General features: G+C 43.4%; 7 protein-coding genes across 7 annotated transcripts in view; 4 read left to right on the forward strand and 3 right to left on the reverse strand.

Moving 5' to 3' along the window:
• The first annotated feature begins 2,859 nt into the window (after positions 1-2,859).
• On the forward strand, positions 2,860-13,932 carry LOC131886804 (peptidyl-prolyl cis-trans isomerase 1-like). The gene is made up of 2 exons (XM_059235208.1): positions 2,860-4,945; positions 11,063-13,932. Exons 1-2 carry the CDS (start codon positions 3,076-3,078, stop codon positions 13,753-13,755), a joined length of 4,563 nt encoding a protein of 1,520 aa, XP_059091191.1. The 5' UTR covers positions 2,860-3,075; the 3' UTR covers positions 13,756-13,932.
• A 3,379-nt stretch (positions 13,933-17,311) lies between these two features.
• On the forward strand, positions 17,312-19,811 carry LOC131886103 (glucose dehydrogenase [FAD, quinone]-like). The gene has a single exon (XM_059234343.1). The coding sequence runs from the start codon at positions 17,750-17,752 to the stop codon at positions 19,574-19,576; it is 1,827 nt and encodes a 608-aa protein (XP_059090326.1). The 5' UTR covers positions 17,312-17,749; the 3' UTR covers positions 19,577-19,811.
• On the reverse strand, positions 19,636-36,003 carry LOC131886805 (uncharacterized). The gene is made up of 8 exons (XM_059235210.1): positions 32,535-36,003; positions 32,198-32,409; positions 31,052-31,934; positions 29,649-30,376; positions 28,545-28,624; positions 25,674-26,327; positions 20,961-21,195; positions 19,636-20,823 (listed from the first exon to the last, which is right to left on the reverse strand). Exons 1-8 carry the CDS (start codon positions 35,710-35,712, stop codon positions 19,738-19,740), a joined length of 7,056 nt encoding a protein of 2,351 aa, XP_059091193.1. The 5' UTR covers positions 35,713-36,003; the 3' UTR covers positions 19,636-19,737.
• LOC131886102 (uncharacterized) lies at positions 28,116-30,994 on the forward strand. Its single transcript, XM_059234342.1, has one exon. It carries the CDS (start codon positions 28,299-28,301, stop codon positions 30,840-30,842), a length of 2,544 nt encoding a protein of 847 aa, XP_059090325.1. The 5' UTR covers positions 28,116-28,298; the 3' UTR covers positions 30,843-30,994.
• An 8,725-nt stretch (positions 36,004-44,728) lies between the features above and the next one.
• On the reverse strand, positions 44,729-51,929 carry LOC131887174 (uncharacterized). Its single transcript, XM_059235705.1, has 7 exons — positions 51,512-51,929; positions 51,334-51,448; positions 51,125-51,252; positions 46,940-47,198; positions 46,650-46,842; positions 46,399-46,518; positions 44,729-45,093 (listed from the first exon to the last, which is right to left on the reverse strand). Exons 1-7 carry the CDS (start codon positions 51,563-51,565, stop codon positions 44,898-44,900), a joined length of 1,065 nt encoding a protein of 354 aa, XP_059091688.1. The 5' UTR covers positions 51,566-51,929; the 3' UTR covers positions 44,729-44,897.
• Positions 51,930-55,485: 3,556 nt separating this feature from the next.
• On the forward strand, positions 55,486-61,979 carry LOC131886845 (leucine-rich repeat neuronal protein 2-like). The gene is made up of 2 exons (XM_059235266.1): positions 55,486-57,657; positions 59,414-61,979. Exons 1-2 carry the CDS (start codon positions 55,963-55,965, stop codon positions 60,335-60,337), a joined length of 2,619 nt encoding a protein of 872 aa, XP_059091249.1. The 5' UTR covers positions 55,486-55,962; the 3' UTR covers positions 60,338-61,979.
• Positions 61,958-70,652, reverse strand: part of LOC131886846 (probable imidazolonepropionase) — a 17,374-nt gene continuing 8,679 nt past the window's right edge. The window contains exons 4-8 of the mRNA XM_059235267.1: positions 68,419-68,560; positions 67,288-67,516; positions 63,054-63,272; positions 62,640-62,800; positions 61,958-62,165 (exon numbers count right to left, since the gene is read on the reverse strand). Of these exons, the coding sequence (XP_059091250.1) occupies positions 62,075-62,165; positions 62,640-62,800; positions 63,054-63,272; positions 67,288-67,516; positions 68,419-68,560 (842 nt within the window). The 3' untranslated portion in view covers positions 61,958-62,074. The remainder of the gene's footprint in view (positions 62,166-62,639; positions 62,801-63,053; positions 63,273-67,287; positions 67,517-68,418; positions 68,561-70,652) is intronic.

Genomic DNA, 70,652 nt, shown 5'->3' on the forward strand with positions numbered 1-70,652 from the left:
AATGGTGGTCATATCTGATTGCATAAAAACGAGTGCCTTGTCAGCAAATTTTTCAATTCTGTAGTAAAATCAGTTTGGCCAACGATCATATGTCACTAGACAGAGTTGTTGGAACTTTAAGCAACATTCAAAACTTATTGGTGGCCGCATTGTGTTAGAACGAAATTTCGGATTATAAATTACAGCATTAATTTCTCAACAATTTGTTCCTCAACTAACTTGCTAGAATATTGTCCATAATGGAGCCAAAACTAATGCCTGGCAAACATCAAAATGAGTGATTGAGAAAAATCTGGCGACACTGTGGTTCATAAAATCCTGATGTCAACAAAAAGCGTTACGAACTTTTGATATGATCCCGAATGCTTTCCTCGTGTCCTGGGTCGTGTTCATTACTCTTTGGTAGTTAGAGCTATTGCAACTAATAGGCCCAATCTTTTGTTGATCTGACTTACCTTTAAAGTTAAATTCTGGAACAACCATTTTAACTTGTTCGTAAGAATGAAAACAAGAGTGGTCACATTGAATACCTTGTTCGAAGGTCCATATCAGCAAAAGTGCATGGATTCTGATTCCATTCGATGGAGTACAAGATTGAAATGAGCTTTTGCTTCAATTGCTAAAAGATCGAATAAACAGGCTCTCACCCAAAAAATATGCCAACTAATTAATCCAGGTTCAGTCTGATATCAAATTGGTAACCAGATCCTACGGTCATCCGGGGCAAAGGACACTTGGGGCCTTAGGAATTCATTCGCCAATTGTTTTATAGTCCTTAATGGTAACTGAATAAGAGTACACAGAGATTCTGCGTCAGTTGACATCAAGAGATGATGTCAGTGGTGCCATTTTGGTTATTTATTTACGTCTTGCTTGAGGGATAACTAGACTTTTTTTCTTTTTTGCGGACTTTCTTACCGCTACCGGGATTGGAATCCCAGCAGTTCAAGACGAGACGATTATTCATTTTACTTGACTTTTATTTACATATATTATTTGAATGGATTATAATTAGCTGATCTGGCTAATTCTTGAATATAAGTAAGGTTGATCGGGAATTTTAGTCAAAAACTTGTCCAAGTCTGACTTAAATCCTGCTACTGGATCAACGCCTACACATATTTGAAGGGAGAAAATTAAACAATAAAAGAGCCCGAGAAAGAAGAGAGGCAGACTTCATTGTTCTTACTAGTCTGGATTCTTGAGGGCTTGAAGGTGCTCTCAAAACGCACATTAAGCCCCTATGGTCACTACAATTGACTCTAAATCCTGGGTTGGGACAAAGCTCATGAATGCTTTTGAAAATGTACAATATCAGATATCTTTTGTACTTTCTCTGGATACTGTACAATCCCAACCTTTCTAACCTCTCCTAGTACGAGAGCTCTCTCATATCCCATATGTGAGGATCAGGTGAGAATATCCCTAAATTGGGACACCAATGAATCAGATGGCAAGCCAAGCAAAAGAGCTGCCCTCTAACTTGGTATCATAAATAAACAAGCAATACAGATTTTAAGTTTTGTATGTAATAAGAATATAACATTAGGCTATTTCGAATTAAAAACACTTTTTGTCAATCATAAGATGGTAGAGACATTAGTACTGGCTTGCTGTCTGAAGTGAGATAATGAAGTTAAGAAATGTACCCTTTAAAACATTGTTACTTTGTGTATGTTCAATGGGCTTGGTTTGTAGATAAAAAAAGGCGGTTTAGAGGACATTTACCTAAAGTTGGAGTTTTAAAGTTTTTTTAAATTTTGGTCATTCTTGGATACTTTTTTCCACTTTTTGAGACCCTTATTTTTTATTCTTTGGACACTTTAGGATGGAGTTTTTCGTAATCAATGGCTACAAAAATGATGCTTCTGAGGTGTTTTGTGGTATCTTTTTGCTATCTGGTAATACACAAAATTATTAGCACCAACAGTCTTTGCTTAAGTTGGCAAGAATGTTTTAATGACCTCAAAGACCAAGACCTGCCTCTTAACATTTATGCAAAACTGTAACACCCATGAAAATATATGTAGCAGTCAAATTTACTCAGTTTATTGTTTCAAATAGCAAATTTCAATGTGCAATCTCCCTTATGCTAATGCTTAAATTCCTGCAGTTCATCCACTTGTGTTGGTGACTCCTTTACTTATTCATTGCACAATACTAAACTTTGCCGTCCAAATTTCTTTAGCCTGACAAGTCTTTAAAAAATGACCATTTCATATGAATGTAAAAATTAAAATTACAAGTTTTTTTTGACATGACACATATTTTGTTAGAATTCATGATCAATTGTGATTGACTTTTCTTCTAAATGACCATTGAAAAGTAGCCCCTTGGAAACCAAGTTGAGGATAAGCAGAATTCTTTCTTACAACATCTACATAAGGATCAGGGTCAGTTTTAATTTTCTTTCTGATGTTTTCTCTGTCAAATGGAGTTTGTAACACAAAATTGTAACTACTTTCTTGGGTATGGCTTTCAGCTTTATTCGTTCACGCATCATTTCAGGCTTGAATAGTCCAGGTTTCAGGTCAGATTGATATTCAAACGTCATTTGAGACAAAGACTTTTTTTTCTTATTTTTTTGAAGATAGATTCATGCCATATATTGCAAAATAAAGTGCTTCAATATCACATAAAAGTATTCACTCTGACCTAACATAACATGCATCCTAAATAAAAAATAGCATTTCCTGATTGATATTCACTCCAGGCCCATTTGGAATTGACGACAAGGCTGATTAAAGAGGTTCAGAATTGAACTTATGGAAGACCACCTTTTTCTCGTGGCCATTGAGTTTCAGATACTGACGTAGGTTTCCTAGCCACGCTGGTCTAGTGTACTCAAGCAAGCTTTTCAAACTTATCGAGCTTCTCAAGTGAAGCAAGCCAGTCCCAATCTCTGGAGGTTGAGGGTTCCCAACGTGCTATCTATCGTTGGTGGGGAAATAACTAGTCCATAGATCATCATAGACTGCACACATACTAGTACTATCAATCATCCACAAGAGGAGCGAGAAGCGTGATTTTTCAGCCATCCATCCAGGGAGTTGATCGAGCGGGCCATCAATCCTCATGTCGCCCCAAACGGAGGAGCCCACCCCTAAAGTCCCCACGGATCAGGTGTCCGGCCCGGACCAGGCTCAAGTGACAACGGCCGCCCCGCCCCCCCACCCCGACCCGGGCCGGGACGAGCCCGCCGCTTCCAGCCCGACTGAGCCTGACCCCGATGCGACCCGATGCTTCTTGGATATCACGATCGGGCCGGTTAGAACGGGTCGGATCGTGTGCCAATTATTCCACGACATCGTGCCGCAGACGACTCGCAATTTCCAGAGTCTGTGTTCCGGCGAGGCGGGCTTGTCCGGCAAATCCGGTCGCCCGCTCCATTATCGCGGTTCCATCTTTCACCGCGTCATCAAAGGCTTCATGTTGCAGGGCGGGGATTTCGTGAGTCACAATGGCTCGGGGGGTGAATCCATCTATGGGAAGCCGTTTCCCGATGAGAATCTGGACATCAAGCATGATCGTCCGTTTCTGTTGTCCATGGCCAATCGCGGGCCCAACACCAATGGATCACAATTCTTCATTACCACGGAGCCGGCGCCGCATTTGGACGGGCTCCACGTGGTCTTTGGTCACGTGGTGTCGGGCCAGGAGGTCGTGCGAGAGATCGAGGATCTGCAGACCGACAAGCTGGACCGACCGCTCCAAGACGTCAAGATCGCCAATTGTGGGATCTTGGTGCTCAAGAACCAGAAGAGGAGAAAGAAGAGTCAATCCCGGCCTCCGAGCCATAAAGCCGAGCGGAAGAAGAACAAGAAGAAGAACAAGAAGATGAGATCCGCGTCCACTGGCTCGTCGTCCTCGTCGTCGTCCTCCTCCCCCTCCTCTCCATCATCCAGTTCCTCCTCCGAAGACTCGACGGTCCATGAAAAACGCCAGAAAAGGAAGAAGAAATCAAAAAAGAAGAAAAAGAAGCGTACCAAAGGGCAAGAGGAAGAAGGTGAAGAAGTATCCTCGGAAAATGAGGCCACGGGTGAAGCTCATCCTTTGGCTCAGATTACAGATATCGATCCGGATGAGATTCCCGTAGTGCCGGAGAACCGATTTCTTTTCCGGGGCGAAAAGAAACGAGACGAGTTAGCCGAATCCAGCGACAAACCCCGCCAGAGAAGAACGGACAAGCGGGATCGACGCTCCCGATCCAGATCAAATTCTCGAGATCGTTCCCGCGGTCGATTTCGACCCACCCGACCCCAGTCCAATTCCGCCAAGAAAATTAAAGGCCGGGGGCGAATGCATTTCAGACCCCGAGATTGGTCTCGATCCCGGAGCCGTACGCCGCCGCATTGGCGGAACGAGACCCAAAAGACCATCAGCTTGGCAGAATTCGAGAAGAAGAAACGGGAGGAAAAAAAGCGCAAAGAAGAAATGGATCGAAGGGCGGAGGAGCGGCAAAAGCGGCATGAAGAACGCGAAAAAGCCATCCAAAAACGCATTTTAGAAAGAGAGCTGACCCGACGCAAAGAGTCCGAGAAAATGAAGCGCAACACATCGGCCGAGAGCTCGAGCTCACCGAAAGAAGCGGTCAAGTCGACGGATGTGAAGGTCAATGCGAGTTTAGTGGACGTACGAGATTTTGACAAACTTGACTACGAGGCCAACGAGAGTGATCCAGAAGAAAAACGACGCCGCCCCCGCGAGACCACCATCACAAAGCAGGTTCGTCCTGAGGAAGTTCCGGCTGCTCTCCGGGCTGAAAAAGCCTCTCCCGCTTCCACCTCTTCACCGTCGCCCCCTCGAAAATCCAAGGGCAGCCGCAGCCGCAGTCGAAGTCGTAGTCGAAGCCGCGGTCAGAGCCGAAGCCGTAACCGTAACCACAGTCGAAGTCGAAGTCGCAGCCGCGGTCGGAGCCGAAGCCGTAGCCGTAGACGGAGAACAAGCCAGTAGTATGAAAAGGGAGAATTGTGGGGCATTTCCAAGTGGAAGAAGTCGTCTCTCGTTGGACGAGACTACAAACTTCGAGACTCACAGTCTATGGTCAATGAGACTCTTCACTTGTAACGCATACTTGATTAAGACTACATTATTTGAAAATCATATAGTGTAGGAGCACCTCAACTTTTTTAATGAATGAGGGCTTGTGTTAAAGTAAAATACTCGCTTCGCTCGCGAAGATTCTTATCGATTTATTTTTTCCTTATAAAAGTTGCGAGAGTGCCGATACGGCTCATTTTCAAAAAGTATTAGAATACTTATAAAGTTGGTGAAGAATTGTAAAGCTAACAGGCTTGAATATCTGTTGAAACTTTAGATGTGAACATGATCATTACACCTTGATGATAGAGCGTAGTTGAGTTATGTCTTTTCACACCAACAGTTACTTGGTCTACTCCTGATCAATGTCTTAATGATATATTAACCCTGAAACATGGGTGGGGATCAAGCTCATGCATGCTTTGAAAGCGTACAATAATGGGATACAGTTCGTACCTTCTTTACACAGTGGATCACTTCTAGCGACCGCACAGGCATAACGTGCGTTTTGAGCGAACTTTCAAGCCCTCGTGAATTCAGACTAGTTACAACAATGAAGTCCACCTCTCTCTCTACTTTCTCGGGATATAACATTGTTCAATTGGCAATTATTCCACTAATAAACAGCAATCAGAAACCCCTAAGGGACGTATGGCAGTAGCTTTTCAAAGTTTGCCTTTTTGCGCCTGTCTTTCTTGCCTCTGCTCGACTAAAATCCATCTTCTAAAAGTGCATGAATTCCATAAAATGACAACCTTACATATCACTTCGATTGTCAATTTCGCCAAGACGGAGGCCTCTGAAGACATTCAAGACAGACAGTACACACACACTGGCGAAAAGAACACCTTAAAAGCCCAATAAAATGGATGAAGAATGAAAGGCATAATCTGATGACATTTATTAAACAAAGTTTGGCCTTCTGAGTAAGGCACTAACGATTTATTGACCTTCTGCGTTTCATAGATGCACTCATTTTCAATTAAAAAACAGCTGCGAGATTAGAGCCGTTGCTGTGTTCATAGAATGCCGAATATCTAAAATCTTTGCTTAATCGACAACTTCAGAAATCATACGTACATACACTATGCATATGGAAAGTGAACTCTGCTATCTTTACGATAGCTTGATACATTTGCCAGCAGAAATTAAAATTCGAATACAAACGCTGATTCTGGTTCTATGATGTTTGACTGTGTGCAAGCCTACGTAGGAGTGGCAAATACCTGCACACTTTTTACGCCTCGTTCACCTACCAAGTTAACCCTTTGTATGAGATAACCCTGTTTCTTGATATTTTCTACAAATATTTTCTTTTTAAGCCAATCAGACCAAAGAGCAGAAACAAAATATGCATCTTTTCAATTAACAATAAGATATAGTATGTTTGAGACTTGATATTGCTTATTGCACTCGAAAGAGTTCTCAATCGTTACGATGATATCATAATCCGCCAGAAAAGTAGAGTTCTGTTTTGCAAACAATTTGGATGTAAGAACCTTTTTTCGGGATATTTTGACACGCGTCTGGATCCGGATTGAACTGAGCAGGCTATTTGAGCCACTTGTGTGTATTTTCATATTTCTCCTAAAAACTTGAAGAATAAAAAAAATACATCAGTTGCGTCTTTTGATTATGGCACAAAATGCAGCGTAGTAACTCATTTGCCAATAAATTTCAGACACAAATCTTTCAGAATTGCAAGGTTTTGCAAAAAGCACATTTTTGTGTATGAATTCTCCGTTTGTTTGTCCGCAACAAGGGGAGAGAGAGAAGGCTGAAAAGGACTATCACTGCCAGTCTCTCTTCTTATGCTGACGATACAAAGCTAGTTTCTGGTAGAAATGGCCAAAAAAAGTTTCCACTAGCCTTGCAAAGGACCTAGATAGAATCTGCTCTTGGGTTACTAAGAGTAATATGGCCCTGAATGGAATGAAATTCCGCTCAATGACCTCTGGGTCGACATCATTAGACACTCCACTATTAGATGATGAAGGCAACGGTATTCAGGAAGTCTCATTCATGAAGGATTGAGGTGTAGTCCTCCAAGATAATGGAAAGTTTGATGAACATATCCAGTTGACAGTTGGTAAAGCTTTTCAAATGTGTGTTTGGATATATCGCACGTTTGTTGCTCAACCACATCTTGAATATGCTTCACCCATTTAGGCTCCAATGAGTTCAGCAGGTTTGCAAAAGGTCGAACAAGTCCAAAGATGTTTCACTAGGAACATCACGGGAATGAGAAAGGTCTCGTATTGGGAGAGACTAAAAAGTTGGGACTGTACAGTGTTCAGAGAAGGTACGAAAGGTATCTGATACTGTACGTCTTCAAAAGCATCCATGAGCTTTGTACCAACCCAGGATTTAGGGTCAATTCTTGTGACCGCAGAGGCTTAAGGTGAGTATTGAGAGCACCTTCAAGTCCTCGAGAATCCAGGCTAGTTCAAACAATGAAGTCCACTTCTCTTCTTTCTCGGGCTCTTTTATTGTTTAATTTGCTTCCCTCTAATATTCTTAGGGAATACGTAGGCCTTGTTGATCCGGTTGTAGCTTTCAAGCTCGGTCTGCCAACTCAAATTCGTTAGTAGACCAAATATCATATAAAGATTGAAAGGTAGTAAAAAGACGAATTATAACCTTTCATTTTAATAGTACTGGGGATTACATTCCCTGTAGCGGTTAGAAAAGCCCGTGAAAAACCAAACCAAAAAAAAAAAGTGAACTGGAGTCCATCCAAGCAAATAACTACTGATTTCAAACTCCTGCAAAAAAAACATTCGAGTCACAATTGTGAAAAAAGGCTCATTATGAAGCATGCCTCGCCCAAAATGCAAAATCTAACGAGGAAAAGTTTTACCAATACATTAGCTCAAAAACTATGTAAACATCGGTTGGTCTATTGCTCAAAGGGGAGGGGGGGAAGACTACATCAAAGAAAACAAAAATGTGGCGGGAGCTCTCAATTGTTATTTCTCCTCAATGTTTGTGGTGAAAGAGACAACCCCCCTCCCTCAACGCAACCGTGGTTAGTTGAAGACAGGCCTCTGAGTGAAGTAGCAATTGCATCCCAAGAAATCTTTAACACAATACAAAATTTAGATTGGGAGTCGGCTCCGGGACCTGACGAGATTACCTCGAACTTTTTAAAAAATACGGTCTCAGCTCTCGGCGAACCTTTGGAATACCTATTCCGGAAGAGCTTGGAATCGGGAGAATTTTCCCCTAGAGTGGAAGATGACAAATGTGACGCCAGTGCAGTGACCAAAAACTTATGCAAAGAATCACAGGCCAATTTCTTTAATAGCTACCGTGTGCAAAGTACTAGAGGCAGTTGTCAAACGTCATCTCTGTGATTACCTGCATGTTGCAAACAGCATCCCTTGCTCCCAACATGGTCTCTTCCCCAACAGAAGTTGCACGACGAATCTGGTTCAATTCCTTGACGAAGTCCCCAAATATGTGGACCAAGGATCAGCGGTCGATGTTATTTATTTTGATCTGGCAAAGGCGTTTGACGTGGTGCCACATGAAATGTTAATTTCCAAACTTTATAAGGCGGGTATCCAAGGCAAGCTCCTGGTATGGATTTCAGATTGGCTTTCACAACGAAGTCAACGCGTAGTCATTGGCGGGGAATCGTCGTATTGGGCTACAGTGGAAAGTGGTGTCGTGCAAGGGAGTGTATTGGGCCCTATTCTATTTCTGATCTACATCTCAGACATGCCCTCCGTCATCAGTCAATCCTCGTTCCTTGGAACCTATGCAGATGACACAAAGTTAGGACGAGTCATCCGTTCCCGTGAAAGAATCATTGGCAATCACAAGAGGACATTCTTTCAATGACCAAGTGTGCGAAAAGGAATGGGATGAGCCTCAATATATCAAAATGCAAAGTTGTACACTTTGGTCAGAAAAACGAGAGATACGGGTATGAGGTCGATGGAGTCCCCGTTGAGGCTGTCAAGAGCCATAGAGATTTTGGTATTACGATTCAGGCCAACCTGAAGCCTTCACTCCATGTGACATCCGTAGCCAAAAAAGTCAACGCAATACTGAGTCAGGTGAGAAGGACATTTCGTTGCAAACAAGGCGAACGTTGCTCGATGTTTACAAAACTTTTGTGCGACCTCACCTTGAAGGCTCACGACCGGTATGGAAGACTTGACTTGCAAAGGATGTGAAGCTCCTAGAAGGAGTGCAAAAACGTATGGTTCAAATGATCCACGGGCGTGAAGGCTCATATGATTGTCACGGATTTTTCAAGCCCCTCAAACATGACCTCAAAACTCGAGCGCTGGCTGCAGGAAATCTTGTCTCTCCGGAGGCAAAACTCGATATCAGGAAAGTATCATTTGTTCCAAGGGCTTTAAGAATTTGGAACAAGATGCTTCAGGAAGGACGTAACTGCTCTACGGTAAACCAATTCAAAAGTTGGTTCGACACCTCCTCAAGTGATATATAATTACTATGAAATCACTCATTGGAATGCCCTACTTATTCCCTATGATTTGAATTTTATATCTCTCTTATTGCCTTCATGGTTCCTGGAGATTATACTTACATTACACATTACACATATATCTGTGCATAATACTTGAACTTCCAACGAATCAGAGTTTGCAGATCTGGTTTGCCCTTGAATATAGGGTTGCAATGAAATCTTGTTCAGAAAATTGTTCAAACCTGATTACCTCGCACCATTCGACCCTCGCAACCCAAACCAAAAATATGAAAGAGAAGTAAATTGAAAAACGAAGGAACCCAAAAATGAAGAGAGGAATCCATTGTTCTAATTGACTTAGATTCTAGAGAGCTATGATATACATTGACACCTAATTTTTGCAGTCAACGGCACACAAAACATGGGATGTTGGAAGGTCGAAGAAAATAACGGAATGGGAAAGAATGACAAATGCTCCATAAAACCAACACTTTACAATATGTCTGTCAAAGTAATTTCGAGGGCTGCACGAGATGGTTGGGCTAGAAAAGTATAAGTATCCCAAATTGTTCGCACCTACTTTACATGTTCAATACAAGCACGTATCTCTAGTTGTGTGCAGGAGACAAGGTTTATCGATGGATGAATCAAGATAAAAGGGATCAATTGGATAATATTTGTCTAGTTTCCACGGACTAATTGCACCAAGAGTTATGCCACATTATTTGATCTCGCAATTTCGAGACAAACACAAGGCCTCGCTCGAATAGGTTAACCTTGCCGCAAAACCTAGTGATAGATCGAGCTACATAAAGATGGTTCTAAAAAGCAAACGGAGAAAGTTGAGGGGCTAAGACATTTGTGATGACATCAGTGTGGGTGATTCAAGGAACAAAGAGAGTAACGAGTCTAAGAGCAAATGAGCAAACGTGCATTATGACAGGAGAGTTTTGAGCTCAAAGGCATTTCCTGAAATTTTACCGTTCAAGAAACAAAAGTCTAGCATGTCTAAATTAAGGTGATCAGATGATCAAAGATCTCGAAAAGGGTGTCAGAAATCTTATTGAGCTGAATAAAGGCCAAAATGGTTATGAAATGAAGTATATTGATTACATGAATTTAGAATGCGAGTGTCATTTCCATGAGCACAAATCCTCCTTTCACACTGCAACCCTAAAGGTCATCTAAAATTCCTCATTTTGAAATAGGGTACACAAATAGTTTCAAGCATTAGATGTTCATTTGGCAATCTTTGGAAATAAATCATAGTGCAAACTAGCTAGCTATTTTATGAAGCCTGTGATAACTGATAAGATTTTCACCATAGTCCTTGTTATGCGTGAGTGCCCAACACGTGTGTGTGTGTGTGTGTGACTGTGTATGCTTAGATTCTACAAAAGGCTGACATCTTGGCCAGAATGCTCCTTGAACTGTGAGACCTTGTACATTCTTCAAGCACGATACGGACGTAAGGCTCGCTTAGTGGGGGGCCCAGACGGCTTGATCATCATCCAATAATTAGAGATTACCGCATTTATCGCTCCTACCCAAATGTAGTCTCTTTCAGAAGGCTTTGAGGGTTTCGTGCTTTCACTGGGATCTTACGTCTACATATAGAGCTTCCTCTGGTGAAAACACAAAACATGGCGACAGAAAAAGAGTCTGGGGTGCCAGAAATCTTGGTAACAGAAGACCAAACTGCAGACAAAGAGCCCGTGGGTAGGCCCATCGTTATCTACGATGAGCCAGAGGACTCCAAATCCGAAGCAACCAATGTCGAGGAGAGCTCTGCAAAATCCACGGAACATTCCGAGTCCTCAGAAGCTGGACCAAAGGTCACAAACTTGGAAGAAAAAATGGATCAAAAACATGTTGACGAAAATGATTACCACGACGCAACGGTCACAGTGGAGAAGGATGAGCACCAAGCCGTTCTTTGTGAGGAGAAAGAGAAAGGACACCCGGCCGAGGGGAAGGATAACGACGAAAACAAGGACACAACTAGCGTTCACAGTGGTCCAAGAGAATCGGATGAGGATTCCAATGAGGAGGGGAAAGAAAGAAAGAGCTCTAAAACCGACATCTCTGATGTGAACGATACGAAAAGCACCGAGGAGACAAAGTCCAAAGAAGAACGCGACGCCGATGTTGAGCACGCTGAACGGAAAGAATCCGAGGCAAGGGTATCACAAAAAGGAGATGATTCGGATAAAGAAGACCATACACAAGATGACAAACTCAAGGTCATGGAAAGAAGTGAGGCAGATGCCAAACAAGAGGCCGTGGAGTTACCTCAACCCAAGGATCAGGATAATGAGGCGCGCTCTGTTCAACATGAGCGACATGATGTAATTCCTGCAAGAGATAACGAAAAGGAGGATCAGAGACAGAGTGACTCATCGTCCGAGGAGGAGGAGGAGGAGGAGAAAGAGTCAAAAGATAAACCGGAAAGCACTAGCCTCGTGTCAGAGAAAACGGAACCCCAAGACCTACAACAGGAGCCAGCCATGACCATCGGAAAGATAGTAGAGGAAATTCGCGTTCCAGCCAGTGCTCGTCAACCTGAGATGGCCACCTCTTCTATAAGCAAACTTCAAAAGATTGTCACCAATGGAATCACGATCACCCATCAATCATTTAACAACGAGGACGTTCCCCTATCTCAGAATGGGGAGGATGTGGATGAGGCTTCCAAGTCTGTCCGGGAATCAATCTCCTTGTGGCGAGAGCGCGAAAAATCCAAATCCAATGAGGAAGTTTTGCGGGACTTTTCCCAATTGGGAGATGCGGAAGAGCAGGCCCAAGCCGCCGCCTTGATGGCTTGGACGAAGAGTGGCAAGGCCAAGAAAAAGAAAGCCCCAACCAACACCATGATTGTCCGAGTCAAGAACAAGATGCGACAAACCGTGGATTTTGGGGACCGAAACATTGTGATTGAAGAGAAGAAGGCCAGCCGCTTTGATGTATCGTCTCCACCCGCACAACCGGCATTCCAAGTTCGAAAGACAAGTGTTATTCAGCCCGAGTCCGAGACCAACGTGACTTCCTCTTGGATTGAGAATGCCATTAAGCAGTACGAGCACGAAAATGAGATCGAATTGGTCGAGATGAAATTCGAGTCGTCGCCCAAAAGCCAAAAAGGAGTCTATGAAGCCTTTGTTAAGGCGCGCATTGGAGCTCAGGGAGAATCCAAGGATTACCATTGGATCATCAAGAGGGCTCCCAACACAACGAGCCTACCTAATAGCTATGACAAAGACACCTACATGGTAACGAAGCTTGGCTGTCGCATGTCGGACTTCGTCAAGGCCAAGAAGCTGAAGAGGTCGTTGAGCATCCCCTTTCGGCCAGTGATTATGGCTGACTCCCAATACGCCATATTGGACAACCTCACAGACTATCGCAAATTTGAGGATAAAACCGGATTAGATTTGGAGCACGTCAAGTGTGCCCTCAGAGGTCTGGCCAAGTTCCACGCCTTGAGCTACGTCTACTTCAATCAGGGAAATGAAGACGTCCACCAATTTTCCGAGGATTTGAAGATGATGATTGACCGCTTTTACCAAAAGTCCGCCAATGCCACGGACAAGCAGATCAAGCGCGACCAACTCGACATGGACTTTCGACGCGTTCTATCGCTCTTGCGCACTGTCGACGAAGAAGGCGAGGCAGTGGCCAAGGAAGCCGAACAACGGTTCGGAGATGACCTCTACAGCATCTTTCAACGAGCTCATCTCTCGAGCAATCAGTTTTCGGTGCTTTGCCATGGTAACCCGGTGGCAAGCAACATGTATTTCCGATACAGCGAGCAACACAATCCAGTGGATGTCAAATTCGTTGGCTTCGAACACGCCGTCTACGGCCAAGTGGGCCTGGATCTTCAGCTCTTCTTGAACACTGCCTTGGGTCCCAAGATTGACGATCAAGCTGAATTTCTTTTGCGCTTTATTTATTATGAGAATTTGGCGGGAACTTTGAAACTGTTAGGGGCCGATCCCAACGTGCTTAGCTTTGATGACCTGTTCAAGGAGTTCAAGAAGCTCCATACCTATGGCTGCTTGGCGGGGTCCATGGATTTGGCCCGGCAATCCCCTTCGTCGGGCTCATCGTTTGCCTCTAGCGGTAGAAATCCAGAGACCAATAGGGATGGTCATCGCGGATTCGAGAGCAAGATTTTAGGGTGGATGGGTTCGGTTCCTCAGGTCGTTTACAAGGCCTCAGAACCGGCTTTGAGACTCAAAGAGTTGATGATTAAGGCTCTCCATAAGTAAATTACTGTAAATCCACATTGTTTCGAGATACCTTGATGGGTTCGTGGTAGCCTGGCCAATCAAGCTTGGTAGGCGCCACATATCTGTCTCCATGGTTACTTTATTACACTTGCCTTGGCGTTTCTGATTTTCTTTCTTTGCATCCAATCAAAAAAAATAAATTAATGCAAAGTTCGATAGGATTCTAATCAGGAATGGCGGCGGTTTATTGAAATTTTGACCTTTTGTGTTTTATCAGCAAGGTTTCAAGGCGTTTAAATTGCCTTATTAAGTTGTGACGGAAATACCTAAACATATGCTGGCATTTTTCTAACCTATTAAGTCATAAATAATGACTTCGAGTTTATTGCTTCATGTAATTTTAACCTAGATTAGACGCTTTTATGCTCAAGCATATTAAAAATAACATTTTTAAAGCCTATTTGGTGGATTTAAGGTGCACACTTGGTTAGAAACGAATGCAAATTAGAATATGGTCTGTTTTATAACTATTGAGGTTTTTAGGATTTAATGGTCCTGTTTTCATTCCCTTCAGAAGGAAAATGTCCACACTTTCTCTAAACTCAAACGCCAGACAAATAATACCTTTTTCAATATTTCAACAGTAAAACATTCTTTTTTGCATGACGTTAGAGTTCTTCGCTCAAAATGTTGCAAAAACAGCAATATAACTACTCTAAAAGTGTACATTTGTTAAAACATGGTTTGCAAATATCAAATGCACACTTGACTCTTATTGAATTCTGAAGAAATACATACAATAACTAATCTTATATGTTTGGGGCTTTTCCTGTGGGTTGTTGAATGTGAATAAAAACTGCGGTTCAGACATCACTCATTTCCTCAAATCTTCATTGATTGCCCAACTATGTGCACTTTTGTCAGTTCCAAAACAAATTTTCAAAACCTTCATAACTGGAAGGTTTAAAGTGGACGGTACACTTCATTTTGAGTTATTTTGAGGTTATAATACATCAAAGGGAGGAATGATTTATTGCGTTTGCGATTTTGAAAAATCGCTACTAATTGTTTGAGCATTTGAGTTCAGATATCACGAGGGTATTTTGACGATCGCCAATCAATAATGTTTTTAATTTCCATTGAACAGGATAACGACAATCATAGATTTAAATATGATGAGGCTTAACAGTTTCAATTTGAACTGCAATTACCATAATCGACAAATCGAAGCTGTTCCTTATCATTGTCGAAGCCAGAAAATGCAAACATGTGTTTGGGTATTTGTTCTCTCGAAATTTGATAAGGCTTTTTTTAAACACCGTGGTTGCTGATTTTTCTGCATCAAGGATATCTCCACCAATTCTTTAGAGGATGGAAAGCATGTCCCGTTATAAGTCGTGAATTTTAACTTCTCATCTAGGTTCACATTGAGCCGCTTTTCAGGGATTTCTCTAATGTTATCAGAGCATCAATCTGTAATAAGAAAGAACAAGCGCAGAGAAAAGGCTGAAGAGAGAACATTTCATTTTTGTGCTAAATTTAGATTTCGGATAGTCATCGTAAGTGATGGGAAACCACCATGCAAGCGGCCTCACCTCGAAGGCTCATTCCCACTATGAACCATTGGCTCAGTAAGGCTATGAAGCGCCTAGACGGTGTGCAAAAACGTATGGCAGGGACAAATCACGGACTTGAAGGCTCGTACGAGGATAAACACAAGCGTGGGGACGCAATACAAATGTTCAAACTGATGAAAGGATTTGACGCCTTCGATTGTCCGGGGACGTTTCAAGCCCCTCCAACCTAACCTCAACGCTCGATCATTGGCCGCATGCAGGAGAACTACTATCTTCGGAGGCAAAGTTTGATGCTGTACGGTAAAACAATTCCAGTCTTGGTACCACGCCTCCTCAAGTGCTAATGAATTGGAATGAAAATACTCATTCGAATGCTTGCCTATTCCCTATGATTTGCATTTTGTATCTTTTTTACAACTTTCATCGTTCCTGGAGATTATTCTTACATTACATCATAACACGAATAACAGCCTCGCATTGTTTTGAGCAGAATGAAAAGGGGTCGATGCTCAGCATAAATTGATTCAGAAAGTATGCAAAAGATGAATATGGATCAACAGCTTAGCCTGCATTTATACAGTGATCGCACCGGACAAAATTAGCATGACATGTCAAATTTTAGAAACCAAAACTCTCTGCTTCTCTCTGCATCGCGTTGAAAATTATAAATCGCTTGGCCCTAAAAAGAAGAGGTTTCATTCAGTCTGGGTTTCTTTTTTCCTTGTGTCCTGGATCAAACAAAAAAAAGCAATCTCTTGAAAAGATCGTTGCTCAATAATCAATGCCAATCCTATGCTTGTTTAAAAACCGCATGCAGAAGATTTGGAAATGAATGACTTTCAAGGGCCCTCTTCCTTTGATTGGACAATATCTTTGCTTTGATCTCTCTTGACTTTGAGACTGCGGTCAATGACTAAGAATCTCTTTTAATCGGCTATCCACGTACTTACGACGATAGAAGCTATTGTGGATTAGCGACCTATTCGGTGATGAGAAACTTCTAAAACTTTGTCTCGAACGTGATCATTTGTGCATGTGTCATTTTCGCATTACGACATGTTTCTCAGGATTTCATGGAAGGAACGAAAAATGGCTGATACCGTTTCACTTATGCCGTCAGATGATGATGATGACGATTTTAATGATGATTTAGGCGATGATGCAGCCCTTCAATCTGCTCAATTGAACACTTTGACTTTTGTCTAGCAGTAGTAGTTTGATAGTACTCGTAGGTGAACAAAATTCACCCCTACCCATCATGGTTTTCTGTCCCAAAGCTGTTTTGAAGCAAGGACTGACCAGATTGTGGAAGGGGGGAGGGGACTAAATGAAAGTTTTCACTGTACTTCAGTTCTCGTCAGCACCCGAGTGTCTGCACTATAGGGGATGATAGTACAACCAGTACTACTACTTCAACAACCACGTGCGTCGAGCGTCTGTCCGTATGTTGGTACGTTCTTGGGTCGGGAGGACAAGAGAAACATGACCTTGGAGAAGGAAATGTTAGGAACTCTTGGAGGGCAGAGAAATTTTCTGATCTCCTTCGTCCACACAAAAATGAAGAAAGGAGCCAATCATGGGCCACTTTCAACAATAATTTGGTTGCCAAAACTTGATTGGCCTTGAGCCCTGGTAGTTCAGGGAGATTTGCATACAGAAAATAGATACATAAGAACGAAAATCATCTTCCATTCTAGACATATTCAACGGTTTCAGTTGTCATTTATTGGCGACGTGACTAGCAGACTTTGTCCAAGTTCAAGCATACCCTGTTCGTACGCATGAAAGTAGTGCAGACAGAGAACATTGCCTCATTGGCTTGGATTATTAAACCGAGGCAATTTGAAGGTAATTCAAGTGCGCCCTGCCTATCTGGGAATATTTTGTTCATTTGCCTGTTCGAGTGCTAGAGAATATTTTGATTGCAAACTACTTTTCCATTGAACCGCGATGGGCTCTGAATAAAGCACCCTTTAAACTGGAGTACGCCAACGCAAACGATCAGCCATCCCAGAAATCCTGGTGGCATGCATAGTGGCATGCATAGTACATCCTAGTAGAGTACAAGGGAGACAGGATATAACGCTTCGGCTCGTCATGGCCACTTTTCGACATACCACCACTGGGAAGGCAGCTTGAGAGAGTGAAGCCTCGTTCCAAGCGGCCAACAGGGATTGTCCGCGCGAGATACCGCTTGAGGATCAATGTGGTCAATCACCGAGAGCAGGTTTACGCAAGGAATCACGATTATCAGACGAAGACAGTTCAACGTTCAGAGCAAACTTGAGTTCAAACTCACTTGAACAATCGGACAAAGAGCGTCATGAAGTGGAGCCTCAGCCAACCTGACCAACGGGTTCATTTCTACTTGAAGAACAAATTCCGACTGTTTTGACAACTCCATCGACTTGAGCCTCAGCCGATCAGCCGATTAGCCGAGGCATAATCAAAATAACATGTCAACCACCTTGCCGGGGCCCCTGGGCTTCTTGTTGGGTCCGGTGGGCGTGTTTGGCTACCTAGCAGTGTTTCTGTGGCCTTTCCTCAAGGTTGAACTGGATGACCCGGTGGGTCTTCCTCAGTTTGACATTCTCACGCCTCTAGACAGTCACTATGACTACATTGTGGTGGGAGGCGGTTCTTCCGGTGCTGTGATAGCCAGTCGTTTGTCAGAAAATCCCCATGTATCAGTGCTGCTCATTGAGGCCGGTGGCGATGGCTCCATCATATCCGATGTGCCCGCCATGGTGGCTACCCTTTATGGCACCTCAATGGACTGGAATTTCAAGTCAGCCAGTGATGGGAAGAGCTGTCTGGGCATGATAGGCGGCCGATGCTCTTGGCATCGAGGTAAAGCCATTGGCGGCTCTTCCAATATTAACGGCATGCTCTATAACCGGGGGAACAAGGCCGATTTTGATCGTTGGGCCGAGCTCGGCAACCACGGCTGGTCCTATGAGGACGTGCTACCTTTTTTCAGAAAATCTGAAGATCAAGGAAACCATTATTATGCTCAAGACTCGCGATATCATTCGGTGGGTGGTCCGCAGCCCGTCAGTGACCCCAACTTCGAGACGCCATTGGCGTGGGCTTTCAAAAAGGCCGCCCGTCATCTCGGGTACACAAATGGCGATGTGAACGGCGAGTCTCAGTTCCACTTTACGGTCCCACAGACCACCACTCGTGATGGGAGACGGTTTAGTACAGCCAAGTCGTTCCTCCGACATGCCAAGTCTCGACCCAACCTAAGGATACTGCTCAATGCCAAAGTGACGAAGCTGGTCTTGTCCAAATATGGCGTGCAAGGCGTGATCTACAAAAGATTTGGCAATATTGCCAGTGTGAAGTGTCGTAGGGAGGTCATCTTGAGTGCGGGTGCGATTGGTTCGCCGCAAATCCTCATGCTCTCTGGCATTGGTCCGAAAAGGCTTCTGAAGAAGCTGCACATTCCGCTTTACAAAGACTTGCCCGTGGGGATGAGCATGCAAAGTCATATCGGGACCTCCATTGTGTTCTCCCTCAAGGAGCCCGTCTCTTTCAATGTCGCGCGGTTCATTACCAATCCGGCTCATTTGGTGGCTTATCTCAAGAACGGGCGGGGGTTTCTCTCCTCGCCTTCTGGCTTTGAGGGATTCGGGTTCATCAAATCAGGTTTGCAGAACAAGGCTTGGCCTGATCTCGAAATTCTCATGCTCTCGGGGCATCCCAGTATTGAGGGTGGCCTGCTCTATCGGGGCTCCTTGAACTTGCGGGACGAGCAATTCGATCAATACAAGTCAATTCAGTTTGAGGACGGCTTCACCCTCATCCCTTACAACTTGCATCCTCACAGCCGCGGACGCATCATTTTGCATAGTCGAGACTCGGATGCCAAACCTATCATCCAACCCAATTACTTCCACGATCCGCGTGACGTCCAAAGTCTGATCCACGGAATTCGTGTCTCCATGAAATTGGGTCAAGCCCCGGCTTTCAAGCACTTCGGCTCGGAATTGTTTCCCGTTCCGAATCCATTCTGCAAGTACTTGCCTTTTCTTTCGGATGCCTACTGGGAATGCGTGGTCAGGCACTTCACCTACAGCATTCATCACGATACGGGCACATGTCGAATGGGTCCTTATGACGATCCCTACTCTGTGGTGGACCACCAATTGCGGGTCCATGGAGTCCAGGGTCTACGAGTGGCCGATGCCTCCATCATGCCCGAGATCACCTCTGGACACACGAATGCACCCTGTATTATGATTGGCGAGAAGGCCGCTCACATGATTTTGTACGAATGACTATGAACGTTCAATCGCACGTAATGATTGATCAGTGATTTTTTTTCTTTTGGTCTTCCTCCATTCAGTTTTATATATTGATTGATTCAAGTGACATATATGGATCTTGATACTGACCCACGCCTGAGAAACGAACGTAGGTAGGTAGGTACCTAGAATGTTCATACAGAAGTTTCATCCACGTTTTGTTGAAGGAAGAAAAGTACAAATATATTTGATTTCAAATCTCGCTCTATTTGGATCCGCGGACTGTTTTTGGCACCGGTCTGTTTGGTCTTCTCTCCGACGAAGATCTGATTAGTGTCACCCTTAATTCTTCTTGAACCGCTCCAATCGACGACTCCTTTGGACAATGAGGTCGATGATGATGAGCATGGGTGGACTTTGATGAAAGCGGAGGACGAACTTTTTCTGCGATCACAGCCTTTGGGGATCCACATAATTGTAGATGAGGACGCCGAGGTAAATGAGGAGGATGACAAAGAGGATGACGTGGCTGGGGGTGATTGGGAACCAAAATTGCTCATTGAGGCGTATGATTGGACGCATTCGTCTTTGTCACACCAAGACAATGTTGTTGTCGTTGTTGGAGAAGGAGCAGTGGTGGCGCTTTGGTCTCCCCCATAACTTGATTTTCTCGCACACGGGGGTGGATGGATCGGTGGTGGAACCAATGCGTTTGAATGGAATTGAAAACCAACTTGGCTTGAGACGAGATCTTCTGAATGGGACAACTTGGGATATGTCGAGTACGGAGAAGGCGTGGTTGATAACGACGAAGCGCTAGCAGGTGTGTCCGACCTTTGTTGATCTGATCCATGAACCACTACAACCTCCCCCAGAGGGTCATTACCGGGACGATCCCTCGTTGACAAGATTGGGTGCGGTGAAGGGGAAGACAAACGGCGACGATGCCAAGGCATAGCCTTGTAAATGTCTCTGTACTCGTTCCGAAAGTTCTCATTGAAGTACCCGTACAAGATGGGGTTGACGCAAGCGTTGGTGGCGCCCAAGAGGTTCAACATACCAAAGATCAATTCTTCGCGGCCCCCCACCAAGGGGTGAATCCAGAGTGGTCCAAACTCGGCCAGGAGACGGAACAGGTTGAGAGGGAGCCACGATAGAAAGAACACGAGGGTGACGCCCACGATGATTTGGTTGGTGCGTCGACGTCTCTCATTCAAATCGGGATGCTGAGAAGGTGGGCGATGTGAGAGCCGGAGAACCACGCACGAGTTGGTGTAAATCTGCAATGCAAACGTGATCAAGTTGATGAATGGGATTGGCTTGTATTCCCTTGCCACCATCACTCGCTCCGTGATGTGATCCTATTTTTTTTTGGTTTGGGTAGTTTGGATGCGATGAATGGGTAAAGGAAACTTACCACAAAGCCAATGGGTATGATGAACTGAAACAAACAGGTTCCTGTTCGGTAGGCCACTCTGGCCGTGCTGGACCAGCTTTGGCGGCAAATGAGAATATCCGACACCTCCAAATCGACCTCGAAATTGACCAAAGGTTCCAGAGTGGCGGTGAAGAGAAGTGGACCCGAAAGGACCAACGAGAGCACGGCCATTCCAAAGCAAAGGAGAATCGTTGACGTCCCAGAAAAGGGAGATCTGGAAATTACCAAACAAAGGCATGGATGAGGAAATATCTTGGAATGTCACATCGCGGGACACTCATCAATGAGCGTTTGATCAAATTCTGGTCTCAAAAAAGTAAAGTCGTGTTGCAATTTGTTTAGACGGGCAAGCAACTACTAAGTGATGGATGATTCTGATTGTTGGGTTTTTGGGTTCAACGATCCCATTAAGTCAGCCAAGCCTATCGGCTACCAGGGCTTATGAACAATTAGCTTTTGTACGATAAACCCTCTCTTTGTGAAAATCACTTGCACTAGAAGTCATGCTCTGGACAAGCGTCAAATGCTCAAAAAATTACATTGTGTAGACGAGCAGAGGATCTGGGAGGATACCCTTATGCAGTTATTTCGCAACGTTTCTCGCAGGAGGAATGGGGATGCCAACGATCGAACCTTTTAGACGATCTCAAGATAGTCGAGTATTTAGTAAGCACCAACAAATGTAGAATGGTTACGAAAAGCCTTGGTCTTGGCATTAATGCAACGACAAGTGCAGATATCGCTTTCCATCGTCGTAGATTATTTCAAACCCAAATATGAAAAATATCCACGGCACTTCAGCCCACCATTTCGATGACCTGAGGCATGTTACAAAAATGTTACAATAATGCCTTGAGGAAATGCTTCAACTGCAGGGTGAGTTTAAATCATAGAATGGAAGATGGATTGGAAGTATCCAGCTGGAACATGGTCAATTAGTTGGTCGGTTGGTTGGTTAGTTACAAGTGCAACGTGAGTTTTGTTTTTCGTTGCAGAGGAAAAATTAAAGTGTAATGGCCCATTAAATTACAAGTTATTTTCGTATCAAGAATTTCGAACTCTTTCCTTTAAAAATAGAACGTTTCCCCGGGTAAATGACTCCTCGTAATAAACACTGGCTCATTGAAAAAGGCCCTTCTGAGTTTTGTCAGAATCGATTCTCGATTCATGAAGTCTCCAATGGGGCTTTTCAGTCCTGACGGTAACCAGTCAAACACCTCAAGACCTTGGTCCATTGCGCCTGCCTTCAAATGATGACTAATTTGGTGCCATGTGAGTAAAAAAAGGGGACATCGAACAGTCGAGCATTCCTATCAATTTGAGCTTTATAGTCCAATAAAGTGTCAACCATGTTAGCGTTTCGTTCCATTGGATGGAGATGGGCATTCACGAGACAACTACTCTTAAACATAAAACCAGCTAATTCGAAGTGGGTGAAGGCCTAACATGGGCCGCATTTTGAGTTGATCGATCCATTGACCAGTTTTTTACTGATGCCCTTTTCATCGATCCTCTGGTTCATTTGGAAAATGTGACATTGTTATGCCATGAGAAAATTCACATTAAATCAAAGCAATGTTCCGATGTAAATCAGGTTATTATTCATTCCATTGATCTACAGTTGTGAAGGTAAAATAATCTGGACAGAATTGGGAGCCACGGTGAGAAGATTGTCGTTTTCTTTTTTTGGAGCAGGCTCCATGGAGCATAATATTCTGTGTCCGTTTTGCGTGCCATATCCCGAAAGTATAAGCTAACTGACTGACGATGATTACTCTGCCAGAGCCAGACTCAACGCCAGATTCAAAGCCAGCAGCTTAATCTCAACTATGAACGCCTGTAAATGTGGACGTGGAGGCTAAGATTGAGATTCAACAACTCCCATTCAGAGCAACACGTAGCAGCTTTTTTGACATGTCGCTGGTCCAAGTTCTTTATGATTACGTGTTTCAATTTTCAGCTCAATCAAACGACTGGGTCAAAAGTTATGGCTTCTCAAATTTCAAGAACATAACTCTGCGCAGAATTCATTAACAGAAGAGGGCTGCTTCAATCATTCTGTGCAGATTTATGCTCTAAGCTTTGAGGGGGCATAACTTTCGACCCATTAGTTCGATCAAACTAATAGTAGATAATATATGTCATTGCAAAGTCCTGGGACGTGTCATATTTGAATAAGAATACAACCCGTTTTCTCAATTCGAAAAGGCTAATGGTTGACCTTAGCCTCCCCGTCCATATTCCAGGTGTTCATGTCTTAGCCTAATCCCACCAAGTGGATGGGAAAAACAGGGAACAGCATCGTCCATCCTTGAACATCAGGTAATTAGCCAAGCTTCGGCCGGTTTCCAATGAAGCATTTAGCCTCTCCAGAAATATAAGGTATAGCTATTTATTCAAGGGCAGTTGCTTTTTCCGCATGCACTTTATGAAAATGAGGCTTCAAGAAAGTGGCTATGGCCAATACACCTTTGAAAAGTTCGCCTTTTCAGCCTAACGAGTTTGAAGAGAAGAGCGAGAGCTTGTCCGAGCAAATCTTCAAACGTGAAGGCATTAAAGTACTACAAGTAAGTTGAAAGTGTTGACCATGTCAATTTTATTCAATCTAAACTTAAATAAACACTATTCAAAAGTAATGACGTCCGTAAAATACGCAGCTTTCTTTTGTGATAACGGGTTTTCACGCGTTGAAATCTGCTTTCTCTCCGCTAGTGGCTAGAAAATTATTTTCCACCCACTTGTGAGCAGATTGCCATGTAAAAAAGTTTCCAACAGTGGCGGCTAGTTTAGAGTCATGGTTCTACCCTCGAAAACCGATTTTCATAAAAGAAATGTCAAATGTTGCTTGGTGAGTCGTTTCGTTTAGAATGACTGAGAGTGATTAAATGACGTTTAATCAGATTCCGATTTGACGCCTTCTCGGAACACTCTCCCAGACTTGAGAGTTCTTTGAGTACGTGGAGAGGGGCATTCTGTATTTTCATTTAAATGAATAAACTCATTGGTCGAGTATAAAACAGCAGCTAAAGCGACTGGTCGGATTGCTCACCTCCAATCCTTTTGGAATAAAAGAAGTGGCTGGCTTGGCCTCTAAGGGTGTGATTATGTGATTCGAACGGAGCAAAACACATGGATAATAATTCAATCTCTTTTTATTTTAGTGATATACCACAATGCCGTGATGTTTGATGACTGGCCATACGATGCGGCATTAAATATTGAAATTTATGTCAGTTGCTGATATGGTAGTTTAATGAATCAAGACAATGAAGTGCGTCATTAGTAAACGGGCTGATCTATTCAGATAATGAAAAAGCGAGAGAAATAGCTTCAAAGAGTAAAGATTACGTTAATGATGGATAAGTAATGCATTGACAGAGAGCAAACAAATCTAGTCCTTAGCGGCTGTTCCCTCTGTTTGGCTCGACAGTGCGTTTTGGCCAAGCCGTTTTGAGGAGGTAGGGAATAGTAGCTGAGTGAAATACACAAGAAATGCAGAGCTATGAACTTATTTTAAAAAAGAGTCACCTTATGTGGCGATTGCCATCCATGGGTTATTTGACAAGAAAGGTTCTTAGTTCGAAATAGGCAGAGAATAAACAAAGGGCTGACATAACTCAAATTAATTCATAGATGTAGATAACATGTTTGGATGAAATGAATAAGCACGCTTTTTTTATCTTTGTATTCTTTCTAAAAGTTCCTAATACGAAAAGAAAACATGTTAGTGTGCTGATTCAGAATTAAGGTTGGTTCTCCCAAAGAGTACTCACTCCATGGTACACCATACGTACTTACAACCTTAAAGCATATGGTCGATTGTGGCCGGCAATTGCTTTGGATACTGATTTGGTCTGATAAGGACCTTTTTAAAGCAGTGAGCGCTACGGTGCCATTCGAAGAAAACATGTATCCATCCAATAAAGAGAACAAACGTAAAATACGAGCATTTGGGACTCTTAAGGGTATATAAATTGTTTGTGGATGTATGAGAACGTTGTGTGAACATGGTGTACTGCTCAATGAGGCGCATTCTAGCCAGGATGTGACTAAAACAGATCTGGTTGGCCATTAGGTACGTCATAAGTGCTTCCTTTAGCAGAATGATTTCCTATTGAGAGCGTCATCCATCAACTAATACCCCTTTCTCTTTCGTTCGATACTAAAGTTGTTTTTCAGTTAGCACGTGTTTGCCTTCCGTTTTAAGAGATGCTCGTGCAATTAGCACTACAAATCAAAACTACAAAAATTTGGTAGAAAAATATTGATAATAATATAATATCTAAATAGATTGTTTCCAAGGCTAGTCAATTTTTTCCTTGGTGCTTCAATTGCAATAGCAAATATTAAGAAATTGAGTTCAAATTTTAGAAAATTATTGACATAAATAAGACGTCAAGTACTTATCAACCGCTACTGGAAAAGAAATACATATTTTTCTCAAAAAAATCATTCCATTCTTTAGTAATGATTAACTTTGATACTAGTATGGATGTACCAGCACTAAATAGACGTGCAGAAATCTTGTCTGGTTCTGCTTCATCGTAAATCGAAGATGTATTCATGACGTTTGCCTGCCACACACAGTAGCTGCCATCCTTGAGAGGTTTCATTCACGTGAGTCAGACATTATCAAAGCTGGGATGAATATATGTACGAGTACTTTACGAATGATTGAGAATGTAGCCTTACATCTTATTTTGTACCACGGAACGATACCGGTCCCAGGCAATTCCTCCAATGGCCATTGAGGACATGAACACCGGGATCACTTGGGCACACACAATGGCCTGGCACAACACCAAAGTGTCCGGTCCAAAGGGCCAACGCTCATGGAACAGCTCCCAAAGCGTGATGGGCAAGGAGACGCAGCACAGGAAGAGGTCGGAAATGGCCAAGGTGGCGATCAAGAAGTTGTGCGTGTTCCGCATGGCCGATTTGCTCATCACAGCCACAATCACCAGAATGTTCCCTGACACGCCAAAAAGAATCACCACAATGTAGGCCACTGAGATGAGGTAGAACGCCAGCGTGTTTTCTGGATTGTGGCCGTGGATCTTGTGGCGGAAGTTCTCGAGGAAGGTCTGGAGATCCAAATCCAGGTCCAGGGCGGACAACTCCTCGGTGGCATTCTCCTGGTCGTTGAGTAGTGGCCAAATGTAATCCCACTCTTGCCAGTGATCTTCCAGGTTCCAGAATTGAGGGTCAACCTGTGTTTCATCTTCTCCTGGTAATCCTGATAGGATGTGAACGTGCTCCAAGTCGTCCAAGAAATCGTCGATCTCGGTCATTATCTTCCAAGACTCGATTGACCAACGTGTGGTTGATTCGGTATTTAGGACGGTACTGAAATGGTAGGTGAAGGTTGAGCTGGATAGCTTAGTGTTATTATCGTGGTTTCAAGGCACCCAAATGTCTCTTTCGTGTGGTTGGTGTGCTTCTAGCCTGGGTTCCGCGCTTCAATTCGCCGCCTCGGTCTCGCTTTCTCTCTCTCGTTTCTCTGCGTCTTTTGGGCTGAGTGTTTGTGGAAAGGAGTTGTTATTTCACTTGTTCCTAAGTTGAGATCCGTACTGGTTGAACGGATTGGTTCCAATGCATCTACCTTCAACTGTTTATTGCTAGGCGAGTTGATCATCAAAGCATGTGGTTCCGGCTTTCATATTAGTCTACGTACGTATGTAAACTGTACGTATACGGAGACCCAAAGCCGCTCACTCAATAGGACACTCCATCATTTTTTCCTAACAAACAAGCAAACACGAAACTTCAACATCAGGTTGAAGATGATGACTAACTTACTTCCCGATCTAAGCATTTCCCTTTTTTTGGCTTCACAAATTGCAACTAAAGCCTTTGAATTATAAATCTTTTCGAGTATTTCGGGTGGACCACTCCAGGCTCAGACATCCAGTAGTACTACGTATACCGCTACAAGGATACTTTTAACAGGAGGATTGGACATGGCAATTGGAGAAGCTAGGCCACTTTGGAATAAAAATACTTCAGATGCCCAAAAGTTATAAGAGACACTACCAAACGTTAAGAAAAAGCGATTTGGAAGGAAAAAAAAATATTTTTTCTTTAACTATCTTACTTTGAATGAAAATATCGAGAGTTGCTGGTTTATGTAGTAAAAAGTCTAGAGTTTTAAAAATAGGTAATTATGAATTTTATGAAAGAGGTTTACATTGACGCATCTGTTAAAGAGCTGTGACAAAAAGAAAAATCGCCCTAGCTCCGCTGATGTCCAATGAAGTAATCAACAAACACACATTTTGTAGGAATGATCGGCGAATGAACCCTGGTTGTCAAGCACGTAGCAAACTGATAAGTCAACAGAGTCACCAAAATATTGAAGTAATTCCTCAATGAGGTTGTTTTGATGCATCAGATGGAGACCAATGCACGTCCTTGTCGAAAATGTGTGTATTTGTGAATATGATAGGATCCTCCTACCCATTGACTACACTGATTATCTAATACTTCGGACACAACAAAATGCATGAAGGCGGATCTGTCTAGGTCTTTTTATTTGACCCAAAGCAGAGCCCCTCCTCCTACATACATACAGACAGACACTTCTTTCAAGCTTGATATGGCACAAAATTGTTCACTACTACCAAAAATGTCGGAATGCCTGACCACGACCATAACTTGTACTACTATCTCACATATTGACATGATTAAATTTTGTATAGGGAATACTCCTGATTCGCCTAAACAGCGATGGCTTTCTGAAGGTAATTAATATGCTTTCAATGCTATGTTCGTGAATTCAGGTCGCCGACCCATTATTGACTTGGTTGGTTGTACTTCACCCATTCATCGCAAGTATGATTCTAATGCTGCACAGTACCTCGCACATGGAAATGTTGCTGAGTACAATCAATCAACCGAGCACGTTTCGAGCGAGGTGCACGATGATGTTGCTTCTAATTCTCGTTTTGGCTTTTGCCCGTCGAGAAGTGGGACCAGCAAGCGAGCGAGCAGTGAGCGGTACGCATTTCAGTGGGGGGGGGGTTGGTGGAGGGTTGGTGAAGGCACTGCCGCTACACCGAAATTACTCAGAGCTCACCTTATACATACGACAACCAAGGGGCTTTTTTCTTACCTGGAAGTGCTCAATGGGAGAGTACGAAGGAGAACACTCAGCAACATTCCGGGGTGACAGAATTATATTGTAGCTTCCTGGACCATCTGACAAAATCAGGAAAAACACATTGGATCAAACGCGGCTTTAGTTATTTGAAGTGTCTCCTGAATGCCTTTCTGGCAGTTTCCTATTGGCGGCACTTAATCGGGGAGGCCAAAGGCGCCATGAAGGCCATAGTGTGGTGGTACCGAATGGGGCTCATCTGCGGATTGGGGAGCACAATCCTTGTCTGGGGAAATGAGGAGGCACCACTTGACCGTCAACAAGTATCCTCCCTAAGAACCAATGATGCCCCCGGGGAGGAAGGAACCTGCATTGATAAACATGAGTGTCTGAGCATTGAGCTGACCAATTGGTTCAAAAAGATGGCTGTAGAGCGCAAAAGTGACGAGATCTTGTGCCAGGATCACAATTTGATCCAAGAGGAGACCTCGTCGAAAACGGGAGGCATCACTGAGGACGAGGTCAAGCCAATATTCGAGGTAACGGACTGCAAAATGGAAGGTGCTACATGGAAGTATCGTTACCAAGGTGCCAAAGGCAAGAACCGCATCTTCCACGGTAAAGGAAAATTATCGTTCACGAAGCACTCCAGCCCACCTCATGGGTATGATTTCGGAATGAAAACGGGTCGATGCCTTTTAGTGGATGCAGACATTGAATCCATTGAGGGCTGGTTCATTGAGGGCATCGTACAAGGGGAAGCGGAAATCACCTATTTTGACGGGCGACAACACAAGGTCACCGTCAACTCGGGGGTCATGGCCGGTCTTGTGAGAGAGTTTGGCGATGAAATGGATCCGATAACGGGCCGGCCTAAGTTGGAGAAGCGGTTGTACGGACTGAAATTTATGCACCGCGGCCAACCCCACTCCATTCATTGGGAACTCAGGGACAATGAGGTCAAAGTTTTGCGGGACCAAGACCAAAACCAGTTGCTGGTGGTTGTTCCCAATAATCAGACATGGATGTATTTGTATGGTCCACTCGACGACGACGACATGATGTTGCAAGCCCGACAAGCCAAATTGACACACATCATCTATCGCAATTGTTTGGCCATTCCCCAGTTTGAGCCCTTCGGGGAAACCTTCGACTACGACCTCCAAATTCTGGGCAAGACCAAGGCCACCGTAGCCAAACTCATTCGTTTCTTTGAGATTGCAGCCAACGAGAAGGAAAAGCTGGACACTCGGTTCCAAGTGGATCCTGATCCAGTGGATTTGAGTAATGCCGAAATCTTGTTCCGTCTCAATGGCGATCCCAGCCAAAAGCCATTCCTGTCCGTTACCACCTTAGACGGTCCATCCAAGGCCATATTTGAAGGCGGACAACGTGGTTCCGTTCTCACCGGCCAAGGTGTCATGAAGATTGTCAGCGAGTACCGTCGCAAAGACGTTATGCCTCTAGCCTCGAACAGTTCAGAAGAGACTGACACACAAAATGCTACTACTACCACCATGCCCTCCAACGAATTGCAAATAGAGGCCTATCTAAACGAGATGTTGACCTACGACGCCCTTCCATTCCGATTGGGCCATGTGAAAAAGATCCAAAGCATTCATGGCCACTTCAGCTCGGGCGTGCTCAACGGGCTGGCCAAAGTGAGCTTCACGGATGGAACCGTTTGGGAAGGCTTGACCAAAGAAGGCGTTTGGCATGGCGTTGTTCGCTACCTGGAACGACCCTTCACTAAAGGCCGTCGAAAGAGATTCATTGGTCGGATCGTGGAGGACGTCATTCTCTCCGGATCCACCATGTCGAAAGACGATCAAATTGCCGAAGTCGAGTTCTTTGGCACATACAAGAATGGCTACATCAACGGGCCCGGCTGGAAGTTTCAAATTGGAGGGTCCTTTCTGTTTGGCGACTTTCAGCGATCGTCCACCTTCACCACCAATGAGGGAGCCTACATCAATCAGGATTTGGAGACCGGGTATGTGGGCAGCTTTCAAGAGGGAAAAATGATGGCGGGTCAAGTGGCCCCTGTCATTGGCCACACCATCCAAAATGGGGTGGCAGTGCCCACCTTCGGCCCCGCCCATGGTCCAGTTTACCGCTTCGTCGCCCCCTCCGATACGACTGACGAGCTCACGGATCCTTTGGTAGCCGACAGTACCGAAGAAATATGGGTCTACGTGAAAGCCTCCCAAGTGTCGGCCAAGGCAGGAGAGGGTCTCTTCGCCAAGAAAGAAATCCCCTCGAATACGGTAGTGTCCTTTTTTGGCGGTCTCCGAATGTCCTTCAATGAATGGAACTCCACGAAACCCATCGATCCCGAGTATTGGATCAAGGTTAACGACAAAGAGGTGATCTACTTGCCGTCAGAGTTTGGCCGAGACACGTCCAAATATCGAGCAACCCTCGGCCATAAGATCAACCACAGTTTTTCGGCGTGGAATTGCATGTTTCATGCCATGGATCATCCTCGGTTTGGCACCATTCCGGCGGTCCGAACCACGGAGAAGGTTGAACCGGACCAGGAGTTGCTGTGTCTCTATGAGATTCAATACCATGAGGGTGCCCCGTGGTTTCAGGAACTGTGGCGTCAAGAGTTGGACTACGACATCCCGATTGGGCCCTTTGGCCACCGGGGCAACAAAAGCTCACCCGGCGAGCCCATGCCCGTTATGTTGAGCAATGGGACTTTCTTTCAAGAGTTCTACCAACACGCCATTGAGGTCCTTAAGCTGGATCCTCAAACTTAGGGTCCAGTCACACTGTGAAACTGTTCATGTTTGATGAATGTGATAACCAAAAAAGGAGGAAGTAAGGAGCCAACTTGGTTTGTTTGTACCGTCTATTTCGACGCCGTACGTACGTACGTACTATCAGGGAGATTCATCAGAAAATTGAGCGACGAATGTTTAAACAATATTGCATCAATGTAAGTAAGTTAAGAAGGCCTGCTCTCAATCGTGACTGTAAATGCAAATCTGGTCAGCTTTGGACTTAATGACAAATGTATTTCGGCTCTTCTCCTTCTTCAAGCGTTTGTTGACCTTCTTTTCAATCTTTCGAAGGCGCTTTTGCTCTTTCTTGGCAGCTTTCTTTAGCTTCTTCTTCTCTGCCTTTTCTTGTTTGGCCTTCTTCTTTCTAAGGCGACGTTCCCTTGCATTTCCACTTGTGCCTTCACTTGCGTCTTCAGTGGGGTCCGATCCGTGGTTCGATCCCGTCCCTGACGAATGGGATGATGACAAGGCTTGAGCAATGATTGGTGTATTTGAAACCGATTCCTTCGGTGTTTGTGTATTAGTGGGCGATGGATCAACAATAACATTCTCTCTGGCGACTGCTGCTGCTGATGATGCTGCTGCTGCTGATGTTGTTGTTGTTGTTGTTGTTATTGATGTTGTTATTGGTACTGGTGTTGGTTTAGTTGTTGTTGATGTAGCGGTGATGACGGTGGCGAGGCTTGAGCCAGGGGTCATTTCATGGCTCGCATCCGATAGATCGAGATCATTCTTCAAAACTGACACCATCTCCTCCGGGGCTGCTGGTCTGGGAGGTTCGTGGACCGTTCCGTTGTCCGGGTGTCCATCATTATTCTTTTGGTCTAGTACATCTTCGTGGCCCATGTTCGCGTTGTCGTCCATGATCTGAGCTGGATCACTCTCTTTCTTCTCCATTGAGTTCCCTTCCAGAGGTGGCGGGGGATCGAGGATGGAGAGTTGACGACAAGGGTCTGCAGGGCTATCACGGCTTTCGGGAAAGAGAACACAGCCTTGGAAGGGAGTACTTCGATCAACAACCGAGCTTCGAGCATGTGCTGGAGATGATCGGGAGCTTCTGGGCGTGGTCTGCAAGGGCCAGATGGTCTTTGTCATATCGGCAATTAGTTCAATCAATCTCGCAGTAATCCTAACCATTTACGAATCAAGTGTTTGTCTCGCTTTTTGACAAGCCTTTTCAAATGAGAAAACAACTTGTTTTAAGCACAAAACATTAGTACAACGCACTCATCCGCAGTGGAATGGTGTAATTCTCAAGCATCCCTGTTGAACCGAAGAAACCTGACCATGAGCAGATACGACGGAACATCATTCGTGTTTTGGAAACTTACCCCTGATGGAGGAACCCCGGTGTTTGACGACATTGAGCTGGATCTCGATCTACCCGATTTGGGAGTCATTATGACATTGCCCGTGCCCAGATGAGCTCCCTCCGTGACCTCTTTCAAGAGCGACGCGATCCCCACGGGGGAAGTGAAGTCAATCTTTTCCTGGGTAATTCGACGTTTTCGATTGGAACCGTACGTGGGGAGTGGCACTGAATCTAAAAGATACGTGCATTCAATTATGATATGTATGTGTGTAAGATCAGGACCGGAGAGAAAAAAAAGGCTGGGCAAGCACCCAAAAAGACGCCAGATGTCTCCTCGTCAACCCAACCCAACTAACCTCTTAACCTGGATGGAGAGGATACCGGATTGTAGCACGCATCGTTTTCACTTGGCGGGCTGCTACAAGGGTGCTCCGTTGAAACGTCGAACGATGCTTGGGCCAAGAGTTCCTCCCGCGAGTCGTGTTTGTCTTTTGGAGAAGAGTCTTTGCGCTCATGATGATCTTCCGCGTCCGACGTAAGGATGCGCTGGTAAATGTGATCGGCTTTTTTGGCCAACGATTGGAATTGGCTCGTTTTCTCTTCAATAAGAGAGTCGATATCGACCGTGTTCATATCTGTCATATCCATCCCGTCCTGATCCTGGACTCCCTGGGGCTTGTTGGATTTCCCGTCACCCAAGGTTCCTTTTGTGCCTTCGAAATGTTCTTTTCGAGGAGAAATGCCTTGGCTTTCGGTCTCTGATTCCCCAAAGAGGTATTGACTCAATTGACTCTTCTCCGTGGAGGTCTTCTTGACCTCATTCAAACTGGACTTAGTGGAGGTGAAGATGGAGGTAGAGGTGGAAGATCGCGTCGTTGAGAGAGGAAGTTTGATCTTTAACCCCGTTTCCGTTGGCGCCTCATTATTTCCTGGTTCATTCCCCTCCTTCGATTGCAGCTCAAGCTCCTTCTTCTCTTTATTTATGATCTTCATCTTCGATGGATCCTGAGTGTTTGTTGCTTTGGGAGTGACAACGTTGCTCCCAGTGGAACGGGCGGGAACAGAGGATAATGACTCGGGCGGAAGAACACTTGTATTTTGGATGGATGGCTTTTGAGACACTAATTTCTCGTCTAATTGGCGAGGGGCTTTACCACCTTTGGGTGAGGAGGAAACAGACTTATTTTCGGGACGGATTTCTCGATCAACGACCTTAGTCAACGTTTTGGACCACGACTCTGCCCCCACTTGACTGGTAATTCTATTCGTCGTCTTGGCCATGGTCATTGTTGTTGAAGACCGGATGTGTTGTTGCGGTTGCTCCCCTTGAGACCCTTCTTCCACAGCTCGTCCTCTTTCTTGTTCTCCTCCAGCTCCATTTGGAACGCTCGCTTGGGCTTTGGACGAGGTGACCACAACGGATTTTCTGGGTCGCTCAATTGTCTTGGATGATTTTGTCGTTTTATGATCCTTATGCTCCCCCCTATGTTCTAGGCCCTCGGAGGATCTCTCTGAAGATGAGGATTTGTGTTTGGTTCGACTTGAACTGGACTCGCGCGAGGTGCGTCGTGACGAAGAATGATGGTCATGCCTCAATCGTTTGGGAGACCTTCCAGAACGTCGAGAGCTCCGTTTGGAGCTGGAACAACTGCTTGAGGAATGGGAACGAGGTGAGTGAGCCCTCTTACGCGACAACGACGACTTGTCCAACGTTTCTTTGTATCTTTCGGATCGTGCAGATGACGATGGCAACAATGATTGAGCAAAAGAGGATGATGGCGATGACGAGGTAGTAATCGGTGGTTTGAGTGTTCTCTCTCTACTCCTGGCACCTACGGCCGTCTGGGACCTCGGTCTGGCGACTTTTCCTCCATGTTTCGGATTTTTCTGGGTCTCTTCTTCACTGGAAGTGATTTCGCCATCTTCTAAATCTTCGGGAAAGGGCACCTTCTCGTCTTTCTTGGCACTTGTTTCGAGCGGAGCCTGTGGCTGATCTCTGGTCTTAGGTCTCGATTCTGGTTCTACAGGCAGAGCCTCTGACTTGACATGGACAGGGGGACGGGTTACTTTGCACATGTTGATATCTGGGCCGACATCCTTCTGGCTTCTTTCGAGCCCTTTTTTCGAGTTGGCTCTGGATGACGACGAGGCCGAGCCCGGACTTGAGCGCTGGCTCGAGGATAACCGAGTGGATGTGAGTTTCTCGGTTTTGAACTCTTGGTCGATCGAATCTGAATCTTGGGACCTAGACACTCTGTCTTTCGAAGGCGCAAGTTTCTCACTGGACATGGGTGCGCTCTTAGGCGTGATGCTTGGGAGGCTCGCTAGACGCGCTTTCTTCGATGGACCAGGCTGGGACGAGATGGGGTGGGATGGCACCGTCGAATTCTTTTCGGGCATCATGGGAATGGGCCAGGCTTCTTTCCCATTGGCACTGTCAAATTTTTCTTCTTCACGTGACGTAGGCTGGGATGGATTGGCGAGCGGATGACTCCCGCAGGCGGGTTGGGTATGAGAACCTGCGGGTGGCACAACGTGACCTAATGGGGCATGAGGCCCGTCGAGGGGCATGACACTAGCCGAAGACCGGGGCTCAGTTGGGACCGCATGCCTGGGAACAGCCGGGCAAGAACGAGGCCGATCCGTTGGGCAGGGCGGCCGATGGGGCTGAGTATCACGGGAGGATGAGCGGTGGGCCACCGAATCGGCCTCCAACGAGACGGTCTCACGGACCAGAGATTTCGGGTTGGTCGGCTCGAACGATACGACTGGGGTTAAGAACAGGGCCGGGGCCGGGGCCGGCGCCAGGGTAGGTTTGAGCGGGGCGGTGGGCGGACGACTCTTGAGGCGTAACGTCTTGGGTGGCTTGGCCGGCCGACAGCCCTGGATGTGCCAAGCGATGGAGTGCGAACCCATGGACAGAACATTGTATTGACCGGAGCGCTGGAGCTTGACTTCCGTCTGATAGGGCGCCTCGGGCTCGGCCGGGTGGGGCCGGGCCGGGCGTGTCTGGCGCGGATTGTGGCTGACGCAGGAGACCGAGTCCGGTACGGCGAGCGTGATGCAGTCGCGTTCGGGTATCAATTGGGCGTAGTACTCGTGGAGCAGGGCCCGCATCTGGTCCAGCAGTCCAACCTTGTCACATTTCTTGAGCATGAAGCGATCCAGCGTGTCGGTGAGTTCACGGATGCGGTCGTTTTTGCGGTTGAGTTCAGCCCGAGCCGTGAGCAGGAGGGAGGCGTGGGATTGGACGGCCAATTGGGCCTGGCCTTCCAGATGTTGGATGGTGCGGCGGTGGATTTCGGCTTGATCGCGCTGCTGGTCTTGGGCCTCGGCTAATCGCGCTTGGAGCGCGCCCACTTGAGCTTGGCCCGCTTGCACTTGACGGGCCAGTTCCTCCAGGTCCAGATTCTGCGTGGCCTCGTCCAAATCCCCGTACAAACAGTCGTAAAGGTGGGTGGCCCACCACTGCGGCGCCGGCGGTGAGACCGAAGACGACGCACTTCCGGTCGAGCCGGCCATGGCTTCCTCCATGCTCAGCCAGGCCCACTCCACCCGTCCACGGTCTGTCCACGGTCAGTCCACGGTCAGTCCAGGACCTCAATCGAAGTGAGAGGTGGGTGGGGGCTGGAAAAGCGGACGAGCTTCGGAAGCCGAGTTTACATGGTGTCCATGGTCTCCATGGGGCGGGCCAATGATTTTCTCCAGATGAGGACCGCGCGACCACACAATGGTACAATTAGAAAGCGGTGGTGGGGCGTTGTGTGGCCTCCATCTTGGACTCTTTCTGGGATCAGGCTCAACCACTCAAGAATCAAGAGCCAATTACACAATGCTAGCTAGTAAGCTAGTGTAAACGTTACTCACCAATCTGGCCGTGGCAGCTGGGACCGAGTTGACAGCTTGTAGTTTGAGAGGTTGCGTGAGCCACACTGAAAGCCCAACTTGAAATTGCCGATCTCCATTTTCAAGGTGGTAATCTTGGGGAAGTTTACAGGGGGTCACATGCACAGAGGTAATGGCGCTGTCGGCTTGGAAGAATGCACGCCTTTGCTCTGTTCTACACTGGTTAGCCACGAGTGGATGTCTGTCCCCCTGATGGGAATGGAAGGACGAGCCAGCCCAGGACTTTTGAGCGAACGATGAGAACTTGCTTCAAGAAGCGTGACCGCCCGCCATTGCTGTATCATCATGCCAGGATTTGGTTTATTCCTTGGTAGTTTGTTCAATTAGACATTTAAAATGTGGCTTATTCTTTGAAATTGCTTAAAACTAGATTGAGCCTCACACAGCTCCCATATGTTAGATTTTTCACTGAGGATAGTGCAACAGAGTTGCTAATCCAGCTCAGAGCTTTGACACTTTGAACGGCTACCCTGCTGTCATCCCGCTTCTGCGTCTCCTCCTCCCTCCGTGATCAAGTACAGTCAGTTAACAGCCGATATGCTTGATGCCCTGGCATGCGTCATCCTCTTGGACATTAAAGCATGCCACAACGTAATCAATGTACTATTAAACCATCTAGTTCAGCCATGTTTGAGCCTGCCGCTTGCTTCTTTATCGGGAAGACGTCAAATTTACGTATCAACCAACTTGGCGCGAGTGCGAGGGTAACTCAAAGTACGCACTGGACGATGCACAATCTCCCTTACTGTTTGTTAGCCTTGCCCTCTTTTTACACCATGCGTGCACTCTTCCAGGGTAACAGCGCCGTCGGTTGCATTTGACGACGCGTAACGTTAGGCAAGATTGCCTCAAAGGTAAACAGCTTCTTATCTTCTTCCCAGTTTTTGAAAAATCAGTGTGACTCACGCAACCTCTCAAACTACAAGCTGTCAACTCGATCCCAGCTGCCACGGCCAGATTGGTGAGTAACGTTTACAAGTAAGCTAGGGAAATTTACGTAGTCTCGTCAACGGGCCACACACAATCGAACTCATTTTTTGCAATAATCGAGACCCGAGGTTCCGTGATTCAGCAATGGGATACCACGTTCATAAATAGATTTCAAAGTACCTACCAAATTTGAGTTCAACGGGGGCAACAACTCTATAAGGGTTCTATGGTGGCAAGTTCTAGGCATAAACTTAGATGAATTCAACTGCCAGGTTCATGAGCTGGTCATAATCAATCACAAGGTAACTAGCGTTATGCATAAAATCCAAAAATAGGCTAAAAGTGGAAAAGTGGACTAAACCTAGGATATCAAACTTCATTTATAGTTTAAGGTTTTGTAGTAGTGTCAAAGAGTGGCCAGCTCCAACCTTTGACGTGTAATTTAAAGCAAAGTAATTTGTACTGAACATAACGTTGCCCAAGACATTGCGGTAGTCACATCCTCATGATGTCAGCATAGATTTTGGGAGGTCACTGACGTACTTTTCGAAAGAGAAGAGGTACTAAAAACCCAGATACCAAATTTTGGTGCTCCTACATGTACTTGACAACCTTTAGTTTTTACTAATATTGTCATATCATATTATTAAATTATTAAAGTAGCAAAACATGCTCATTTATCAAAGCTATTTGAATTTGTGTTTTATAGAAGAAGCATATACTTTATTAAAATAGTAGTGGGGATCAAGTTGTTTATTAGTTGTTTTGTTTTTTCATGGCATTTCTGACCACAACTGGAAATGTCATCCCTCCTACAAAGTCAATAGGGCGCATGAAAATTGATTTGAATTGGATTAAGGAAAAAAATCAGATTGTAGTTGAATTCAACAAAAAATACTCAGAATTAGACCAGGCAAAACTCTTTGCTTTTGTTTTTGATTGGACTCTGACAGAATCCAAACTTTTCTGTGCTATTCAGAGTCAGTCAGATTGGAAAAAAATCCCTCAAATTCATATTACAAAAATGTGGTCGTCAGGTTAAGCACAACTTAGTCCACATGAGCTAGTCAAAGTGTCATTATGACCAGCTCATGGACATTACAATTGTATTCATCTAATTTTGTGCGTAAAACTCTAAACCATTAATTCCTCAATAAGCTGCCCAAGGTTATGTCAGATCCTGTACTCTGAAAGCTATTTATCAACGCAATGCCCCATTCATGAATAACGAAACCTCGGATCTCGATTACCGAAGAAAATGAGTTAGACACAAACAACAATCAACACAGACCAGGACAACAAACCCTGTTGGTTTGTTAGGACTAGGCCAGGCTAGCTGATATGGCTAGATTTAGGCCATTTTTCTATCGGCCTGCCCAAAGTTTGCTCTTAATCCCGGGTGTCGGAGATCCTAAGTTTTGGCATCGGATTTTCATCCGTGTTGAATTTATCCCCATAGATATTATGAATGGTCTCGGCTGGACCTCATTGACGCTCTTGAGTGCGGGGTCTCGGCCTCTGACCCTATAGATAGGAGCAGGTGCGTGGATTCCGGCGTCACTGGTGGGTTTGGCGGGAAATCAGGACTGCGTGCCGTCGGTTGATTCAGCCTGGGTCCGCACTCCACATTGTGCAATATCCGTTATGATGTGTTTCGATCCGGAAAATCAGCTATTTAGCTTGAAGAACCTCTGGTAGGGCTTCCATTGCAACGAAAAAGGGTAGGGAAATGAAGACCCAAGATCAGGAACGACTTTTAAAGCAGTCCTGGTTCCGAGACCTAGAACGGCAGGGTCGGGTTTCGCCACTCATTTAAGGAGTTTGTTTTGATATTGTACTCTCTTTAGCTTGCGATGGGAGCCCTAACCGAGGTTCTTTAAGCTAAAAAGCTGACCTTCCGGATCGAAACACATCACTACTTCATAGGCACAAGGTTCTCACAGGGAAGCCTTATAAGCTCCAAAACTTGTAATTTTGTTTTTCCATGATGCCTTTTCGTGTCATGGTGGCTTATGTTCAACCTCATGAGTTGAGTGTAGGGTAATATTTCAATTTAGTTCAAGAAAATGACCATTTATTTACCATGAGGCAAAAGAAATTAACCAAGACCAATGACCAATATTTAATGTAAACGAGTAAGGCCATTATATTTTTGGCCGCGTAACGGTTGGGTAACGCATTGTTCCTTTCAACCGCAGTAATTGTAACTGAAATCCGTTCTTTTTATTGAGGGACGACTTACGCCCTGGTGGCCCTTGTTTTTAGGCATTTACTGTAAAAATCTAATCAGCTCGCCTCACCACTGGCTGAATCGTGCAACCTCAACGCCGCAATGCAAATGACTCATTTTGGCGGAATTTGGTAATGAGAACGTTTTCATGGCACTGATTTTCGCTTTAAAGTAAAATTGGAGACCCCCACGTGGTTTCGTGTGCACTTATTTTGAATTGCGACTGGGTAAAATATTCACTTTTTCAATAGTAGATGCCTTCACATTCTTCAAAATCAAGGCCAAAATTCGGCTTAATACGTGTTTTCACGCGGTCACAACGGTTAGATCAAGCAAGATGTACTGAATACTGTCCCTGAGCTATATCATGCAATCCAAAAAAGGTTAGAACATGTAATCTCAAGCTTGGTAGGCCAATAAACGCTCAATGCATGTGTTTGGAATTAACCCTGCTACTTGATATCTTACCCTTAACACAAGATCAACACAAAACACAATTTTACACATTTCATTTAATAAACAACTTATGGCCCTCTGAATCCCCATCAAAATGGGGTCTTTCTTTTGTCTTGTGCATTTGCTTGCCAAACTTCATTGGTCATACTCTGGGCTAATCAATTACTGATTTTAACAGATTTAAGAAGGAACTAGATTCACGCCAATCACTTTTGGTTCGTTGATTATTAGTGAAACAATAAATTTGCCGTTTGAGATATCGTTTATCTGAAATAGAATACTAATATTAGCAATATCTTAATTTAGAATAATCTAAGCATTATAATTAACCATATATCAAGTTAGAGGATTTCTTATGTCACTTTTATCTGCATTAGTCAGCATCAATTTTGTTCACTTTTTCTTAAATCTACCTTACATTAGACTTTGGGAATTTGGCAGGCAACCATATCATAGTTCTGGTATAACCAAAGATTTATTTGGCGTGTTGCCCGCATGAAGAAATTTTTTCTTGTATTGAGGGTCAAAAGTTTCCTTCACCAAGGAAGGTGCCCAGGTTTGGTCAAATTTACAATGAATTGTTTCATGTGAATGTTCACTGTGTAAAGCCATATCGATAATGGCTTGTTCACTGAAACTTTTTAATTGCAATTCAATGAGATTTGATGCGGATTAAACTGGACGTAAATTTTTCACCAAATGAAATTAAGTATTTGTCCTGCCAAAATAGAAGAACTTCAAAAAATTTGCAAACGCCAAAGTTTGTGGAAGAGGTTAAATTCCTAACGTTGTGATTGGTCAATCAATTGGCCTTCTACTTTTGGGATTCCATGTTGGGAGATTTTAAGATGGTTATCAAGGGTCTCAAAAATTGTCTTGAGTATGTCTTGTTTGATGTAACTGTTGTGACCGCGTGCAAAGACGTATTAAGCTGAATTTTGGCCTCGATTGGGAAGACTTTGAAGGCATCTACTATTGAAAAAGTGAATATTTTACCCAGTCGCAATTCAAAATAATGAGAGAATCCCCATGTGGTTTCGTGAGCACTTAAGTTCGATGTGATAGAGTACGCCATGACAATCCCATTTTTCCGCATGGGGGCGTATGTCTATATGTTAGAAATGACCTGCACACTAGTCATGTAAAAATGTCTAATGGCGAAGTAGAGGTCTTAGTTTGTCACCTTCAAGGTCTTGATCTGTCCATTGTGACAATATATAGGCCCCCCTCTTGTTCAGTAAGCTCGTTCTTGCCAGCTCTCAAATTCATAGGAAATGAGTTGGACCAATCAGTTTGCTCAAAGGTTTTCTTTGTAGGGGTCTTCAATTTTCCGGCTAGCGTTGTAGAGTGGGAGGCTAGTCCAGATGGGTATATTCCCGTATCGAAATCGACGTCTCAGTCGCTCTGTACAAATCGGTTGTCCAGCCACATCTTGAATATGCCTCTCCCATTTGGGCTCCAATTAGTTCAGCCGGTTTGCAAAAGCTCGAACAGGTCCAAAGATGTTTCACTAGGAACATTGAGGATATGAGAGAGCTCTCGTATTGGGAGAGGCTAGAAAGGTTGGGATTGTGCAGTATTCAGAGGAGGCACGAAAGGTATTTGGTATTGTACGTTTTCAAAAGCATTCATGAGCTTTACCATTAACCCTAAATCCTGGGTTGGGACAGTGACCGTAGGGGCTTAAAGAGCGTTTTGAAAGCACCTTCAAGCTCTCAAGAATCCAGGCTAGTTAAAACAGTGAAGTCCACCTCTCTTCTTTCTCGGGCTCCTTCATTGTTCAATTTGCTCCCTTCAAATATTCGTACACGGTGACACGAAAGTAATTTCTGGGTACGAATTTCCCGCCGTTGCTCCTCGTGTGCTTTTGGCTGAGGCTTGATAATAATTATCTTGCACTTTTGCCAAGAGTGTTAAGTCCTAAGCAACTTGAAAAAGCCCTTTTCATAATTGATTAGCAGAGTACTTACAACGGTCTTGATTTGAAAACAATAGATTATTGAATAAGATTGATGTCTAGGAACTTTGAAAATGGTCAAAATTGAGGATCGTGCAAAGGCTGTGGGCATGGTTGAAGGGGGTAAGACCCAAGAGGAGGTGGCCAGATGTCTTGGCGTCTCCGTAAGATCCATTCATGGGTGGTTAAAGAGATCAAGAGCCGGAGAATCCTTGGAAAACAGACTCCGGTCCGGAAGGCCAACCGTCCAAGATTGTCATCAGCAAAAGTGTTGGGAAAAGGTGGCAATCCACACAGAAATTAGCCACCAAGCTTACCAGAAGTGGTTACCCAGTCTCGCGAGAGAGTGTCCGACGCTATATGAAGTCTGAACTTGGCCTCAGGTCTTACAGCAGGCCTAGCCATCCTTACTTGACCCTTCGCATGCGGACTGCGCGGTTAAAATTCGCCAAGGACCGCAAAGACTGGACACTTGAGGACTGGAAAAATGTTCTATGGAGTGACGAATGTTACTTTCATCTATTTCCAAAGTCGAATTCCTCAACAGATCGAGTTTGGGGTCGCAGTGCTGAAAACATTTGCCCTACCACTTCCGTGAAACATCCACCAAAGGTTATGGTCTGGGGAATGATGTCCCATCAGGCTCTGTCCCAACTTCATTTTGTTCCCGAAAAGCAGCCTGTCAATGCAGAATACTATCGAGAACACATCTTAGCCAAGGAAGGATTGGAAGCCATGCACAGAAAGTCCAGGGGAGGCCCTGTCACCAAGAAGAAAATGTTGTCAGCCATGTCAGGGGCAATATTCATGCAAGACTCTGCTCCAACTCATTGCACGAAAGCCAATTATGAATGGCTCGATGCAATGGCCTGGCAACTCCCCAAACCTCAATCCGATTGAAAATTTGTGGTCCATCATGAAGCAAGAGCTTGCCAAACACCCCCCTGCGACTTCGGTCAGTGCCCTAAGAACGCAGCTAAAGAAAACATGGTCTACCTTTAAGCCAAATTATCTAGAAAACCTAGTAAAGAGTATGCCAGACAGGATCCAAAAAGTGATCGAGAAACAAGGGGGCTACACGGGCTATTGAAAACTTTGAATAAATCGCTCATTAATCATGATATGAAATGTGAAACCGCAACCGGCAATTACTTTCATGTCACAGTGTAGGGCGTATGTAGGCGTTGATCCAGCAGCAGGATTTAAGTCAGGCTTGGCTGACTAAAATTCCCAATCAACCTTATATTCAAGGGTTAACTAGATCAAACACTTGTCCAACTCTAATTCGTTGGTCGATCAAATAATACATATATAAATAAAAGTTAAGTAAAATGAATACATTTCTCGTCTTGACCTGCTGGGATTCCAATCCTGGTAGCTGTAAGGAAGTCCGAAAAAAAAATTTTAAAAAATGCGACTAAAATTCGATCTCAGGCATGCCAAAAAATTACGGCATGAGTTGCTGCTTTAAGAGCTTAAATGGGCGAACCTGCGGTCATTGTTGAGGGTGAGGTAATAATAATTGTTGGTTGTGATGACGAAATGGGAATATCCCTCCATTGGGACACCCATCATTCAGATGGCAGGCCGAGCGAGAGAGCTGCCATCTGACTTCGTAACAATCAAACAAACGACTAAAATTGCCCGACTATGCCTAATATGATTGGGAAAATCTCTTTGAAAGAGTTGCCTGGCTGAAATGTAGAAAGTTGGATAGGTCTAAAAAGTAATAAAACTCAATATAACATTTCTTTTAAGCTTTATTTCTTGACTACTCATTGTACGTTGTGCAAAATCGGGATTCAAACACAGACCATGAAACAATTAAACACATGTAAAAAGTAAGGTTGTCCAAATAATACAACTCAGATTTGCAAAAGATGTTATCTAAAATGCCAAGCAAAGGGGCAAAAAATGCAAACTTTGAAGATATTCCTAGCTCTGCTTACTCTCAGTAACAGTACTATAGGCAAAAAGAGATGAGACAGCAAAATTTAAATTAACATCACCAAATTGATGAAGCTCCTCGATATCGTCGTCAATTTGCTTGCCATCGGGGCCATCTCGCTAAAGAAATCCCTAAAGCCGAATTAACGTGGAAATATTACCTCCTTGTCCTCATGATATTCCACTAGGTTGGCTTTGACTAATTCTTCAGGATTTGTAGAAATTTGAAATGAAATGCATAGGTCAATTTGTCTTTGTGACTTAAAAGCATAAAATAGGGGCAAGCTCAAACACAATAGACGAATTATAGCCTTTCATTTTAATACTGCTGGGCATTACATTCCCTGTAGCGGTTAGAAAAGCCCGTAAATAAACAAACCAAACCAAAAGAAAAAAAAGCTATTGTGGGCAATTGTCAGACTTTCTGGGAAATCTGATTGGTAATTGGAAAGCAATGCTCATTGAATCAAAGGTCAGGGAACAAGAATTCCACCGTGTTCAATGAGGTCATATGTGAATTTGAACATTTGAAGGGTTTTAAAGTCACCTTCGCGTCATGTTTCATAATACTAAGATCCCTCAAGCCACAAATTTTGCACGGAGGGAAAGCGTCCTTCTATTGTTCTCTTGGCATTGCTATCAATTCTTTGAACCGTCTGATTCCGATCTTAAAGTGAATTGAAAGTAAATTATAAGACTTATTCCTCTAACTCTCACACTATCCTTGTTATGGAACCTTCTTCTGGACATTTCTGCCACTAGAATCATCAAGTTTTTGATTTTTCAGATGACTTTTTCGTCTCTGGTCTAGTTTGAGTGCATGGAATGCTTGGTTCTCTCAAATACAGCTTCGCATTCGTAACTAAAACCACTTGCAGTAATTTTCAAAATGACATTATGCCAATCCAGGTGCCAAATTAATGTTGAGTTGTCACTATTTGTTCCCAAGTTCTACTGGCTGGCAGTGGCATTTTTCATCAAAAGAAGGATGGTTAACGGCGTTAATCCCAATTTTTAGTGCTACAAATAAAAATTCAATTAGAGTTTTCAAAACCACTACACGTTGGGGCGAACAAAGGATGTTCTTTTGAGTGCCAGGCAAAACAAAACCTGATTTTTGCGCATATTTAAAATCAAATGTTTTTTGGATGAATCAGAACAAAATGGGTTGGTTTTATTTTCTTTGAAAATATGCAGAGGATTGGATCATTGTGATAGATTGTCGCTGTGCAGTTGCTTTGTGCCTTACGCAGCATATGGAATGGGCTGGTTTCAACCCTCAACACGTTTGTCTCAATACGGACCATTATAGGCTTGGATGATGCGCCCCTCGGTGTCTACGGTGTTTCCTTCGGTGTCAATTCCTTCTTCAGAGAAGCAGCGGCATTGATCCCGTGGACAAATGGGAGGATTGCGAAGACAATTACGATGACAGAATACGTCAGTCCCATTGATGCCGGCCAACTCATTAATGGACACACACTCCTTCCTATCATAGAACAAAAGACAGACATTCATGTAGATGTGTATCAATTGCAAAGGCACAACGTAATCATTATTCTCATCTCTGTCTACTTTTGGTAGGAGCAAACCACGAATAGAAATGACTCCACTATGTATCTCAACCTAGCTGCAAATCTCTCTAGGCATTGATTAGGTATAACCGGATATAAGAGAAGCTTTGGGGCCGTGAATTTCTGCTCTTATATCTGATGTGTTCTTATACCCAATGCTCCAGTTCCGAAGGCAAAACTGATGACGGAAAACATATTTTTAAGTTACAATTTGATGTAGTTTTCCGGTCCAAATAAAATGCAACCATAAAAATCGACAAAAATGAAACAAAATGCAAGGAGGGCAGTGTGCTGGCTGTATGTTTACGCACCAAATACGTAAGTAATTTGTCACAGAATTACATACTGGCTATGAAGTTTGAAAAATTGAAAAAAAAACCCAAGGGTTTTCCAAAGCAAGCACNTTTGTCACAGAATTACATACTGGCTATGAAGTTTGAAAAATTGAAAAAAAAACCCAAGGGTTTTCCAAAGCAAGCACGTTTGACTCCTAACTTTGTGGCAGCTTCGGTCAGGCTTATCTTGGACAGCTTGTCAAAATCGGCAAGGAGCTTTTGCCTCTCCTTGATGGAAAAAGTGGTTCTCTTAGCAGAAGCCATTGTGTATGACCGTTTGTTTTTATTAGAAAGCGGCTGAAAACTTTCTTTTATAAAATGGCTTAACCAGTTTCCATCTAAAACTTCATTGTGGAGCGCGGGAAATAATAAAAATAGATATTTTTTGCAGCCTTCAATTCTGCTGTTATATCAGATGTGGCCCAAAACTTTGTGCTCTTATATCCGATACTACTTTACTATACTTTCCTATATAATTTGATTCGGGGATTCACAATCCTGCTCTTACATTCGATTTTTACTGTACATTTAAATCAAATCAAACCTACTGGCACTTTTTTGCCAACAAATGAAACCTTTTTTTCCCATGTGGACGGTGAAAAATCGGATCTCACATATCTTATCAATCCAAGCCCCGTACTTTTCAGTGGCATTATATTTTGTAACAGTTCAATGCCGTTTCCGTCAAAAGAATCGAATTCTCACCAAACAAGAAGACTGATTCAAAGATACATTTAACAAAATCTGACCTCTTTGACCAATTACTTTGAAACGGGTCAAGTTTGGGGCTACCTGCTATGACAAAGATCACAGAGGCCATCATGGATTTAAAAAAGCTGAACCTGTGAATTCCCTGGAGGTTCCAAGCAACTGAACTTTACTCACAGGCAGAGGCACTTGTCCTTGGGACAAGCTGATGGATTGTAATTCAAACACTGCTCCTGGCACCATGGCTGCATATTTGGCAGATGCTCGTAGGGCTTGGTCGGGATGCACACCGTGTTCCTGAAAGGGATCCATCAATATCACTCGCGAAGAAGGAAAAGCTTCAGTCACCATTATCCATCAACCAGAGAATATGTTCCACCCACCACATCTTGCCAATTCAAAATCAACTCAACTAACTCAGGACTCACTTGTTCACGAAAGGTCGGCGACCTCCTGGATATGTGCTGTCCCGGAAATAGATGGTACTGGGGTTGTCGATGGCATTGGGCGGGAAGCCGGCAGCATTGCTATAGATTTGAATGTCTGCGCAATTGACGAAATTCTCCTGTGCCCCGCATCCTATCTCTGAGGTGCCATTGCCACAATCGCCCCATGTGTTTCCTGTTGACCGTGAATGAGTCCGATTGTCACGTCAAAAACATGCACAAGCAACAAAGCAGACTTGACTACACTGCTGGAGCCTATAGGGACGACTTACCCGTGTGGTAAGTCCATTGAATCACGCATTGACTGCAGGTGATGCCTTGAGGCAGGAGAACCTCATATTTCAAGTAGGCACTCTTCTCCGTTCCATCTGGAATAGGGTATTTCGACGAGGACGGATCTTCAGCGCGAAAAAGCGGGTGTTGATCCAGACACTCTTGGGTGGTGATTTCATTGGCATCATTCAGAGGGCACAACTTCAATTCAAACCAACCCCAATGATTGGTGCTCAACTCCACTTCGACCTCAATTGTCTGAATAAAAGAGAGTTAATGTGGGTCTTGAGAACTGTGCATATCTTGCATTGGACTAATTGACCTTAATCTGAAAAGATAAAAGCCTCAGTAATTCGTCTTTAAACGTTTACTAGATGTAAACCTAAATTGAATGATTAGGTGTCTTGCAAGAAATTCTATGCCGCAGAGACTTCAAGAATTTACTTTCACTTCCAACGGGCTTCCTACCAAAATCGGCCCACGCCAAGTTGAAGCAAATCTGAAAATTTACATTGCTCAATTGAATGCCAATCACATTTATAAAGTCTAATTGTCCAGTGGTTTGGTAAAACCACAAATCGTCAAAAAGCAAATATATCTTAGGCCAGAGTTGCCCAAAAAATTTGAATCGTAAGTATGGATGAATTTATGAATTCGATCGATCTAATTGGCTGTCAATTTTGGATGAACGTGAAATAGGTTCCAAATAAAAAGTTCAACGGGAAATCTTATTGAGAGAAAGGAACTGCTTTTCCAATGGCGTCTTTTTTTCTCGAACTCGTTTATTTTCTGTCGAAAAAAACCATGACTATAAAATCTAGCAACCTTTGATATAGAAGATACAAACTCAAAACCTCTGGTTCACAGAACAGGGAATCAGTCATTTAAAAAAAGCCGACGCATTCGTATTGATGAAGAAGTTATGATTTTAGCTAGTTCATGACGGATTTCACTACTCAACATGGACAGGCGTAGATTCATTGAAGGCACACATAAGAGAAGCAAGTACTTTATGGTTTTGATTAGCCTGGATTCACCTTTACTGCAATTGACTCTAAAACCTGATGGAGGAAAAAGCTCGTGGATACTTTTGAAGATCTATATTAGAAGGTAATTTTTGCGCCTCCTTTAAATACTGTATTGTTCCAATCTTCTCGGTTTGTCGCAATAAAGTAGCAGTTCTCTAATTCTCACATGGTTCCCGCTAGCCTATTTGACAAAAGCTCTAGTTTTTTCTGACAATGCAATCACAATCCTAATACTTAACGCACAGAAGAGCCCACGTCTCTTCACCCATAAAGAAAGGACCCTGAAATAAAGCACCCAGAGGAACCTAACTTGATCTGGAAACCTGCATGGTTTAGGGTATTAATCTGTAGCTCCAAGCTGGCATACAAATTTGAGTTTTTTTTTGAAACCGTTGGTAGTTGCTTCAAACTTTTGTAAAGTTGGTTTCATGCTGGGTTTTTATGTGTCTTTGTTTGCTTTTAATCGGGTCTAATAATAGTCTTTTCTCTTTGAGGGCCGAATAATGAAAAAAAATTGAAAGCATGAAAGATTTCTTTTTCACAGGAAAAAGATCTCAACAGCAACATTTTTTCCCCATATGTTGATGGATACTCAGATGATATTTCATTCTCAGTGTCTGGATTTCCGGTAGGGCCAAGCAGCTTTTGATCCCCACTGAATGGTGCGAGTGTTTTCGACGTATGTAAGACCGCCCTTGAATTCGCTACTCAGGTTTGTCACATAAGTTAGGCCACAAATGCTAATTTTCATGTAGGATCTCTAATGACTTGACCTCGGAAAAAGGTAGAAAATATCGGCAAAAAAGGTAACTGTAAATGACAAAGAAGGAAAAAAAACGGTACCAATATTAATAATAAAAAGGTAAAAAAACGTGAAGTTAGTTTATCAAGGTTAAAGGTGAAATGAGCCACAAAAATATCTGCCGATGTCATATTTTCCGATTTGTTGAGAATAATCAAAGCAATCAAAGAGATCCAGTGATGCAAAATTGGCGCTTCTAACTAGTTTATACCTTTCCTCATATATCAATGTGAAACTAGGGTCAGCTTCTCAAAAACGTGTTTGAAACCCCAATCTTCCATCACCAACTCTGGTACCACCTAACAAACGAACCTGCCAGAGCTTGCCTAAACGTCCCCACAATGACTAGATCTTCCATTAGCCCGACCTAGCCTGCTGATCTGCCACTTTCGGTTGACCGGCCTGATCCATTGCCTTAGGCTCACCTAGTTGACCGCCTACCCATAAAGCTAGAGCTGGATTCTTGGATACAGTCGTCTCCTCTGCATTCGTCTCACGCGTCTCACCACGGTGGTCAAAATCCCTTATCAAGTTTTGAGAGAATAACTCGAATTTATCATAGCGGTTAACCTAATCATGCAAAAGCATGAGAAGCAGTTTCGGTCTTATCGTTTTTTTTTTAATTATTGCACGCATCAAACGTTTTTTACTTAAAAGTTGACCAGATTCGTTTCAATGTTTCTGTCGACCTTCAATAAGGCATTTTAACGACCGTGACAGTCGTCTCACTGGTGAGACGACACGGGTAGCCTGATCGTCGAAGAAGCCAGCTTAATTGGCTTTTTCCAACGCAAAGCCACTCAGTATTGCTCCAGTTTCGGTTAGGAATCTAGCTGAAGCGTTGTTGTTCAAAATTCTAACTGACCGCATTTTTAACTGCTCGGCATTATATCCTCGGAAGATATGGCAAAGTTGGTGCCAATGATTCTTGACCGGATTACGTCTGCCGTTTACGAGCCTGTTGGGGCTGTGGTGCGCTTTTTCCAACGCATGAGCCAAACCAATATTGCCATAATGGAGCTTCAAGCGGGGCGATACTCCAAGTCAACTAGTCTGACATTTACTCGCAACCCACATCAAGACCCAATCATAGACCAAGGCAGAGTCTGAGGAAACTCCTCAAGACTATCGAAAGACGAAGCATGTTATTTGTTGAAATTATCCATTCACGATTCAACCTAATATTTTGAGAGTATCGATCTTATTGTTGATTCAATGCGAATAAAATGCTTTTTGCTAAAATGCTCCCCGATTTACGAAGTATTTGGTTTTGTTAAAGGTTTTCCGCTCTTGTCCATAGCCCCCCTACCGCTGTACGAAATATAGTTTAGGTTCTGCACTTCAGAGGGCGCTTTGAGAGTCTGCCTCTACCAATGGAGGGCCGATTGGACCAATTCCTCTTCGTTGAAAAATAATGCCTTTGTGTTGTTTTTGGCTAATGCTTCCAAGATCTTATGTGCAATTAGTGACTTGGATCACATAATGGTTGGAAAAGAAATCGCTTTCATGGCACGTCACTATTAGTTTATTTAGCCATCTACCGTGCGTCATCCCGTTTTGTTTGGGCTGTCTGACTTTGCAAATAAGGGTCCTTATTGAATGAAGCATTCATGTTAAAAAGCATGGTTTATCATTAAAGGGCGGATTTGAAATTACTTTGAGTAAATGATTGTTCAAATCATGGATGGTCTGAACTGCCGAAAGAAGAGAACCGGTCACGAGAACCCCCATCGAGTTTTAGCTCAACGTACAAATCAATTGCAAGTCCGTCCTCTCTTATTCGTGGAAACCGTTTTTTTAACAACGGCTGTATACAAAAAGGTTCAAATTTTTGGGGGTTCCATCTCCTTCAACGAATTGGTAGCGAGGAAAGGTTCTCGATTGAAAAAGGAAGCTACGTTTTTTGTCATCTGCGATGACGATTTGATTGAATCTTTGATTGGTTCCTGGTCAAGCCAAGAATCTACCGTTGCCTGGTTTGCTTTTGGTCTATACCCCAAATTATTGAAAATATTAAGTCTATTCAATGCCGTTTGCTCTTTAAAGTGTCGACATTTCAGCGTGTGAGCAACGTGGCGTTCCTCTGAGGATGGTAGCAACTGGATGATCAATATGCCACGTGAGCAATGGAAGCCACGCACTGTTTCGTGTCTTGACTACACTCCAATTGGCCACGCTCTACCCATATATTTCATTGAGATCACTACTGAGATCATGAAACTCCCGACCGGGATTTCCTTCTTCTGCTGCCTGATAAAATCCAGAAAACTTGTGGAAATTCAAATTTTGAATCCCTAAACGTTGACCGATGGGAGAATGAGTGAGATCCATCAATCCCGAATGTTAACACGAACCTGTCCCATGACGTATTTTCGTCCGATGGTTCCGAGGCCATATTTTCCCCCATTCTCGTGATCTCTGGGTTGGGGATCGGCGTAGTTATCCCCGCATACACCACATTTACCGTCATTGTCCTTTTGAGCTGAAGCCGGGAATGTTATGTATGGTGGAAACGACTATACATAAATGACTTAGTAGGTATTTAGACAGAAGAATAACTCACTCTCAAAACCCCCGCAATAGAGCTCGTTGTCGTTGTAGTTGACTTCGGTGTTGAAACCGTATCGCCACATCACATTCCTCGAAGGAGGATCAGCTAAATATCCATGGCTCGAGATCTGAGGATAAATACCTGTTCAAGGAATCAGTTATTCATTGTTCTCATCTATTAGGTCACTAACCTGATGAATTTGACTCAGGCCCAAAATAATTGAACAAATTGTTGTCACGGTCATTCTAAAAAGACGGCTGGACTCGAAGCACTCCCACCGAAATATCAACTGAACGAACAACGTGACCACTACTTTGATTAAGATCCTCTTGGGTCTGCACTATCGGCGGGAAGAACTTGCCCTATTCTTGTCGTATCTTTCTTTCTCCTCGTTCTTCAAACAAGTTTTTATGGCTCTGACTTGGCCACCGTCTTCAGTGTTACTTACACTGAGCCACTAGGCTCACTGTATTTCCAGTTCAGGCTGGGAAGACTTTCGCATCGGGCACGGAAAGTGTTACTCGCAGACAACCACATCAAATTCGTCTCTTATTAAAATTTGAACTCACGCCCATGGATACTACTCGATTCCTAACGATAAGGCCTCTGTACCAAACCCACAGGGAGTTGAGCAATCGGTTGTTCAGAAAACGTTCTGAACACGACATCCAAAGAAACCAGTCAAGAAAGAATATTTTTTTGCTACAAATATTTGTGATTATGCTCCAATCATCAGAGGCCAAATGAAATATAACTGTTTAAAGTGCAAGCTGTTCTGAAAGGGGACAAGAAATAAAGATTTGTTTTTCACCAAGGGATGGGGCCACGTGGCAAGTTTGCCAACGATAGCCTCTCATGCATTGATTTTTGGTGCTGACATTGGCTCTGAATTTGGTGCAAGCCTTCATTTTTAAAAATGAAATATAATGAAAGTTTTAAATGAAATATATATTTATATGAATAAAAATGAAATGCCCTATGGGCATAAAGCCCATTGGGTTGCAAGCTAGAGGGAATGGCCGCCAAAGTCAGTCAATGTGCTGAACCCTGGAAGCAGGTCTCTAACAAACTTTGGAGTGGGTGCTCCAAAACCAGACACTTCAAAGTGCGAGGAGGTATTGCGATGTGCAAACTCGCCCATGTTTCCTTGCTACCAATTCAATTAGATAATGGCTATAATGAATGCATTTCGAAATAAAGTTGCCTTTTGGGCCAAAATTGTTTTTCTTCTTTGTGGGTTCACGTAGCTATTTTGAATACCATCTTTATGTCTTTTTGATCACGATGATACGCTTGACGAGACAGAGAGTCTACACCTGTGCATACACAATGGAAAACGCTTGCATTGGTATCTTGAGATCTTGAGTAGCCAATCGTCTTGCTGGACAACTGTCTTGCGTGTCCATATATTCGAAGGCAATGTGGAATTGTATTAGCTGATCAACGTGAATCTCCAAGTCTTTCAACTGAACCTCGAAAACAAGTCAATTTCTATAAACACCTGAAATTTTCTACCAATTTTTTTTCGCGATCTAAAAAGTGGAATGACTTTTGTACTTTTTCATTCTGTTGGAATGTATCTGGACACAAAAGAAATGTTCATCGTCAACGGCACTATCAAAGTTGGAGACATGTGTTTTAGAATTTGGTTCGTTAGACCATCCATTTCTGATCTGTTTTTGACTTAAGTTCATTGAAAACCGCGTTGACTCTGTACAATTCACCCACTTAAAATATAAAAACCTTGATTTTTTTGGTTCCTAACCCGCCAATGAGCTCATTGTTATGGGCGGGAAACCGAGCACCGAGCACAATACAAACCACGAAATTGTCAGAGGTTCGTAGAGCAGATGGGTTATTTCGTTGGATGGACAGAGATCAGAAATTCAGAGGATTCAATCCCATCCCCCTATAGGATTTGTTGGTATCCTATTAAGTCTGGTACAAATAAAACTACTGACGTGTGACACTGCCTGGGACCAAACTTAGGACACTTGCACCTAACCGTTGGCCAATGAAAGGTAATAAGTAGACGAATTAATACTGGGGATAACATTCCCTGTAATGATTAGAAAAGCCGGTGAAAAAAACAAACCAAAAAAATCTATCGCATTGAAATAGCCATTTGGGTCATTAGGGAATAGAACAGGCTTAAAAGTTAATTGCTCAAGTCAAACATCTATTATCGTCTAGTTTATTCTTTCAATACTTTTTTGCCACGGGGATTGGGAGTTGAAAGTGTTGCTTCCTTTCAAAAGTTTAACTTAAGCAAGAAACGGGCCATGAGTGTTTTTTTTACTTTTTCTTGCGCCTAGCGCTTAACTCAACGAGAAAAAAGGAAAGCAAATAAAAGCCATTGAATATTCTAATTTACAATGAAAATCAACCGTAATGACTAGACTCCGGCAAAATATGTTTTCACGTCGTACATAAACGGTTCTGACGTGCGAAAGATCTGAAACGAGGCATTGAGAAGATTGTCGGAGTCTACTAATGACCAATTAAAAGCAAAAGGTGCAAAATCATTGGCTGTACAAAATGTTTGCTTGCAGAAGAAGTACTAAAACAGTTCCAAAAGTTGCTGGAGGATGCCACTAACCAAGTTTTGTCAAGTGCAGACAAATGCTATTAAACTTCAACAAGTTGACTATTTTTGTAGGAAAAATGAACAAGAATTGTGATGTCTTTTTGTTCATAACAAGGAAGATGTTGGTGACCGGATCGTTAAATGAAGGGTGTCAGTGAGCAAACCGTGAAAATACTGAGATTTACAAGATTAGTAGGTACTCTGACACTGATGATGATTAGGATTTACATTCATTCGAAGCGTGGAATAGAATTGAGACCCAGGCATCGGGGTTCCATGGGCTGGAAATTTGATATTATTTTTTTGTGTTTCTTATCAGGTTTTTCTAACCGCTACAGGGGATGTTATCTACTCTTAACTTTCAAAGTACTATAGTACTATTAAAATGAAAGGTCACCCTTCGTGTAATTTTTACCTTTTAAACTTTACTTGATATTTGATCTACCAACGAATTTGAGTTGGCAGACCGAGCTTGTCCTTGAATGTAGGGTAAATCTTGAATGCTAATTAAAAACTTGTCCAAGTCTGACTTGAAGGAAGTTACGGGAACAACAACACCTACTTTGATTTTACTAGATAGGAATTGGTCGCTTTTGCATTTTTCTGAGCTTTAAACATGTTCGTACGTAAAACTGCATCAGATTTAAAATAGATGGTCTGTTATTACAATTCTTTTCAACCGCATTGCAAGGGAACAAAGTCTTCGATCTGTTCATCAGACAGAGATATAAAGACTGATTTTGGTAAGTAATGAGGGTGTAATCCCAATTATTATTGGGAACGGGAGTTCCAGATTCGCTCTAGCATTAGAGCGAGATTTCATCGAAAGTACGCGTTCCCTTGTTCCTAACTTTCTCTATTGCAATTTACTTGCGTGATTTTACAGACAAACACCAAAAAAATGCATGAAGCGGTTTCATTTTGAAATACCTATTTTCAATTGTCGTTTTTGCTGGTTTTAGTATTGGTGCCACCACCAATCAAAGATTCATACATGGGTTCCTGGCACCGTGAAATAGCAGCTACTCCGCTAGAGCATCCAAAGAAGTGAGTTCAAATGAGAAAGAAACCCAAAGAACATCCAAACCCAAGAGAAAACTCGGTGAGAACTTCAAGATGAGAGTAAAGGAGAGACGTGAGAGACCCACGAATTCTGGCACTGCTGCAACTCCCACCATCTCGTCTAAGGTTGGCCAAGAGTGGGATGAATAACAAGAAGAACAAGAGAGGAGAGGACTGGGAGGAGGAGAAGGAGGAGGAGGAGGAGGAGAAGAAGGGACAGAAAGTGGAGGATAAGGCACAACAAGACAAAGAGGAGGAGGAGGAAAGGAGAAGTGGAGGTGCACATTGGTGTTTGGGATGGAAGTTGGTTGTATGCTTGGGGAGCGGGTTCGTTCCAACGCTTGTTCCACTTGAACTGAGAATGGAGCCAGAAACAGGCGACGAGACTACTATACCCACTCATCCTAGTATACATGCATCGACCAAAGAACAGCACGAGGGATCGCAGTAGTCAGAAAAAGGCTAGAGAAGGACTTGAAAATTGTGTTCATGCTACTGGCACCTCTTTGGTGGTGTTAGCTAGCCACAGTGGTGTTTTAGTTGTGTGTGTGTGCTGAAGGACAAGGAGCAAGAGCAAGAAAGAACACGGTCTGCCTGACGCTTGCTTACTTTTGGGTACCCCCAACCCTCCTTCACAACAGCTCGAGATACGTAGAATCAGATCCTTCTCTTAAAGAATGAATTTGGTTTGGTGTCCCGGAACCAACACACAACCACTCTACTTTGTGTGGAAACAAACCATTTTGAAGTGAAGCGGCTGATCCCACAGGCACAAGCGGCTTCATTTGTACTCTTTTGGGTCAAACAAGGTTATGTGCACTTTTAGACCTCCCTGCATATCGATCCCACGTAGTCTGCTCCAGAAAATAATCACTTTGTGTGCAGCCGTGGAAGGAGAGTGAGGAGCCAAATGACAAGCACACAAGAGAAATAACATATCATTTTGTACGACTCTACTGGAGCAATCACATCTGTGTGAGCACTAGTGAGAGATGCTTCGAGCATTGTTTCTTCTCATGGTCTGGACGGTGGATGCACGTTGGAGCGATTCTTGTCCCAAGTTATGTGAGTGTTTTTCCAAGAAGTCTGGCCCAAGTCACCAAAATTCATATTTCATAACAGAAAATAATGATTCCGGTGTCCCGGACTCTGCCACTGTGGATTGCCAGTTCCGGAATTTGACCCACATCACTGGTTTGCACCTGCCCATCGGCCCTAACACATCTGCCGTGGCGAGTGACTCAGCGTGGCACCTCCGAGTAACCGATCTGATCCTGTCTCATAACCAAATTACAGAGCTTAGTTTCGGTCTGCTCCAACCGTTGACGGAGCTCCAGGGCCTGTATTTGTCTCGGAACAAGATCCGATCAATTACTTCGGAGTCGAAAGGAGCGTTGTATAAGCCATTCTTCAGCCTGCTACATATAGATCTGAGTTGGAACAAGCTTCATGTGATCCATGGCTACGTTTTTGTGGGATTTCCATCGGTAAAGACGCTAAACCTTTCGGGAAACGCCATTCACACGGTGTCCGCTCATGCCTTTGGTCTTCCATCTTTGGAGACGTTGGATATGTCTGACAACCTTTTAGAAGAACTCCATGACCACTTCTTCGACACGTCAACCAAGCTAACCGAGATCGATGTGTCTCATAACAGGCTCTCCCGCTTGAACGATGGTACGTTTGGTCTGCTAATGAGCCTGTCTTTGTTGGATCTGAGTTACAATTCATTGATGAAGATTGAAGACAACGTCTTGGTCGGCATGAACATCACCCATTTGGATCTGGGTTTCAACTCCTTGCGTTGGATCCCCAATTTGGCTTTGCGAAAGCTCTCCACCGTCACGACACTCGTCTTGGATGGGAACCACTTCCAAGCTCTGGGTTCTTATCATCAGAACACACTTCGGGATGTACACGTGGAGTTCCTGTCCATCTCTCACAGTGCTCAATTGCGCTTGGTCGAACAGGACGCCATTGAGTCCATGCCCAATCTCCAGACCGTGACCATTAACAACAACCCCACTTTGTCTTACTTCCACCCACGTGCCATTCGAGACTCGCCTCGTTTAAGAGCGCTTGACCTCTCGAATAATCGTCTTTGGGCCCTCGAGGCCGACCTGGTAGCCACTGATCGACTCCCGGAATTGAGAGCTCTCTTCCTGAGTGGCAATAACTTCTACTGTCATTGCAGTCTGGGCTGGATTGGGCATCTACCGTCCTCGACCTCATCGGTGAGTTCGGAGGGCGGCGGGAGCCAGAGTCAGGAGGCTAGTAGTGTCCACTCCCGGGTTCAAGTGCTGGATTGGAAGCAAGTTGAGTGCCACTCGGATGCGAGAAGTGAGCCCCCCCTGCATGTGCATCAAATGAACCACTTTCGGCCTGAATGTGAGCCCCACATTCTCCCGCTTTTTGCCACCGACGATGCCGAAATGATGGGAAAGAACGTGTCTTGGGTGTGCAAGGCCCTCGGATCTAGGGATATGGAAGTGTCGTGGCGGGTCCCCAAGCGAAATGTGCCCAATAACGACCTGTTTCTGGCCAACGGAGACTGTGTCGAGAGGATGTGTGTCCAGGGCAACGTTCTCACCCTCACCTATCTTCATCCCATGGACCAGGGCAAGTACATTTGCGTTGCTCGCAACAAGTACGGACAAGATCAACGAGAAGTCAAACTAGCGGTCAAGGTATGTATCACGGGACTTTCCTCCACCATAGAGAAGGTTCATAGCGAAAGAGGAGGGATTCCAAGCCTCCTGTGGGCCATCATCTTTGATACATCCTCTTTTCAGATCAAGGGAAAGCCAATGGGGTTGGACATAGTTTCCAAAGTGTTCACATGATACAATTTCATCTTGCTCTTTGATACGCTGCAACTGCTAGTTTGAAAGTTGACAGCTTGAACTCGAAACACCTCAAATTATCCACTGTCATCTACCTTCATTTTAGACATAGGGCAAGGTTCAATCCCCATTTCAAATTGCCAATAATCGTGGCCCTAAACTCGAATGACATTCTACATTCCTCGGAATGTCTACTCTAGACATCGTCCAAACGCTTAAACCAGGGACTTGCTTAAACTAAAGCCCCAAAGAATCAGGTATTCTAATTAAATTATCCCTGGTGTCCCGAATTTAAAAATCCGATGTCCAAGTTGTTGAGAAGTTTCTCTAATTCAAGACAAATAATTAAGAATCCAATGATTAGTCTGGGTCATTTAAAAAGAGGGCTTTTTGGCACATTTCCTTCAAGCTGGGGAGACGGATCGACAATATTTGTCCGATTGTAAGGCCCCAAGTAATCACTTGTTTCAAGGACCAAAGTGGTAAAGATTTAGCAGCTGGACTTGAATTGTTCTGCTGGATCAATTTCAATCTCTTTTTGTATTTTCTCAACCTTTGACGGGTTTTGGGAGTCTACTGTACGAAAGAAAGACGCTGCATGATCAAGCTAGGAAAGCTAAATGGGATTAAGCCTATTCAATGGGGCACTTTTTCTCTGAATAGAAGATGACTAACTTCTTCATTCATTCAGTTTATCGCTCTTTCATGACATCAAAGATACACATGATAGTCATATTTTAGGGATGACCTCATTCATTAATACACTTCTAATGTAGTTGAGACGCCTGTAATATGACGTACACATATATTCCTCATCAGACCGTGGATTTGTTTCTAGCACCAGAGAAAACGTTCAATCACAGATGCGAGACTTGCCTCACGCATTATTTGGCCTTTCTCACTGCCTCCCTCCCTCACTCATGGACCACCATTGAGCATGGTGCAAATACATTTTTGTTATTCTTGAGCAAACTGCCAATAGAGCCGATCTGGAATGGGAAGTACATGGAACAGGGGAGTGGAATTAATAACCGTGCGGACTGCAAAATATCCACATGAAAGCCATTCTGCTCAGATGAATCGATAAAGCTTCAAGGCCTCAGGCCCACGGAGAAGAGCCAAAAGTATTGTAGGCCAAAGACTGGTCAAATTCTTTGGAAGGTGGACTGAGACTCATCAGCTGTCCGTTGGATTAGATTAAAGCCGTTAAAGCTCAGACTTCATCTATTTTTTCATTTGATCCCAGTTCTGTTCACCAAAATACTTCGGCAAGGCACTGGTAATATTTACCAACCTTGGTGTCATACATTAGTGGGTGGTGGCTCTATGGATTTGCCAAACTTGTCGCTCATTGTATGTCCCTAGGAAGGTGGGGTAGCATGAAAATGGGCTGGTCAAGCTCGTTTCTATTGTAAATTTAGAGCCGTTCATGGCCTTTAATGGAGGGAGAATGTCTGACCCTGAGAGCATTTAAAAATGAGCCAGTCTCGGTACTCCATACACCATCAACCGTCTGCTAAGGAGTAATTTAAACGAAATCTGGCCACATGGGAATGCCATTCACCTTCTCAACAGGTTTTTTTTCATCTTTCTCTTCTAGTCCGAGAACATTCAAATTTTTCCCATTACTGTGGCGTCAACTTTCGTCACTCTAAGTTGGAACGCCTCTGGCTCGTTGTCCACTGGGCGTGGATACATTCTTCAAGTGCGACAAGCCACACCCCCCGTCATACCAAGTCCGAGGAACGGTCGAACCAAATCGGCATCAATCCCAGATCAGACGTTGAATCGAGATGCTCTCAATGCCAAAGATTTGGTATCGTCATACCCTGAGGATCCACCCTTTGCCGGGGTTGAACCTTTGGATTCGGCCCCTCGGCCAGAAGGACCCGTTCCCGCCTCTTTATCCACTCCACCGGTACAATATCTGATCAAACAGTATGAGGATATTGACGTGGGTCTAAAGATGAACTCGTACACCGTGACCGGACTCTCTCCCAGTCACACTTATTTGTTCCAATTGTGTCTCCGTAAAGACGTGTACGTGATCACCATCAGCTCCACTCAACTGACCACCAAAAGCAGTGACTTTCAAATGGCTTTGGGTATTGAGACAGACTATGTGTCCATTCTAATCGTGTCACTGGCCATTATCGGCTTCGTCGGCTCGTGTGTCCTGGTAAATGTGATCCGATTTTGGCGCTTCCATTGGCCGGGCGATCCTGATTCGTTGTCCCAGCGCGAAATGATCGCTTCACCTTCAGAACATTCCAGTGTGGTCAACACAATCCCTGGAAATCCCAGTCCGTATCTAACGAGATCATTGAGACAGAAGTTCCGGACCTCGGAAGCGGCAAATTATTCGCCCTTTCTGAGAAAGGAGGCCCCGATGAGCCGAGTTCGGAGTGTGTGCTCTGGTGACGAATCCAAGTTAGTCGAACACGAAGTCTTGTCCCCTCTGGACGATATTAAAGCTGCTGATCAATCATCAGTGGGGAAACATCACGAAACCAGACTAGCTTAACGCACAGGTCATCCATCTCCAACTCATTGGACATTGAAAACTCAATCTCTCTCCTTCTTCTTTCTCCCTTTTGGTAGCGTGATTCGTGGAAATAGCCACCCTTTGATTTCTTTTGACCTTGATATTGACGAAGAAAAAGAACGATGAGCTTGAAAGAAACGGGATATGATTCATTTCCTTGTCCGTTCTAGCACTAAAAATTACTTTGAAGAGACACCACAGATGGAGTGTGGGTATGTATGTCTGCCAATTGCGATGAATGCATCAATTTCAGAAAGAAGTTCTTTTGAAGGTTCGACCTTCTAGCTACAACTGGAGAATGGCCGATTTCGTGGTGGCTGGAGTTATTTCTGACACGAACGCTGTCTACATTATTGATATTAAGGAGTTGGCCCTTAAACGAACTTAGTCTGTCTCTCATTAGCCTTGTGTAATAATGACACAATCAAACCCTCCTGAGGTGCTGGCTTAATCCTTAATCTTAAACCCAATCCCTGAAATTTGAGCACCTTTACAACAGGTATACGTAGTTGACTGGTGAATAATAGGACGGCCAGTGGGGGTCTTAAACGTTTGGGTGCTTTTCTTCCGCAATCATGGGCTAAAATTTCCCACCGCATGCTTTTCAAGCTTAACAGCCGAAAATAAATCAGACCCCAATTGGGATGGAAGTTTATTGCTGATATGGTTGGATAGACACTTCCTGAATATTCTTTACTTATGCCAAATCTTTCAAGCTCATGAATGCCCTGTCGAACAGGGGTATCCCACCATTGGGACAATAAGCTTTTTCCTGCACGGTTTCGGGGCCCTATGGGCCCATTTTCTTGATGGAATATGCACGAATGTGGCGTACCATCAGTTATTGAGGGAAAATGTCCGTGAAACACCCATTGATGCCGGTGATAAGTTTCTTCTTTTGGACTGTTGTTAATGTACCAGGATTGATAAACCATTGCATGAAGAATGGTGGGAGGGATCAGTGATTGATTGAGAGTGAAGTGACCCCGATGGACTGTTAATTCTCATGATTTGTAACCAAATAATTCCGCATGAACCTGCTGCCATGACGGTAGAAAAGTAACAAATATCTACCAGCTTCATACCGGGTCTTACTTAGTACGTACGTAACATGGCTTTAGAGGCTAGTTTTTTTAAACAAAAAATTGAATTTTCACATCGAAAGTGGTACAAACTCATGGAATCACTTTTTTTCAATGCAAGATCCAGACGGGACTGTGACAATGCTTCCCTGTCTTCCTTGTCAGAGTTTTTCACGAGCCCACCCACTCAGACACGAAGATGTTGCATAAGCACTGAAATTAGACTACCGTATTTTTATTATGAAATTGCCAATCATGGCTATTGGGACATTGAAGTAGCAGTTGCAAAATGATACCAGCACATTTTTTGGGAGGTCACTGAGGCACTTTCCACTTCAGAAGAGGTACAAAGAAACAAGATGCAAGTTTCAATTTCGGACAAAAATCTTTTCTAAGGTTTCCAAAAATTTATTTTCAAAATAGATATAGGGTAGCTTCCTTTATCAGGGCATCAAACAATCATCAACCAATTGGCTAAGGATGCAAACAAATAAATAACTAACACAAAGTGTTTGTTCAATAGTTTTTTATTTTATCTCTTTACCCACGGTTACTACATAGTAGGTTAAAATAGAGAACATGACTTCCAGGGTCTGGTTCAAATTGATTTAATTTGAAGGATTCATCTTGGTCGTTAACGCTTTTGGTAGGCAATGTTTCCAGCCTTAAGCACCATAGAGATGAGTGATGAATGAGCACCAAGACGATAAATCAAATGCTCCCATCTGAAATAAGTACAGGACTAACTTATTGATCAAATCAAAGGGTTGCTAAAGTTCATCACATCGAAGCCTGAGGAAACAGGAAATGAAGATAAACAATGCCTCTATGAACAAGGTTTTGTGCTCCAAAATTTTAGGTGGCAACTGGATGAAACATTCAAGCATGAATAATGTTGTTTCGGACAACAGTGTAAAACGCCGAATAAAATCTATAATACCAAGTATTAATGCCAATCTCATGTTGCACCTAACCTATCTGACTCACAACCAAGTTGTAAAATGTCCAACCAGGTGAGGAAGCAAATAAATACGCACTGAGCTGGGCATTCTTTCCAACAAAACACATATTCTGTTGGGAGGAATCAAGCAATGTGTGCAGAATGGTTGTTGGTTTGTGAAAAAGATTAAGTCCACTTCATGAGCTCAAAGATGTTGAGAAAGGGCGAAAGTAAGGAAGAATGAAAAGAAACCACACACCTGGGGGCATTAATCACCAAAAGGTCTGCCATCTTTCCAATCTCAACGGACCCATGGGTGTTTCCCCGGCCCAATGAGTGGGCAGCATTGATCGTGGCAGCCACCAGAGCCTCATCCATGCTCAAACGCTGATTGACGCAAGCCAAATGCATTACCGTCGGCTGGAGTTGGGGAAAAGCAGGCGCCATTATCAAACCCTTGTTGCAATAGCGTATAACTAGCTAGATGGGGTATATGTAGCTTGCCGATCAATCATTTCAAATGCCTGATCATAATCAACCAATCGAACAACCAATTTTGGCCTTTTTACGGATATCTAATCAAATAAATTTTGTTTTGTTTCAAATCATTCCGCTTTCATTTTATGACCTAGACATGGTACATTGTGAACTTAGGGACAAATCCAGTACATACCATGGCGAGGCAATACGCATTGGGGTTGAAGTCCGATCCTAAGGCGACCACAACCCCTTGATCGATCATTTGACGCACAGGAGGACTTTTCAAGCGAAGAATGTAAGCAGTAGTCGGAAGGATGACGGCCACAGATCCACTCAACGCCATGGCCTTAATTCCTTGAGGAGAGATCTCTTCCAGATGGGATATCGCCTCAGCTTGGAGTTCAGCACCCATCTATAAGCAAAAGCGTAAGGCAATCCTGACCTAATCCTAATGAGTGTATGCAACTAACAAGTGCAAACACGGTTGGATGGGTATTATCACGGACTTCTAGAAAGATGGACTGCGAGCGAGGTTCCGGCCAAATCGGCCTGCTCTTGGTCATAGCCACTCTGAGCTACTTTTCGAATTTACGTAATAGAATAAGAAAATCCCTTCACTTAGGGGTAAGCCATTTTCATATCATGTACTTGTAAAGTAGATCACTTCAAAGTTATGTTGTCAAAAGCTTATGTTGCTGACCAAGAGCAGGCCGAAAATTCGAATTATATGTGTTGTTTACTACATAACTTTGACCATGTCTCTTGAGTTCCCTAAGCATAGGTTTGGGCTCAAATTTGGCCAAGTTCATTTATGCCACCAGATCTTGTGGTCGTATCAAGCGCTTAGTTGAGTAAGAGTATCAAGAAAATCAAGGACAATTGAAAAGAAAAACTCCAGCCTCACAGACAACGCCCATAGTGGAGCATGCCACAATTATCAAGAAAAAGGGACGATCGGGAAAGGACCTTCTACCAAGGACAATCATCACCAGATCTGAAAGCACCTCATCATAAGTTCCCAAATCGCCTAGGGGCCTTCATCAGTTGGGACTGGCTGGACGCCTGTGTTGTTAAGGTTGGATCCGGATGCACGAATCTGGCAAAATGATGGAGAGCGAGGAAGACGCTAACGTTATTGATGATCTGGGACTTGTGGATGATTTGGATAAAGGTGAGGACTGGCTGGTTTCTTTGAACGTGAGATCCATTGTGGGAAATGCGTCTAAAGTACAAGACATGCTTGAAACTCAAAGGCCAAAAATTGTCGCGGTCCAGGAAGTGTGGCAAGTGAACGAAGTTCACTTGTCATTCTGGGGATATAATTTTGAGTATGAAACAAGGATCGGAAGGAGGGGAGGGGGAGTTGGCATCCTTACCCACAGTTCGGTTCCTTATTCTAATTGTCCATTTTTAAATCTAATATCAGATGATTGTGAAGTCATTGGCATAGAGCTGTCCGAGTTCTATGTATTATCAGTCTATATTCCACCAAAATCCAACTTGAAAAAGGCTCTCTTAGAACTTGAGAAACGAATTGCTCTCTGTTCGTCTAAATCAGTTTTCATTTGCGGAGATTTTAACGTTGATTTCCTGCAAGATACTTCGCAAGTAAATAAATTAAACGACCTTATGATGAGCTTTCAACTTGTACCATACATAAACAAACCCACCAGAATCACGACAACTACCTCAACACAAATTGATAACATCTTTAGCAACAATAAATCTTGCCACAGAGGCGGGATTCTCATCTGTGACATAAGCGACCATCTTGCCCCATTTGTTTCCTTGGGTTTGAAGAAACCCTCAATAGCTAAAATTTCGACCAAAAATGCAAAAATAAAACGAAGTATAAACATACAAAAGCTACGCAAAGCTCTGAGACAGGTGAGATGGAACCTACCCCATGACGATCCCGTTGCTTCATTTAATGAATTCAACTCAAAGCTTGAAAAGGAATTCCATGAAGCGTGTCCTTTAATCAAAACGAAACTGGATAGAAGCAAGTGCAAAACTAAAGCCTTGGATGACAAACGGTCTGCTTCAATCAAGACTGAGGAAAGAGCTACTTCATTCAATTTACCAACGATATCCCACTAAAGTAAACAAACGGAATTTTTCAGAGTATGCCAGGAAATACTACAATTTGATAAAAAAACGCAAAGATCTCTTACTGGCAGGCATATTTCGAGACGAATTCTAAAAACTCAAAAAAAACTGGCAAGGAGCGAAAAACCTCCTAGGACATACATCCAGGCCAAACACGTTTCCGACTAAATTGAGAGTTGACGGAAATATCATAAACAATAAAGATGATATGGCTAACTCTTTTGGACAATATTTTTCATCCATAGGACCGAAATTGAAACAGGCTCTTGCTGATATGAAGTCCTTCGATAAAGATCCTTGCCAGTATATTCCATCAGTTCCAAATCAGCGCTCGTATTACTTCAAGTCAGTAAATAGACTCGACATTCTCAGGATAATCGATAACTTACCAAAAAAAGAAAGCCATGGTTTTGATGGTATCTCAAAAACGATCTTAAAGGGAATTCGACATGAAATTGCCAATCCCCTTGCTCGTCTAATAACCATCTCCCTGACTACAGGATTCATTCCTTTGGAATGGAAATCTGCTAAAGTTTTGCCATTTTTCAAAGGGGGAGATCCCACTGACATGTCTAACTATCGCCCAATCAGTATTTTACCGTCACTCTCAAAAGTGATGGAGAAAGTAGTTTATCAACAAATATACACAGCTTTTAACGACGAACATCTCATTGATGTACAATTCGGATTCCGCTCTAATCACTCGACTATGCATGCAATTCATAACTTTTCCCAAAATATTTCAAAGAACTATCTATCTAAGTACTCAATAGGGCTATTTGTAGACTTGAAAAAAGCGTTTGATACCGTTGACCATCATATTCTACTATCAAAATTAGGCAAATATGAATTTAGTCAACATGTTTTACGCTGGATAAGGAGTTACCTTATGAATAGAATCCAAAGAGTAGAAATACAGGGGCTTGTATCAGAGCCAGCTCTTACAACATGTGGAGTACCTCAGGGTAGTATCTTAGGGCCTCTTCTATTTTTAATATACATCAATGATCTTCCATATGCAACTAACTTTAAAGTCACAATGTTCGCAGATGATATGACGCTCCAACACTTTAGCACAGATTTAAATACTTTAGAACATGAGACTAATCTGTGGCTCGAGGGAGTTTCAACCTGGATGCAAATAAACAAGCTCACCATAAACCTGGAGAAAACAAAGTTGATATTTTTTAGTTCCAACAACATGCCTGTCAATCTCAATATTAACGTGAACAGAATAAAAGTCCAACAGATTGGGTCGAAACACGCTGAAAAGGCAGTCAAATTTCTTGGGCTTTACATTGACGATAAATTGGACTGGAAAGTTCACATTTAGAAACTAAATAAAACGGTACGAAATAGTCTCTTTACATTCTTTTTAACCAAACAAGCACTACCCAAACAAATGAGACAGCTATTATACAACTCAATAATCCACTGTCGCTTGGAGTACGGAATTGAGTATTTCGGCAAGTCATCTTCAATACAACATCTTATGACCACACAAAAGAGAGCAATTCGCTGGGTTGTGTCAGCAAGGAGGTCTGAACACTCTACTAAATTTTTTAAACGTTTGAAGACTCTGAAGGTCCATGATCTGGACAGATTAAAACAACTAAAGTTTAAACTCTGTAAACATTGTAAAATCATATTCAAAGATTACTAAAAGGAATGGTGATATTTACTTTTCACTACCACTTTACCGTCTAAGCTGGTTTCAGAAACTACCCCACTATACCTTACCCAAGACCTGGAATGAATTTGGCCAAGCAAACGATTTTAAAAAGGTGACGAATAAAGACTCAATCAAACAATGGATCAAAGGTTTGATAGAAATCATCACGTCCTCATATTCAATAACATGCACAGTTCAGAACTGTTTCTCTTGTAAACACACGTAATCTGAGCTCATCCTGATGTTTTGCTAAGTAATGCACCGGGCCTGACAGATACGTTCGAGGGAGGAGGAATCGCTCCAACTGTTCATATCCAATGCCTTCTGGTGAAGTGTTCACTACATTAGACCATAAAATACCATTGTGAACTTTGCCGATTCAGATGCAATTCCACCTCTTGAAAACAAGCCCTATGGCTGAAGAGGATTGCGGGGCTACCCACATTTTACAACCATATCTATTTATCTCTTATTAAGTTCAACCTTAAAATCCATATTTTCTCATGCTCGTTTAACCAAAAACCACTGGATACACCCCAAAAATACATACATACATACATAGTTGGAATGAGATGAACGGTTTAGGAGATTCTGGCTTCTATTCGCTGTCCACATTTCTAGAAATCCGTGGTATAATGTACGTTACCTCTGCACTATTCAAACAGTTGAGCTCATCTCCGTGAAAGTTGATCTTGAGCCCTGCCTTTTGACCGGCCACCAATATAGCTCTAGATTGGTCCAGATCGAATACTCCTTTCTCACAAAACACATCAATGTTTTCACATGTCGTGAGTTGCCCTTGTTTCTTCAAACTGATTAATCTTGGCAATTGAACGTCAATCACATCTTGAGACGCTAAAGTGGCCGTAGATCCTCTGGTTGTCGAAGTAAAAAAAAGAAACACATGGTTCATGCACAATGCGGTATGCCTGCCTTATGTCTATGCGTATGTACGAGGGCTGTTCGGCTCAAAACGAGAATGGCCTTACAACAGACAGGCCAATGGTCTATGGCTAAAATTTCAAGAACAAAAGACCTTCATTTGTATTCGTGTTGCAATTTTTTGCCGTTTTGAGTTTTTGCATTACAGTCACCCTGTCATGCCATTTTTCAATGACGAAACTCACTTCATGGACCTCAATCACAAAATCGCAAAAGTGAAAAATTATTTGCTCCGCATGAAATTGTTGTCGGCCTGGCCAAAGGCTCAAAAACCGGCCAGGAGATCATCGCCATTGTTCATGATTCCTTAGGATTTCAGTCAATCTCTGTGAGACAAATTAACAAGTTGTTGCCCAAGTTCGGGCTGAACCTGACGGCAATACCAACCGTGGTGGATCCCTACATATGGAAAAGTCATTGCCACACACCTCCAAAGTCACTAAGGACTTTCTGATCCGCAAGAGCATTGAAACGATTGATAATCCGCCTTATTCTCTTGACTTGGCTCCCGTTGACTTCCTCTTCCCCCTCATCAAAAGCAAATTGGCCGGAAAGTCCATGGCGACTGTGGAGGAGGTCCGAAAAGAGTGGGATGGGGTGGTCAGAGATATCCCCAAAACGACTTTTAGAGCGGCCTTCAAGAGCTGACTGGATCGGTTTTCGAAGGGTCAGCGACTGAATGAAGACTCTGGCGAGAAATATCCTCTTTAAAGCATTAAAATTCATGGCGAGGTTTAAGAGTTATTGCATCATTCTCATATTGATCCGAACACCCCACGTACGTACTAGGTGGCAAAACAGCTAAATTAGTAATCGAGTCAAATTAAAAGCTTACTTTGGAACCGCATGAGCACCACAGAAAGTGGCACTGATTTCAAGGGGTACACGCTCAGAAGCACTTTGCAACACTTGCAGGAGTTTCATCTCTGTGTCCACATCCAATCCATAGCCAGACTTACATTCCACGGTCGTTGTACCTAAAAGAAAGTTGGAAAGTGTCCTCATAAAAGTCAAGATCTATTTAGCCTCTTACCTTAATTGGCGTAATAAGGGGAAACCAGGTTTATCAAAGTTTTCATTCTTATGAAGGCGGCCGATTCATATGTGACTTTTGGATAATATGATTGATGCTATATGTACTTTTTTGGTGCAATTCCCCATCAGCATTTTAAATACTCTTCTGTTTAAATGTTCGTTCCAAGCTCGGCTTGTTTTAGGTTTCAAATATATGATAATAGATAAGAAGTAGATTAGTTACACTTCGTCTCAATGACTTGTCTTTGTGGTAAAGCACAGTATTTATTGAGGCAATTGCAGGCCTGACAGTTGAAAAGGGAATCAAGTCACATTAGATGGCATAATATTTTTCATGATTTTTCAAGTTTCCATCAACCAAAAGCTCTTATTTACGATGACTTTAAAGGGCTAGTTTTAAAAAATTCACGTATCAGTTAAAAATTATTCAAAAACTTTTTTTTAGAAAAATGGCATTTTATTCTTTCAAACATTTGACAATTCTTGCCTTTGCGAGTCAAATGGTTACTGGGATGTATCGTGATTATAACATAAAGGTGATGCCTCACAGTACATAGGAAATTTTGGTGTGATTCCCCATGGCTTCGTTGAAAAGTACTTGGCGAAATCGGTTTTTCGTGCAGTTGTGACCTTATACAAGCCCAAACTTGGTACCTACCCAATAGTAAGGTCTTCCAGTTATTTTTGGTGAAATTTGTAATCTCGGACCTGTGTCTATAACACGTCATTGTTTAATCAGTTTTCATGAAATGAACAAGGACAAGACTGTTTCCTGATCTTCGAAGAATGGCCAACAACTTGGCAAAACCAGTTTTTTGACAAAAATGCGGTGCAAAAAGTTATGCAATCATTTGTCGAACACCAAATAATGGAGTGGCTTTGTAATTTGTTTGAATCATTGGTATTTGAAATTTGCAGACTTAAGAGCGCTATTAAACATAGTGAGCTGAGATTTTGATATAGCTTAGAGCAATAAATATTGAAAGTCCGTGGACCCATGGCTACAAACGGTATTAATAGGATTTTTCGATCGGGCAACTCCCAAGGGTCGAGTTGCAAGACGTGCAGAAACCAAAATGATACCTCAATTAGTCCAAGACGTATAATACCCAAGGACTCGTCTAGGTCGACCCGCCAATAACATAGCAGTTGTTTAGTTACTCAATGTGAGTTCAAAACAGTAAACAAGTTTTCTGACGCTCAAAGGATATCCCCTGAAGATAGGTTTAAATTCAGGACGAAATCGAATGATTCCTCAAACTTTTGACAGCCCCTTTCTTAACCATGTCGCCTTTTTTCCAGATATTTAATGGCCCAGACGGTTTGATCTTATCCTCCCAAATCGAAATCTGCAAATGATTTGCCCGTGACACACTCAGTTTGCTCGTGAGAGCCGTTTTCCTCTACGCCGATACTGCACGAAAATATTACTACGGTGAGGAATCACTACCAACGAGGAAAAGTGTTCCACGTCCGCAGGTTTAGTTCTAAGAATATAAAATTTGTGGACAGGTTTTTGAACATTAATGCTGACGTTTATCACTCTTGATAATTGAATTTTAGCAATTTCAATTTTTGAGAGCACTCGCCAAGTCGGTATCTAGAGAGTGATTTCATTCTTGAACTATATTAGGTACAGACATAAGATGGACCATTTTGACTGGGCCTTTATGAACCCATTCCAAAATGTCAAACTCAAGCTGGTAGTTTATATAGTTTTAGTTTGAGAGCACTTGCCAGGTCGGGAGTTTGAAAAGTGAGAATTTGCCTTTTGTACAAGTGCAAGATGACACAGAAGTTTATTCCGGTTGGGTTTTTGATCATATTTACCATCACAATAGATCTTCGAAGAATTTCTTTTGCAAGTCATGGAGAAGCCTACCTTCTCAAAGTCCCGGTCATAGTTATTAGAATGTTCCCTTCCAAGTTTTATAACTGTTCTGCCTTCAAGCTTGCAATGTCTTTTCGCGGTTTATATTAAGGTGCTCATTCGTACACGGACCAAAGGCATGGAAAAAACACTACATAAATTTT

This window comes from Tigriopus californicus, chromosome 9 (genome assembly GCF_007210705.1).
Source record: "Tigriopus californicus strain San Diego chromosome 9, Tcal_SD_v2.1, whole genome shotgun sequence".
In the NCBI taxonomy this organism is placed as follows: Eukaryota; Metazoa; Arthropoda; class Copepoda; order Harpacticoida; family Harpacticidae; genus Tigriopus; species Tigriopus californicus.

Bases quoted from the DNA above. Each gene is read 5' to 3' on its own strand.
- LOC131887174 (XM_059235705.1), bottom strand. From the start codon at position 51,565: ATGACCGTGACAACAATTTGTTCAATTATTTTGGGCCTGAGTCAAATT. The intron at 47,199-51,124 runs GTTCGTGTTAAC...TCTTTTATTCAG, and splicing joins GAAAATACGTCATGGGACAG to ACAATTGAGGTCGAAGTGGA. The intron at 46,519-46,649 runs GTGAGTCCTGAG...GATCCCTTTCAG, and splicing joins CGCCGACCTTTCGTGAACAA to GAACACGGTGTGCATCCCGA.
- LOC131886805 (XM_059235210.1), bottom strand. From the start codon at position 35,712: ATGGAGGAAGCCATGGCCGGCTCGACCGGAAGTGCGTCGTCTTCGGTC. The intron at 31,935-32,197 runs GTAAGTTTCCAA...TGGCCCTTGCAG, and splicing joins CCGGGGTTCCTCCATCAGGG to ACCACGCCCAGAAGCTCCCG. The intron at 20,824-20,960 runs GTAAGTTTCCTT...TTTGCATTGCAG, and splicing joins TCATACCCATTGGCTTTGTG to ATTTACACCAACTCGTGCGT.
- LOC131886804 (XM_059235208.1), top strand. From the start codon at position 3,076: ATGTCGCCCCAAACGGAGGAGCCCACCCCTAAAGTCCCCACGGATCAG. The intron at 4,946-11,062 runs GCCAGTAGTATG...GAAGGCTTTGAG, and splicing joins TAGCCGTAGACGGAGAACAA to GGTTTCGTGCTTTCACTGGG.
- LOC131886103 (XM_059234343.1), top strand. From the start codon at position 17,750: ATGTCAACCACCTTGCCGGGGCCCCTGGGCTTCTTGTTGGGTCCGGTG.
- LOC131886845 (XM_059235266.1), top strand. From the start codon at position 55,963: ATGCTTCGAGCATTGTTTCTTCTCATGGTCTGGACGGTGGATGCACGT. The intron at 57,658-59,413 runs GTATGTATCACG...TTTCTCTTCTAG, and splicing joins AAGTCAAACTAGCGGTCAAG to TCCGAGAACATTCAAATTTT.
- LOC131886102 (XM_059234342.1), top strand. From the start codon at position 28,299: ATGAAGGCCATAGTGTGGTGGTACCGAATGGGGCTCATCTGCGGATTG.